Here is a 72,089-nt window from a genome sequence, read left to right as displayed (position 1 = left end):
CATTCATTTTTTTCCATATGTTATTATTTCTTTCTCCCCCTAGAAAATGCTTCCAAATCCCTAGTAGAAATTTATCTTTGGGATTTGGGAATAAAAATTTGGAATTTTCTGGAATTCTTGGGAATGCTCCAAATTATAAATTATTCTTTTGTGGAATCTTAATTGGATATTATGACACTATTTGTTTTTAAATAATAAATGACCATAATAATAAACAGGTAATCATTTTTCTGTGATGGGATTATATAAAAATTTTAGATGTTTTCTGTTAAAAAAACCTGATATAAACGCAAGGCTTATTCTTATTATGAGCCAATGTATTGCAATAAGATTGTATATTCAGTAACATGCAAAAATGACTTCTACCTGACATAGATATTTGATAATAGGAAAGATTAAGAGGGGTACAGTAACACAAAATAAATGCCAGTCAAAATCATTGAAAAATTAAAAGATTTACCACAAATGTTTATTATTTAGAAGTTATTCTTAAAATGAAAATTTAAAACACACAGCATTAATTGCATACAGATAGTCTTGATCTTTGTTATGTGGCAAATATTCCACATGTAGAAAAATTGCTTTCATTTTGCATTGATGTTGACATTGGTAAGAGTGAACGCGAAAGTTGGGTACATATTGCTGCATATAAACTCACTTCCTTACTGATGAAAATACTTTATCTGCCTTTTTTATTCAGCTCAAATATCACCTACTCTGACTGCACGATTCACTACAGTAGGGCCCCCTACCACTGTTTTCCCTTTGCCCCCTCCCTACAGGATGGAAGCTCTAGGAAAACAGGAGTTAAAATTGGGGGGCTTTAATCAGGTTCTCAAATTTTACAAGTTCAGCGTTAGTCTGCACTGTGAGATGGCTGACTCTTAAGTTAGTAGTAGTAGCAGTAATAATAATTACAGCTGTTATGATTGGTTAGCTCTAATGTGCTGGCCATTAAGTCTTCGAAATTCATTATGTCTTTGGGGGTAGAGAGTAAGGTCGCAGAGGAGTTAAATAACTTGCAGTTAGTAAGCAGGAAAGCCAGGAGCTCGACTGAGAAAGCTGGATTCCAGATGACACGTTTTACACTATGATACCATAATGCCTCTGCCTTTAAGTGGTAGAAATGGTGTGTGTTTCCACAAGGTGGCTGTGCACACATTGTCCCTCCACTTGGGGCTAGTTAGACCACGCAGAAAAGGGCTGTTTGGTTCTGTGCCCCCAGACTAGAGTCCTCCAGGAAAGGATCCAGCCATAAACCAGGAAATGGGAGTCCAAGAATCTGACCTGGGGATGCTTGACCTGGGGAACAGAAGGTGAATGGTCGCTTGCCTTCTTTATTCAGCTCTCCGCTCAGGTATTGCCTCTCTAGCGAGGCTTTCCCTGATCATTCTGCTTAAAACCTTCTGGTCCTTTTCCTGCTTAATGTTTCACCACAGCACTTATTGCCACCTGACATTTTCTTATACATTTATTTTGTACTGTAAGTGTGACAATATCGCCCCCAGTGGAGAGTAAATGTGATCAGCTGAAGGATCCCCAGAGATGAGAACAATTCCTGGCACAGAGTAGACAATACTTGTGTGGTGTGAATAAAAATCTCAGTCCCCAAATAAAATTAATACATTCATTTGTTGATATTGCATTCAAGTCCTTGTCTATCAGCATATTCAATTTATGTATACTTAGTTATGTCAGAATTTTATTTTCTATATTTTCCACCGATATTGAGCTATGCATAATTATAATATTTTTTGCCTCATTTAAGCTTTACTCTCCTCTCTTCTTTTCCATCTTCACTCTTGCAAAGACAACATTAAATGTTGATCCTTCCACATCTTTCTCCATGCTTATACAATCATGTGCAGGTATAGGTACTTGTAACTTTTTTCATTGTTTTCTAAAATGGAATATATGTATGTAATATGTATGTATAAGTATACATGTATCTTTCTGTGTATATGTATATATGTGTATGGATTTCCCCCATTTCTACACAGCAGAGAGGTATAACCTTTATTCTTCCCTTCTCACTTAAGTATATAATGGATTCTTTAAGATCAAGATATAGAAGAAATGTTTTTTAAAGTAGCAGTGCTTCCTAGTATGTCTATTTCAGCAATTTGTACTATGTTTCTTACTGATATGCATTTTGATTGCTTTCTGTTTCTTGCCATTTCTAGCAAATCTGCAATTTGCATTCTTATACATCCTCTTTTGACCTGGTGCTTCATTTCTATTTGCTACATTTCATAAAGTGGGATTTCCAGAGTCAAAGGGTGTGTATTCAAAGTATATTTACCAGAGGACTTTCCCCGAAGAGCTAGAGCAATTCACATTCCTATTAGCAAACTCCAAGACCACCCTCTCTCTGCAACTCTGTGTGGGGAAATGAAACTTCCCTGGGTCTCTTTGCTTCTGTAAAAGGCCCTATTCTCGTGAGACACAGAAAGGTATGTTATATGAAGGCAGATAATGTTTGGCTTCACTTCCCCTAGGTACATTTTGCTTTTCACCCACCATGAGAATTAGATCTGTAGCCATTTGCTAGCTAATTGCTGTAATCAAAAGGATAATCAAAACCCTCTTCAGAGAGCACCAGCTGGTTATAGCCTGGACTAGGTCCCGAGGGTTAGCTCCCAAAGTGCCAGGAAGATGGAAGACCTAGCTCCCTAAGTATTTCTATTTCAAAAAGGAGGAAGTCCAGACCTTGGAAACATCTCTTGGTCATAAAGGCCTGAGACATGGGGCATATCTGGACCTTGGAGAGTTGTTTCTACATTCTAAGAGCTAGAATGAGAACCTCGGATCCTTCCCATTCTTTCCCCAAGGAGCTAAGGTTTTGCTCCCTTCCTTCCAGAGGGGAGGAGGATGGCTACCTTTCTGCTGTATAGAAATGGAGGAAATCCATTGTTCCCTGTGCCTTGTCCATGGAGAGGAGCCTGATGACAAGTGAGAGAATGTCCATTGGCTCTCACGCATTGCCTGTGGGTCTAGGTGTGGTGACCTGCCTCATTACTCTGGCTATTGACCTGCTTGTATTGACCATCAGTAAACTCCTTTTCCTGACCCAGGTGACTCACATTTCTGCAGTATCCATAGCTATGAAGCACACAATTGTGTAAGCAGACTAACATCCTAGACTTGTCACAGTTCTTGACAAAACACTCTTCCAGCACTGGTTATGATCACTATTTTTTTAAATAATAAACTTTATGTTTAGAAACATTTTAGATAAACTAAAAAATTACACCAAAAGTATAGGGAATTCCCATATAACCCTCCCACACACCCACACACATAGTTCCCTCTATTATTAACATCTTACATTAGTGTGACACATCTGTTACACTTGATGTACCAATATTGAAGCATTGCTACTGACTGAAGTCTACAGTTTACGTTGTGGTTTATACTTTGTGCTGGCGTTTTAAAGGCTTTGGCAAATGTATAATGTCACGTGTCCATCATTACAGTTTTCATACAGAACTTTTTGCCAAACTAATGGTGAGACTTGGCTTCTCATAGCTACTTGAATTTTAATTCCTTGGCTATCAGTGAAATTGAACATATTTTCATTTTAGATATTTCCATTTTCTTGTGCGTATGTGTGTGTGTTCGCATGCGAGAATGGCCTTTTTATAGGTTTTGCCTCTTTTTCAAAATGTGTCATTGAAATTTTTAACAACTTGTCTGAGCTTTTTATAGTAATAAAATACTTATCAATATAGACTGACAGTGACTCTTTAGCAAATGTTTTGCAAATAGTTTCCCACTCAATCTACCTTTCTTTCATAATATTTTCCTCATTATGGTCTTTTTCCTACAAATTCTTTGCTTTCTATGTGGTATCAAACAGCAGAAGAACGTTTTTTGCCTATTTGCAGGTCCGAATGGTAAAGCATGTCCCAGCGTCCTACTTGACGAGAGAGAGACTAGCGCCACGTGGAAGAGCCCTTCCTGAGGAGCTTACTGGAGGGAGGATGCGTCCACTGGCAACCTCCTCCTGACGCTGAGTCTGCTATGGAGGAGCAAACCCAGAGCACAGGACACAGCCAGATACTCTTCCAGAGACACCACTCAAGGAGGAGAGAGCCCCGGGGTCAGTCTCCCCAGCCAGCTGGGATTTGGGGTGCTTGCTCAACACAGGGTTAGGAAGAACTTCATCGTCTTGGCTGCCCCTTGATGGTGGGTTTCAGCTGACCCTCAGCCACGAGGCGAAGACCACCCCCTTTCCCTACACTCCTGGTGTGGGGGTCACAGGAGAACAACGGAGCAGGACCGCACAGCCAACAGGAAAAGACCACAGTGTTAGGAGGCTGTGTTTGGACCACGGAAGAACCAGCTGTGAAATGGGGCAGAGGCTGCTGAGGTGGAGGCAAGGGCAGCAGACTTCAGCCTCCCTGCTGGGTACTGAGAGGATGAGATGCAGGAGGAGAGAAAAACAGGACACCCCTGGGGGTGGGGGTGGGAGCAGGGCTATGGCTTCAGGTTCTGACTCCAAAACCAGGGGGCCCCAGCATAAACGTCATTCAGAAGCAAGCATGCCTCCTGCTGGGCACATTCCTTCAGCGGAGGTTGTTTATAGAGAGAAACCACCTGGTAGCTGATTGCGAATGAGTCTTCTTTTCCAGATATATACTCTTAAGGTAGAGAAGCTAAAAGGAATCCAGGAACTTAGGAAGATGTGACCTCCGTCGGCCTCTAAGGCTCAGGAGATGAGTAGAGGCCTTGTTTTCAGGGACAATTGGCCGTAATACAGCTTGGGGTTTCCAGAGAAAGGTCAGCTGTGTCCAGAGCTGCGACTGAGAGAATGCGCCTCTGCCTGTGGCCGTGGCAGGGAAACCCACTCACTGAGGTTCTCCTGCTGGGCACCCTGTGCTAGTGTGGGGAGGCCAGGCCCAGGCTTGTCATTAGCTCATTCTTAACACCAAAATCGCTTTCTTTCTTTGTGTCCTGGTGGCAAGGGTCCCAACCACACTCCTGGAGACTGAAGAGAACTGGCAGCAGGAAAGGAAAGTCAAGGTCACGCTTTCCCAAAGAAGCGCACACAGTGAGCATTTTAGTGAACGAGTTGCACTGGCGTGAGGAAAGTGAGTCATGGCAGTGAGCCTCCTCCTTGCCCAGGAGTATACACAAGAGACAGCGCATTACAATGCCTTCCAAGGTGGTGGCAATGGTCTAGGTTTTTTGTGTTCTTTGATACAGTAGTCATGTGGCTACTGAGCACTTGAAAATGACTATTAGGACCATCATGACCAAAGATGTAAATTGTAAATTTTATGTAATTTTAATTTAATATTCAATGTACATATGGAATATAAATGTTTAAATGCACGATTTAATCTTCAATATAAAAAGCTACATGTGGCCTCCTGCCCCAGAGCTAGTGGTTAGGAATTTGAGCTCCAGGGGAATCTTGGCTTTCTCATTTTCTCACTAAGTAACCTGCCCTCTTTGGTTTCCTCTTATCTAAACTGGGTCTAATGGCACTAACCTTTCAGTCTTGTTGGGAGTGTTGAATGACATCACTCATGGGAAGTGAGGAGAAAGAATCGTGCCAGCAGGTGGACGTGCCCAATAAAGATGGCCTCTTATTTGTAGAGGAGGCCTATTCAAATTCACATAAACTAAACAAACGTTGCTTAAATAATTCTGTCACAGCCCTGAGGACCTGCAACTGACTTCAAGGTGGAGTTGCGGGTGGAACTTGGCCTTAGGGCTGGAGGTGGGAAGGCAGGGGATCTTTTGAGAAAACAGGCTTCTGCTTGCTGTATCTCTGATGCTTGAGGGTTCCTGAAGGAGAAGAGCGTCCCAAGGGGCTTTCCCAGGAGGCAGCAACCTCAGGATGCTCAGTTCTGGGCAGACCCCTTTTCTGAGGATTGTCTCCAGGAAAGGGAGGGGGGCTGCACAAGTCTTTGACAGGAATGGATGTGGCTCAAGCAGTTAGTTAGGCACCTGCCTCCCACATGGGAGGTACTGGGTTCAGTTCTTGGTGCTTCTTAAAGAAGATGAGCTAATGCAACAAGGAGACACAACAAGCAGGGAGCAGATGTGGCTCAAGTGGTTGGGCAGCTACCTCCCACATGGGAGGTCCCAGGTTTGGTTCCTGATGCCTCCTAAAGAAGATGAGCAGACACAGCAAGCACACAGTGAGCAGACAGATGAGGGAGCCATGGGGAAGTATGGGGAATAAATAAGTTGTCTTTGACAAACTTATGAGACCTTGGGGACAAGTGGACTTGGCAGAATTGGAATCCATGTCCCAAGAGTCTTGCTTGAGGGAAAGACGATGTGGTATCACAGGCTGGGGAAAGTGTTGGCCACAGGGCAGGAAGGATCAGCCACAGGCAATCAGCCTTTGACCCGAAGGCCCTCTATGGCATCAATGACGGTATCAGCTTCATCTTGCAAAGTGAACTTCCAGGGCAGAAGGCTGCTAAGAAGGGTTGGGGACAGAAAAAAGAAAAGCCTGGGAAGATTGCAAGGGTCAAGTTCCATTTTCCTGCCTCTCTCTGTGGATCAGAAAGCAAATTCCCAACCAGGCTTATCAAGGAAAGGCACACATTGAGGACAAGATTTCATGGCTCTGTGTTTTCTTAAATTCTGTAAAGAAATGCCAGCCCCATTTCCTGCAGGAGGGGACCTTCAGGGTGTTCCAAAGGGGCTGGGAGCCCTGTTGGATTCTTTGTTCTGGGTGACATGATGTCTCTTGCCACCTACTGGCCTCTGGTGCCTGGACTCTCCATTTCTTCTAATTCCAGCATGCCCTTTGAATTCGGTCTTCCTCAGAGGCCACTCCCCTGATAGCGCTGCCCCTGCCCCCAAGCTGCCATGCTCCCCACCACCCCCTTTCACCCTTATTCCAGATCCACTCTCCTCTGACACCCTCCTTTCCATTGGCGTTTCATCATGAGTCCATCCTCATTCAGCACAATCTTTCCTCCACTGCAGTCTCCACCAGGAATGCCCTTCTAATCTGAATCCCGTCCCTTTCCTTAAGTCTCTCTGCTTCCCTGAAACCTTTCCCACTGCCCTGGCCCAGATTACCTGTCCTTCCTCTGACTTCAACTCTTATATTTGACCCTCAATCATTCAATAGGACATTTGGTCCTGAATAAGGAAACACCTCATCACGTCTTGTGGTAACAAAATTCTGCTCCTCTACTGCCCACCCTTTACCCCTACCAAATCCAGCCTCATGTAGGAGTGTGGGGAACCTGCAGATTGGGTGCAGGCTCTTTTCAGGAAAGACCGGAAAGCTTTTCTCCTATGCAGGAAGCAGGGGCACCAAAGCCTTGTCAGAAGTTGAGGCAGGAGACTCTAAGCGAGCCCCCTCTGCCCCCCTAGATGTCCAGTGTGGCTCTCAAGGGCACTAAGCCCACGTAGTGCCACCAGGATAAAAGCCAAGCCAATTGCAGCACTTGGCGGTCATTGCTATCACACAGCAGGATACTCAAGACATGAAGCAAAATGGAAATTTCAGCTTTGATCTAATGACAAATTTTCTCTTCTTCGGCAGTAACTTACTTCCAGGTTCAGCTATTTCTGGAGGCCACCCCTGGACCTGGAGAGTAGGACCATGTTATCAACACAGAGGACATTTGTCCGACTATTTGTATTAATTGGAGAGTGTGTGTCTCATTCACCAAAAAGTTGTACCTACGTAAGAGGTAGGATGGCATTGGAGATAAAAGAAAAACTTCCTTTATGCTTTATAATGGATGATGATGGGGGTAGTGGTGAGAAGAATAATTATAATAGCAGACAGACCTGTGTTCAATCCCTCCTCCATTATTACTAGATGAGCAAGTGACTCAATGCCTCTGAGCCTCAGTTTCCTCATCTGGAAAATGGGGATGATAAATGGTAACTATGTCACGGAACATGATGGTTAAGTGAGAGCATGCATTTCAAACACTTAGCATACTTCGTGGGACATGGTGAGTGCTCAGTAAGAGTCAGCTAAACTGTTGAGGTTATTTGAAAAGTAGTATCAGCCAGAAGATGAACCTTTAGTATCAGAATATAGACATTATTGGTGTGTTTTAGTAGTAAGTACATGAAATGTACTTGGTTAGAAATTTTGTGAAAGGCCCAGTCAAAATGGGGTTGAGGTTGTAAAGCCTGGACTTTCTTGTGACCACAGAAATGAAGTAAACCAAGGGCAGAGGTGGAATATGACCCAGAAAACCGAGGTCTTGGCTAAGCACAGATCCTCAAGCGTCTCTTCTGGCTGCCCAAGTTTTGAGTTGCCTCCTTAGGCTAATGACATCAATGTAAACATAATGACAGCAAAGCCATATATAGACCCAGTGCATTATGATCAGGGGTCAAGCACAATGTGGCTCATGAGCCAATCCCGGAGGAGGGCTTGGGTGGCAGGGGATGGGCGGGGTGGGAAGAGTGTCAGCTCTAGATGAAGAGAGGCCTCGGGTCTGGAGCTCCAACAGAGCCTCTTGGGCATGTACCTTCTTGTAATTTCACCTCTAGGCAAGGCTGAGACCTGTGAAAATAAACCTCATTCCCTCGTCTGTCCTGCATGTCCCTGCCTGAGAGGAACACTATGGACTGGGAGGTGGTGACAGTCCCTGCTCTACTGGCTTCTGTGTGGGGGCTAAGGTTGCCAGACGCTGGCAGTCTGCCGCCTCCGTGCGTTCCCTGCCCTTTGCCACTTCTGAAGAAGGCGAGGCCCGCCTGCCGAGGGTGGGCTGGGAAGCCGGCAGCGTTCTTATTGCCACCACCACCCCATTAGTTATAAAGCTGGAAAAGGGTACTGGTTGGGTCAAAAAACTACTATCGACTGCTCAGATTCCTCCAAGGAGAGAGAGAGAGAGAGAGAGAGAGACAGAGAGAGAGAGAGAGACAGAGAGACAGAGGGACAGAGAGAGAGAGACAGAGAGAGAGAGAAGATACTAATGAGCCACAAGAGACCAGAATGAATAATGAATCTTGTAGTCCTTTTATTCAGGAGCAAAGCCAGAGAAGGCAAGAAGGCAAGGAGAACTGTTCTGGGGCAGCAGTCAGCACCCCTCCCCACCCGACACCCCCCTGCATGGCCCACTGTGCAGCAGATACCCTGCAGTGCATTTTGCACTTGGCCTATAATATCCTAGGGGTCACTGTACTGTGTAATCCAACGGGTCATTGTACCTATGCTACAGATAAGGAGAAAGAGGTCCAAAGAGCTTCACTGACTTGCCCATTTCCATCTAGCAGTAAGTAAGGGAGTAATTTGAATTCAAGCCTGACAGATCTAAAATGCTCACTGGTCTAATTCATACTTCAGGTTTTATCTCCCAGGGCTCCACTTTCCTTCTGAGTAACATGGGGGATTGGAACTGATTCTGAGGCCATCTTTCTAAGCCCCAATGACCAGAGGTGTCGATCAAGTGTTGGAAAATGGGCAAGTCTAGGAAAGATCCCAGTTTGATGAAGCAGCAGCTTTATACCTGAATAGAGGGATCCCGGCAGCGTAATCCAGGTGAAAGGTGTGTGCTGGGTTTGGGACCTGGTCTAGGCAGTTTTGGGAGGGAAGCTCTCAGAAGGTGGGGATTGGGTCCCAAAGGGAGGACATTAAAGTCACTAGCCTCCCCTGTGCCCCTCTCTTCTTTCTCCTAGTCATGAACCCTGGCTTCTTGCTCCTACTTCCTTCTTAGAAGAGACTCAGCCCTGCCCAACTAGCTTTGAGCCCTAGCTCTTAAAGAGGAGGCACTAGGCTGTGGTCTTCTTACCTCCAGATGCTTCTCCTTTCATCCCTTTGTACCGCACGACCAGCACAAGCAGATTCCTGGAAAAGTGTCTGGAGACTTGATCCCCTCACCCATGTACCCAGGACAGTCTTGATGCTCTGGGAATGACACAAGCACAGACATGTAAAGCAGAAGCGCTCAAATGCCTTGAGAGCTTCTCATTTTCACTGACCTGGCTACATCAGCAGCACTGTATGTGCACACTGCACCAGGGTGCCTGTTAGGATTGGAACTGTCACCAGAGCCCCAGCGGGCTTCTTCAACCTCATTGGTGAAGTCAGAACCTTCTGTGGTCTAGTTCAAACTCTACCCAGCTAGTAAGACTCTCCAAAGGCAATGAAACCCCCCCTGGATGCACTTTTGTTGGGAAAAAAAACACAAAACTTTAACTTCATTGAGGTATAATTTACCTATAAAATGCACCAATGCACCCATTTAATGCCTTTTGACAAATTCATAAGCATGTATAAATGCTATCAAATCAATACAAAGAATATTTCCATCATTCAAAAAGTTCCCTTGTGCCCTTCCTCATTCAATTTTCCATCACTCCCTTGTCCCAGGCATCTACTGATCTGCTTTCTGTAACTTTCTAAGAGATTAGATTTGCCTTGTAAAAATAGTTTTATATACTTGAAATCATAAAGTATGGGCTTTTTTATGTCTGGCTGCTTTCACCTAGCATAAGGATGTTGAAATTCAGCCAATATGTATGAATCTCATATTGCATATATCATAGATATTTTTTATTACTGCTGGGTTAATATTCAACTGTATGAATATTCCACAATTTGTTTATCCATTCTTCTATTAATGGACACTTGGACTGTTTCCAGATTTTGCTTAGTATGAACTGTACTATTAACAGTGACATACAAGTCTTTGTGAATACATGTTTTCATTTCTCTTGAGTAATACCTAGGAGTGGAATTGATTAATCTTGTGGTATGTGAATGTTTAACTTTATAAGAAATTGTGAAACTGTTTTCCAAAGGGGTGGTGAAATTTTGTATTCCTATCAGCAATGCATGAGTTTCATTTGCTCTACTATCCTTGTTAACACTTGGTACTGTTAGTTTTTGTTTTTGTTTTCATTTTAGCCATTCTATTGGTTGTATATTGTTTTTTTTGTTTGTTTAAACTTTTAATTTTGAAGTACTTTCAAACTTACAGGACAGCTGCAGAAATAATACACACTCTATATAGAGAACACCTATCTCCCAAGACCATGACCAATAGAAACATTTTGCCAATTTTATCTTCCTTTCTTCCTTCCTTTTTCTTCCTTCCCTTTTATCTATCATCTATCTATCTATCTATCTATCTATCTATCTATCTATCTATCTATCTATTCATCTATCATCCATCCATCATCTCTATCAATGTATTTTCTAAGCACTTGAATCCTTAAATGTAAGTTGCATACATCGTGTTCCTTGAACACTTAAATACTGTCAAGTACATTTCTTAAGAACAAGAATATTCACTTAACTTACGTAACCATCTTAAGCATCGTAAGTGCAATTAACAAGTTCAAGAAATTTAACATTGCTATAAAGCTTACAGTCTACAGTCCAATTTTCTTTCTTTTTTTTTTTTAAAGATTTATTTATCTATTTATTTCTCTCCCCTCCCCCCCACCCCGGTTGTCTGTTTTCTGTGTCTATTTGCTGCATCATTGTCTTTGTCCACTTCTGCAGCACGGGAATCTGTGTCTCTTTTTGTTGCGTCATCTTGTTGTGTCAGCTCTCCATGTGGGCGGCGCCACTCCTGGGCAGGCTGCACTTTCTTTCGCGCTGGGCAGCTCTCCTTATGGGGTGCACTCCTTGTGCGTGGGGTTTCCCCTAGGGGGGGAGACCCCTGTGTGGCATGGCACTCCTTGTGGGCATCAGCACTGCACATGGGCCAGCTCCACACGGGTCAAGAAGGCCCGGGGTTTGAACCGCGGACCTCCTATGTGGTAGACGGGCGACCTAACCACTGGGCCAAGTCCGCCCCCTACAGTCCAATTTTCTTTACATGTCCCAATAATGTGTTTTGGAGCCTTCTATCTTCTATTATTAGGTCCCACCCAGGATGATGTAGTGTAGTTATCATTATCTCTTTGGTTTCTCTTTGTCTTTTTTTTTTAAATTGTGGAAACATATTACAACATAAGCTTTCCCATTTCAATCGCTCCCAAACATACAATGCAGTGGGATTAATCACATTTCCAATGTTGTGGAACACTTATCGCCATCCATTACTAAAACTTTTCAGTACCTCAAACAGAACCCCTGTACCCATCATGCATGAACCCTACTTCCCTCCCTCCCGCCCCACCCCTGCACCTGGCAGTCTGTATTCTACTTTCTGTCTCTATGAGTTTGCATATTCTCTGATATTTTCTGTGGTTACCATGGGACTTAAATTTAACACCTTCAATCTATAACAATCTTGTTTGATTTGATAACAACAACTTCAACAGTACACGCAAAACTATGTTCCTATACCCTTCCCTTCCTCCACATTTACGTAGTTCTTAATACAAATTATATATTTATGAGTCCAAATTCCTTGATTTATCATTACCTTTGTCAAACCTGTTTATTTTTTAATTTTTTAAAATATATTTTTAATTGAAGTATATCATTCATACATGAACATGCATAAACAATAAGTGCATAGTAAATGTTATGAACTTAGAAAATAAATCACCCCTACACCAATACCTTGCATTGTTGTGAAACATTTGTTATACTCTATGCAAGAACATTGTCAAAATATTACCACTAACTATAGTCTCTATCTTACATTTGGTGTATTTTTCCCCCAATCCACTCTATTTTTTAAAAATATATTTTTGATACAGAGGTTGTGAACTTACAAAACCATCATGCACATGTATAGAATTCCCATATAACACCCCTTCACCAACACAGCACACCGTGGTGGAATGTTCGTTACAGATTATGATAATATCATCAGACTATTATCACCAACCATGGTCCATAGTGTATATTTGCCATACTTTTTCCATTACCCCCCCCCATTATCACCCCATTATCAACACAGTACATCTTTGGCATTGATGCAAGAATATCATAGTATTGCTGTTCGCCACAGTCCAAAGGTCACACCAATCGTATTTTTCCCATGCTTCTCCACGTTCCCACCACCCTGCATCTGCACTAGCTCACAGAAGGACACTCTTGCATCTGTACCATCAACCACAATTCTCATGCCCCTCTTGGTTCACTATGTTATTCAGTCCCTAGGTTATTTTCTAGTTTTCTTTCAACTGACATTTACTTCCCCAGACTACCCTTTTTTTTAAGATTTATTTTTTATTTATTTCTCTCCCCTTCCCCACCCTACCCTCTCAGTTGTCTGCTCTCTGCGTCCTTTTGCTGTGTGTTCTTCTGTGTCTGCTTGCATACTTGCCAGCAGCACCCGGAATCTGTGTCTCTTTTTGTTGAGTCATCTTGCTGCGTCAGCTCTCCGTGTGTGTGGCACCATTCCTGGACAGGCTGCAGTTTTTTCGCACTGGGTGGCTCTCCTTACAGGTGCACTCCTTGCGTGTGGGGTTCCCCTACATGGGGGACACCCCAGCGTGGCACGGTACTCCTTGCGCACATCAGCACTGCGCATGGGTCAGCTCACCACACAGGTCAGGAGGCCCTGGGTTTGAACCTTGGACCTCCCATGTAGTAGGTGGACACCCTATCTGTTGGAACATATCCGTTTCCCCAAAGTACCCTTTTCAGCCACAATCCCATTTATAAACCAGCTGCTACTCATTATAATGTGTTACCATCAATCTATCCATTTCCACACTTTTACAGTCAAGTTAATTACAACTTATACATACATTAAGCATCAGTAGTTCTTCTCAATCGTCCTATATCTCTTTTTTTAAAATTAAAAAATATATTATTATTTTTTGTTGCATTGCTTTGCCATGTGGGGGCCTGTATCTATCTCCAAGCTGTACGGGGCTTGTGCCTTACCACGCAGGTCTGGGATGCCTTTTTTCTTTTTTTTACCAGGAGGTCCCAGGGATTGAACCTGGGTCCTCCATATGGTAAACGGGAGTTTAATTTCTTGAGCCACAGCTGCTTGCCTCCTAAATCTAATAACCTGTACTCTAGGTTTTAATTCCACATGTTTATTCTTTGTGTTTAGTTCATATTAATGAGACCATGCAATATGTGTCCTTTAGTGTCTGGGTTACTTTACTTAGCATAATGTCCTCAAGGTTCATCCATGTTATCATATGTGTCCCAATTTCATTTCTTCTTACTGCAGCATAGTATTCCATCATATGAATATACCACATTCTCCTTATCCATTCATTGGTTGATAGACACTTGGGTTGTTTCCATCTTTTGAAAATTGTGAATTTTAAAAAAAGATTTATTTATTTATTTTTATTTCTCTCCCTCCCCCCCCCCCCCCCAGCTGTCTGCTCTCTGTGTCCCTGTGTCCATTTGCTGTGTGTTCTTCTGTGACCACTTCTATCCTTATCAGTGGCACTGGGAATCTGTGTTTCTTTTTGTTGTGTCATCTTGTGTCAGCTCTCCGTGTGTGCAGTGCCATTCTTGGGCAGGCTGCACTTCCTTTCGCTCTGGGTGGCTCCCTTTACGGGTGCACTCCTTGTGCATGGGGCTCCCCTACATTGGGGAAACCCCTGCATGGCACGGCACTCCTTGTGCACATCAGCACTGCGCATGGGCCAGCTCCACACAGGTCAAGGAGGCCCAGGGTTTGAACCGTGGACCTCCCATGTGGTAGGCAGATGCCCTATCCATTGGGCCAAGTCCACTTCCCAGCAATTGTGAATTAATACTGCTACATACTGAATGAATACTGTCAGTTTTCAGTTCTTCTGGATATATTCCTAGTAGAGGAATTGCTGGATTATATGGCAGTTCTATATTTAGCTTCCTGAGGAACTGCCAAACTGTCTTACACAGAGGCTGCACCATTTTACAATCCCACTAACAGTGAAGGAATGTTCCTATTTCTCCATATCCTCTCCAGCACTTATGGTTGTCTGTTTTTCTAATAATGGCCATTCTATGCAGTGTTAGATGATATCTCATTGTTGTTTTGATTTGAATTTTCCTAAAAGCCAGTGATATGGAAGATTTTTTCACATGCTTTTTGGCCATTTGTAATTTTTTTTTGGAGAAATGTCTATTTAAATCTTTTGCCCATTTTTAGATTGGACTGCTTGCTCTTTTATTGTTGAGTTATATGATCTCTTTATGTAGACTGGAAATCAAACCCTTATCGGATATGTAGTTTCCAAATATTTTCTCCCATTGAGTGTGCTGCCTTTTCACCTTTTTTTAAAAAAGAAGGTTTATTTTATTTATTTATCACTCCCCACCCCCTTGTTGTTTGCACTTGCTATGTCTATTCATCTCCTTTTATTTCTTTCGGAGGCACTGGGAACTGAATCCAGGACCTCTAATGTGGGAGGGAGGTGACTAATTGCTTAAGCCACCTCTGTTCCCTGCTTTGTTGTATCTCTCATTATGTTTTTCTTGTGTCTCTTGTTGCCTCATCTTGTTGTATCAGCTTGCTGCACCTGCCAATTGTGCCAGCTCACTGTCTTCTTTAGGAGGCACTGGGAACCAAACCATGGGCCTCCCATGTGGTAGGCAGGAGCCCAATCATTCGAACCACATCAGTTTCCCCTTCTCACCTTCTTGATGAAATCCTTTGAATCACAGAAATGTTTAAGTTTGAGGAGGTCCCATTAATCCATGTTTTCTTTCATTGCTCGTGCTTTCCGTGTAAGGTTTAAGAATCCACCACCTACTACCAGGTCTTGAAGATGTTTCCCTATATTCTCTTTTAGGACCTTTATAGTTCTTGCTTTTATATTTAGGTCTTTGATCCATTTTGAGTTCATTTTTGCATAAGGTTTGACATAGGGGTCTTCTTACTTTCTTTTGGCTATGAATATCCAGTTCTCCCAGCACCATTTGTTGAATAGACTGTTCTGCCCTTGCTGGGTGGGTTTGATAGGGTTGTCAAAAATCACTTGGCCCTAGATGTCTCTACTGAAATTGTTTAATTAGATCTAGCAACTTTGTTGTAGATTTTTCAGGACTTTCTAGATATATAGGATCATATCATCTGTGAATACTGAAAGTTTTCCTTCTTCCTTTCCTATTTGGATGCCTTTTATTTATTTTTCTTGCCTGATTGCTGTAGCTAGAACCTCTAGCACTATAGTGAACAACCCTGGTGACAGTGGCTATCCTTGTCTTGTCCCTGATCTCAGTGAGAGTGTGTTTAATCTTTCACCATTGAGTATATCATTTCTTTTTATGCTTGCCTTTTAGATCTTGTAGGAAGTAAAAAGTGGAGCTCCAAACCAAAAATACAGTAGTACTGACATTTATATTCACCCATGTTGTTACCTTTACCAGAGATCTTTATTTCTTTACGTAGCTTCAATTTATTGTCCAGTGTCCTTTCCTTTCAAGTCAGCCAAAAGGGGTGCTGATGCAAAGTACCAGAAATCTGTTGGCTTTTATAAATAGTATTTATTTGGGGTAAAAGATTACAGTTACAAGGCCCTAAAGAGTTAAACTCAAGGTTAGTTCCTCACCAAAGTTTGTTGCCACATGTTGAAGCAAGATGACAGGTGATATCTGTGAGAGTTCAGCCTTCCTATTTCCTTTTAAGGTTCTGTGTGCCCAGCTTCTTCCGATCTCAGCTGTAGGCTGACATAGGTTTCAGCTGCTCTGTTTTCTTCAGCTGGAAAACATCAGGTGAATGACTCATTTGTCTTCCTGGGGCAGCAGGATCAAAGCTCTCACCTCTTCTTTGTATATGGAGTTCTCTCTCTTCATCTGTATATTTCTTCTCTGTGTGTCTCCTTGATCAAGTGTCTGTTTATATAGTCTAAAAGAGGGTGGGGACTGTTACACTCTAAACCCTAATCTTAACATAATTTAATCAAAGACATCTCAACTTAATCTAATACAATCAAAAGGTATGATGCCCAGAGAAACAGACCAGTTCACAAACATAATCTCTCTTTTTGGAATTCATACATAATACCAAACTGCTATACATGAAGAACTACTTTCACTCTAGTGGTGACAAATTCCCTCTGCTTTTGTTTATCTGAATTTCTTAATCTCTCCCTCAATTTTGAAAGGCAGTTTTGCCATGCATGGAATTCTTGGTTGGCAATTTTCCCCCCACACTTTAAATATGTCTTCCCTCTGCCTTCTTGCCTTCATGATTTCCAGTGAGAAATCAGCACTTAATCTTATTGAAGCTCCCTTGTAAATACTTCCCTTGTGCAGGTTTCAGAATTCAGAGTACATTGAGCATCTTTCACGTCTTTCATGAAATTTTAGAAGTTTTCAACCATGTTTTCTTTGAACATTCTCTGTCCCTTTCTCTCTTTCTTCTCTTTCTGGGACTCCCACAATGTGTATTTTGCTGTGGTTATCTTATTGGTGCCCTATAGGTCTCTCAGGCTCTGATCACTTTTTTTTTCTTCTTTTGCTCAGACTGTGTTGGATTTGGGCCCGAAGGGTATCGGGAATGAAAGAAAGAGAAAAAGGAGAATGAAACAAAGAGAAAGAAAGAGAGAGAACTGGGATCAGGGGGTCTGCGAGTAGAGACTCATTAGACAACTTTATTGTTTACAAGGGGCTCTCTATATACCCCAGTCTAGTGAGAACAAGCAGCAACATGCAGTTAACTATCAGCATTACTCATAGTCTAAGGAATTAAAAAAATCTTATCTCAAGGTACAAAGTCTAAGTGTTCTATTTACTACAAAAGGTATGTACTCATCTTTTCTTTCAGCCTTTAACAGCTTCATCCTGTTAGCAGGGAACTCTTAATGACTGCATTCCTTAGGTTGCAAGCGTAGTTGTGAGACCACTGTGCCTCAGTTTCCAACAAGACTGTATAATTCAATTGCCTTACCTTCAAGTTCACTGATTCTTCTGTCAGTTCCAATCTGCTGTTGAAACACTGGTGAATTTTAAATTTCTCTTACTATGTATGGTCTTCAGCCATTTGCTTCCTTTTCATAATTTCTCTTTATTGATATTCTCTTTGTGTTCATCTGCCTTCTTCCTAATGTCTGTTAGTTTTTTGGCTGTGGTTTTCTTTAGCTCTTTGAGCATATTTAGGACCATTTTTTTAAAGTCTTTTTCTGTTATGTCCCAGGTCTGGTCTTCCTTGTTGATTGTTTCTAATGCTTTCATACTCTCCTTTGCTTGAGCCATTGAGCCATTGTTTTCTGTTTCTTTGTATGTTTTGTAATCTTTTGTTGCAACCTGGAAACATTAATATTGTAATGTAGTATCACTGGAATTTAGACACCGAGGCATCTGTTCCTTAAGCTTCTATTCTGCTAGTGTTATGACAGAGATTTTCTCAAATTCCAGTAGCTAACAAAAAAAAAAAAAAAAAAGGAAAAAGTGAAAATATCTTTCTCAGTTTTTGCAGATTGGCTTATGGAAATGCTCTCCTTCAGAGCTTCAGGCTGTTTAAAGCACACCCTGAGGCAAAAGTGTAAGAAATCCCTGATCTTTTCTGCACATATGTGTTGTCCTGGGCATATACATGTGGCCCTAAGCATTCTCCTGTTTACTCAAACACAAGTGTCCTCATTCCTTTAATCAACAGTGTTTCCTCATGGTCTCATGTCCTGTACTGTATGTCCCACAGCCGACACTCATTTGCCCCAGTTGCAATTTGACTGTTTTCCTACAGTGTGTTGTAAGAGCTCTATGAGCTACATGTAGGTGTAGGGCAAGTTCTAGGACAGTGAGCTTGTGACACATGTTCTGGTTCAGTCTTCCAGGCTGCCCCCAGACATGGGGCAGACATACATGTACCATATATGTGCACAAAGGTCCCTCTGCTTCCTCCAGAAACCAGATTAGGGACATGCACTAGGACCATGTGTCGGTTTCAGGCTGAGCAGTGAGGGGATGGGGAAGGAACCAACAGGGCACCGCAAGGAGGTTTCTCACCATTTTGACTGGCCTTTTTCTTTATTCAGCACTTGCCTTGTTGTTGAAATCTTTTGTTTTCTGGAGCTTTAAGAAGGCAGCTTCTGTCATATCTGCTTGTTGTTCATTGTTCAAAGCACCTGTTGTGGGCAGAGCCCTGGATTATCTCACTCTGCCATCTCGACCAGGGCAGGTAGTGTGATTTCTAATGATTCAGGCTGGCCGAAGGATTTCTTGCATTTTTTGACATACAGAATTTTTGACCAGAATCAATACCCTGACACTGAATAAGAACTGGGAGGCCACTGAAGACTTTCATTCATTGCATGCACAGGTGTTCTACAGTGGATTGTTTGATGTTAAGTACACCTAAGGCTACACCTAAAGGCTTTCCCACATTTATTACGTTTATACGGCTTCTCAGAATTAATTTTCCAATGTTGAATCAGAGACGACTTATGAAATTCTTCCCACAAATACCACCTCATAAGGTTATTCTTTGGGATGAATTTTCAGATGTTCGGTGAGACATGAACACAACTAAGCCTTTCCCCATTCCATACATTTAGTAAGTAGTGAGACATGGCTAAATGTCTTCCTATAGTCAATACATTAATACATATAAGATTTCTCACCCACTATGACTTTTCTGAATTTGAATAAGGCTTGAAACCATGGCTAAAAGTCTTCCCACATACATGACAATTAAGGGGTTTCTCTCCAGTATGATTTCTCTGACAGTGATTAAGTGTTGATTATTTGCCAAAGGCATTTCCACATACGCTGCCTGCATAGATCTTCTCTCTATTATCACAAACCTGAGGAAGGGAAAGAGATTTGCTTTGGATAAAGGATCCCACACTTCTATTAGAAAGCAAAAGGTGCTTTCCACCGTTTTTATAACTGGCATTTTAGTAAGCTCTTCTTTTTTTTTTAAAGATTTATTTATTTCTCTCCTCTTCCCGCCCCCCAGCCCCAGTTGTCTGTTCTCTGTGTCCATTCGCTGTGTGTTCTTTGTCCGCCTCTGTTGTTGTCATTGGCACAGGAATCTGTGTTTCTTTTTGTTGCATCGTCTTGTGTGTCAATTCTTCATGTGTGCAGCACCATTCTTGGGCAGGCTGCACTTTCTTTTGCACTGGGTGGCTCTCCTTACAGGGCGGTGGGGCTCTCCTACGTGGGGACACCCCTGCGTGGCACAACACTCCTTGCGTGCATCAGCACTGTGCATGGGCCATCTCCACATGGGTCAAGGAGGCCTGGGGTTTGAACCGCGGACCTCCCATGTGGTAGATGGATGCCCTAACCACTGGGCCAAGTCTGTTTCCCAAGCTCTTCTTAAATATGTATTTATGTGACTTCTGTTAAGCAGAAATTCAGCAATTCAGAAAGACAGTCTTTAAATGAAAGCTGTTTCCAACCATATTGTATTTATGAACATTTTCCTCAATGAAGTTTTCTCTAAAGGTAAGGGTCATTAGTCAGAAATGAACTTGACTACCATGCTGTTTATATAACTGCCCTATATATTTCCAATCCTCTTCAAAATTAGAACATTTAAGACCATGCTTTAAATCTTTGGGATAAATATTCATCATAAACACCTCCCTCTCTTGATATTTCTTATTTATTTTAGTTTTCAATCTTTAGAGAACAGATTCTCATAATTCTGCACTATTATGTCCATGTATAAATTCCTCTGAGCAGAATATAATCTTCATGACAGAAGTCTATGGCCACACCACTAAATGTCACCTGCGATATGACTTTGCAAATTCCAACAGCCAAGATGGTCCTCCCCGCCAGGCTTCTGTCTTAGAGAAGGACAGTGTCCCCAGAAGGCAAAGCCAGGACAGGAAAAAGAAGTCATAAAAACCAGGCTTACCTTGCAGCTCTGTAACACTCCAGTATGGAAAAGTGCCATGAGAATTGCTCTCTGAGTCTCCAGTCATTCCTTGAGCTAACACGGGGTGTTTGATCTCAGAGTTGGCACTATCGGGGTTATAAATCAAACATTCTGTATAAAAGAGATACTCATAAAACAACAAGAAGGTTAATATTTAGCTTGTTCAATGTTTACCAGTGTGCATGGTGAGTGTTCATTTTCTTTTTCTTCTTTTTTAATAAGAAAACAGAAACGAGATATTGAAACCATTTGTCTAAGTTTATATGACTGGTAAGCAGAGCAACAAGACTGGGTAAAATTACAAACTACAACAAAAAACAAAATGGAAGAAGTTCGCTTTATGTGCATACTTGACGCCAAGCACTTTACGCACACTGGACCATTTCATGACAGTTTTGTGAGGTAAGCGGCAGGCCTCCCCCTTTTCACAGAGCATGAAGCAGGAGCACAGAGACGCTAGGGCCCTGCGTGAGCTCGCAGCCGTGGCCAGGCCAGTTCGGGCGGCCGTGGCCAGGCCCGGGTTCTTCCGGCCTGAGGCCCTCGCTCCCGGGCCTACAGCGGCTGGAAAGCTCTTGGCCCTGAACTCGCTGGACTCCCGAGTCACCTCAGCCCCCAGCCTCTCCCTGAGCCCCTGGGCGTCGGGAGTCTGCGTGGACCTGGGGTGCTGTGAGCCAGAAATGGCCGTCGCCCTCCCAAGAACTTCACCGCCCAGGGAGCTCCCTGAACCCAGGGCTCCAGGAGGCTCTGGGAGGACATATCCAGCCTCAGGGCTGTCTCCAGGTCCAAATGATGTGCAGTGGTTTTAATTTGCTTTTCCCTATTGACTCATTATATTTAGCATCTTTTCATATGCATATTGCTATTTGTGTAGTTTCTTCTGTGAAGTGTTTGTTTAAATCTCTTGCCCGGGGAAGCGTAGGTGGCTCAACTGATAGAGCGTCCGCCTACTACATGGGAAGTCCAGGGAACGCAGGGCCTCTTGACCCATGCGGAGCTGGCCCACGCGTAGTGCTGCCACGCACAAGGAGTGCCGTGCCATGCAGGGGTGTCCCTTGTATAGGGGAGCCCCACGTGCAAGGACTGTGTCCCGCATTGAGTTGACCTGCACAAAAAAAGTGTAGCCCGCCCAGGAGTGGCGATGCACACATGGAGAGCCGACACAGCAAGATGAACCAACAAAAAAAGACACAGATTCCGGTGCTGCCGGCAAGAATACAAGGGGACACAGAAGAACACACAATGAATAGACACAGAGAGCAGACAGTGGGGCCAGGGGGAGAAAAAAAAATCTCTTACCCGTTTCTTATTGGGTTCTGTTTTTATTATTGAGTTGTAAGAGTTTAAAAAATATATATATGTATGTATGTATGTTATGGATACAGATCATTCGTCTGAAGTGTGTATTGTGAATATGCTCCTTAAAAAAGAGCAGAGGTTTTTAATATGATGAAGTCTAATTAACCAAGTTTTTCTTTTGTGATTTGTGCTCCTTGTGGCTTAATATATCCCCCCAAGCTTGTGAAGATTTTCTTCTAGAAGTAGCAGTTACACTTAGGTCTATAATCCAGGCAGAATTAATTTTTTGTGATGGGATGAGTAAGAGTAAAGGTACTCCCCCCCCCCGCCATTAGAATATCCAAGTTGTTCCAGTGAAAAAAAATTATTTCCTTATCTTGACATCTCAGTGGAAGACCAAGTGACCATACATATAGAGGTCTGTTTCTAGACTCTTCAATCTGTTTGATAGATCTATATACAAATCACACTATCTTGATTATTGTAAGCTGCTTTTTCCAAAATAGACCTTAATAGCTCTGGTCTCACATGCTCTTCCAAATCCTTGCCACTCCTTCATTGAGGTAGAGTCAATGTCTTCTCTTCTTGAACTTAGACCAGAATTTTTGACTGCTTCAACCGAGTAAAGCAGAAGTGACATTATATGACTTTTGGAGGCTAGGCCATATAAGATGATATTGCTTCTCTCTGTCCATCTGTCTCTCTCAGGACATGCACCTTTGGAGCCACGAGCTGCCATGTAAGAAGTCTTATTACACTGCAGCCCCATGCTTCAGGGTCCAAGTGGACAAACCATGTTGAGGAGCTCTAACTTTTCCAGACTTCCAGTTGTTTAAGTTTTCTTAGCCAAGATTTGAGTGAAGGAGATGACCACAGACCTAGAACTGTCTAACTGCAACCTTATGAGTGACTTTGAGGTACAACTGAGTAGGTGAGCTGGTCGCAAATTCCTGATCCACATAAACCATGAGATAGAATAAATGATTATTGTTGCCTCGAGCCAGCAAGATTGGGGATGATTAGTTTTGCAACAATAGACAGTTAAGTAATAGCTTAATAATAAGTCTAATATCAAGTTAGGTAAGTCCTTCAACTTTGTTCTTTTTCAAAATAGTTTTTGGCTATTGTAAGCTTTTTGCATTTTCATATACATTTTAGAATCAGTTGACAATTCTGATAAAAAAGCCTGCCGGGATTTTATGGAATTTATAGGACAATTTGGGAAGAATTTCTTTTTTTTATCTTAACAGGATTGAGGCTTCTGATTCAGAAAATGGTATATATCTCACTTTATTTTGGTTTCTTTAATTTCTCACAGCAATATTTTGTGCTTTTCGATGTCTAGGCCTATCACTCATTTTGTTAAACATATCTCTAGATATTTCATGTTTTGAGATGCTATTTTAAATGGGATTATTAATTTAATTTCAAATTTTTCTTGCTGGTATATAGAAATACAATTCATTTTTGTATACTTATCTTATATCCTGTGACCTTGCTAAAGTCATTTATTATTTCTAGTAGCTTTTTAAAAAAGATATTAAAACTTAGGTTTATTATTTATTCAGTTATAATAATTTATAATTCAGTCACTTATTAGTTCTAGTAGCTTTTTAAAGATATTAAAACTTAGATTTTATTATTTATTCAGTTATAATAATTTAGAGTTTAAATGTTTATTTCTTCTCAGAGCAAAGATATACTTCTGTAAGACTTACTGTCCTGCTCTTTATTTGTTACCCTAGATAGCTATTGGTATGAGAGGAGAAGGAAGGGTGTGAAGGATAGAAATAATCGCTTTAGGAGAGTCCATCTGCTCGATATTTCAGATCTGGTGTGAGAGGGGAGGGTTGGTGGGTAAAGAGTAGATTCTAAAAGGTACCCATGTATAAATGAAGGGTGTCTCCCTCCCTGGAGTCCAGGCTGTAAGTGTACTTCCCAGTCCTCTAAGACGTATCATTCAGGCCACCTTGCTCAGCCCACATCCCTCACCCCAGTCAGTTGCCTTTCCTCATGGGCTGCTCTGGTGACTAACTCTAATTAGGCCCCTTGTTTCTACAACAGCCTGAGCGCATTAAGACAAAGACCTATGTTCTGCCTCCAAAGCCATTCCTGGCAGGTGGGATCAAGCAGAAAACATTGGGGAGTCTTAATGTATCACTTTATACCCTTCTAATCACATCCAGGGGCCACATATCTGATACGGTTTTCCATATGGTTTTAACTATTTTTAAATATAAAATGTGTATGTAGTAAAGAGAGGCTTTCTCCAGCTGTACTAGGAGGAAATCGACTGATCTATGAAGGAGGTCTGTTTTACTCCCTTGGTATACGAATCACCCAGAGGCTCAAGCTTGAACTCTGTGATCCGCTAGTTTCTGTGCTCTATAGTTTGCACCTCAAAGCTTAGCCAAGTCATTCACCATTACTCACCTAAAGTCATGATGAATCAGCACAAATCCATCTTTTAGAGCCACAGGAAAAAGTCCATGCTTACCAGAAGTATCATCTGCATATATTCATTTCTGCACATTAGAGAAAAGCCACCAGCAAGTTTGAAACAACTCTGAATTTGGAGTCACTCTTCATCTTATTTTAATTTATTCCATGTGTTCCACAAACTTAGCCTCTTCCCCATTCAGTATTGGTCTCTCCAATACTTTGCAACCTGAATCAGTGAACCTCCACCACTGTTGTTTTTTTAAAAAAATATTATATTAAAAAAAATGAGGTCCCCATATACCCCCCACTCCCCTCATCCCACTCCTTCCCCCATAGCAACAATCTCCTTCATCATCATGAGACATTCATTGCATTTGGTGAATACATCTCTGAGCACCGCTGTACCTCATGGTCAATGGTCCACATCATAGCCCACACTCTCCCACAGTCCACCCAGTGGGCCATGGGAGGACATACAATGTCCGGTAACTGTCCCTGCATCACCACCCAGGACAACTCCAAGTCCCGAAAATGCCCCCACATCACATCTCTTCCTCCCATTCACTACCCCCAGCAGCCACCATGGCCACTTTCTCCACACCAATGCCACATTTTCTTCGATTACTAATCACAATAGTTCATGAATAGAATATCAGTAAGTCCACTCTAATCCATATTCTATTCCTCCATCCTATGGGCCTTGGAATGGTTGTGTCCACTCCACATCTATATCAAGAGGCCTCTTCCACTCTTGAACCACTTTATCCTCTGGTCAGTCTCTAGGAATCTCCTGTTGCATTCTTCCCAGTGGGTAAACTCCCCATTCTCTACCACCACAAATTTCCACTCCACCACTGTATTTTCAGGGAAACAGAATGAGACCCTCCCTTCCTTGCAATACTGGAATGGGATGTACTTGTTCCATCTTCCAAGATTCTCCTGGACTCCAGTTATGGCAAAGAATCGTTCATCAGTGCTTACGATATAGTGGACCTGGAATCTGACATTAACTTGCTGAGATTCTGAAGAGATAGATACTACCTTTATTTTGTTTTCATAATTCACATCCTGACCATTTTCTTCCACAGCGGTGCTTCTGCCATAGTCCGTATCCTGGTTAGAGTCTAACACTGGAGACTCAGGACTGCCACTCAAACCAACATCTCCCCAAGATGAGTGTCTGGACACATTTCCCAGTCCTCATGGTCATCCAGGTCCTGAATGTCCAACTGTGCAACACTCACTTCTTCTTTAGCCCTTACCGTGAGCAAATTGATCGGCAGCAACTTTCCTACAAAACATGTATTTGCCTTAGCAGATGTCTCATGCACTTTTTGGAGGCTTTCATTTCTTGAAACTTTAGAGTAACTTTTAGAAATACCAGTCTCAGAGGGAGCTAGATATTCTGTGTCTGGCAACTGTCCAGAAGAAGCATGCTGTCTTGAATTGTCACAGTTACTGTCTTCCCCAGAAGGGTTCTGCAGTATCCATGCTGTTTCTTGCAGGTTACCAAGACCTTTGGTCTCTGAAGTCAAACATCCATTGCTTTCTTGAAGATGCTCTGGCTTGGTGACCAGCTCTTGCCTGGAATGTCCAGGGCTCAGTCTCCTGCTGCCACCCTGATGGTCTCCAGGAGCCTTAGCCCCCCCAGTAGGGGCGTCCTTCTCCTGCTCCATGTCCTCCTCATTCCTGTGCCATGCCACAGCAACCAGATGGAAAGCTCTCCAGCCAGGCCTCCTCTGACAAGCAATGCAGACCAGATGGTGCCATGGCTGAGAGACTGCAGCCGAGGGACACGATGGCCACTGGGACAGGCTCTAGGGTCATGCGGGCAGAGCCAGCTCTAGTAGTTTTGTAATAGATTCTTCATGGTAGTTTTATATGCATGATTAGATCATCTTCAAATAAAAACAATTTTACTTATGCTTTTTTAATATGTTGCCTTTTATTTCTTTTTTCCTGCCTTAATGAACCGGCTAGGACCTCTAGAACAATGTTGAATATAAGTGGTGAGAAGGGCATCTTCCCCTTGTTCCCAATTTTAGGGGAAAAGTGTTTAATCTTTCACCATCAAGTATCATGTTAACAGTAGGTTTTTCATAGATATTCTTTATCCAGTTGGAGAAATTCCCCTATTATTACTTTTCTGGAAGCTTTAAAAATCAAGAATGTTGCCAAGTTTTGTGAGAATTTTTTTCTGTGTCTATTGAGAAAAATCATATGAGTTTTCTGCTTTGGTGTATAATTATGGTGAAATACATGGATTGGATTACAAATACTAAATATTCAAATACCTGGTCTATTATATGTTATCTTTTTTATACATTGCTGGGATGGAATTGCTAAAATTTTATTAAAGACATTTACATTATGTCATGAAGGATATTGGTTTCTGGTTTTTGTTTCTTGTAATATGTTTGGTTTTAGTATTGGGCTAATGCTGGTTTCATAAAATGAGTTGGGAAATATATCCTCCTCTTCTATTTTCTGGAACTTTGTGTAAAATTGTCAATATTTCTTCCTGAGATGTTTGTATCCATCACAATCCATGTCTCAGAACTTCATTTCTTCTTATGGCTGAATAATATTTCACTGTGTATATGTGCTACCTTTTGTTTATCCACTCATCTGTTTATGGACACTTAGGTTGTTTACCATTTTTGGTTATTGTGAATAAGTCTGGTACAAACATTGATGTACAAGTATCTGTTTGAATCCCTGTTTTCAATTTCTTTGGTATAAATCTACAAGGGAGATTGCCAGATTATTTGGTTATTCTATATTCAACTTTTTGAGGAACCATAGGCTTGCTTTCTTTTTTTTTTTAAAGATTTATTTATTTATTTCTCTCCCCTCCCTCCCGCCCCCACACTGGTTGTCTCTTCTGTGTCTATTTGCTGCGTCTTCTTTCTCTGCTTCTGGTGTCGTCAGCAGCACGGGAATCTGTGTTTCTTTTGGTTGTGTCATCTTGTTGTGTCGGCTTTCCGTTTGGGTGGTGCCATTTTGAGGCAGGCTGCACTTTCTTTCACGCTGGGCGGCTTTCCTTACGGGGCGCACTGCTTGCGCGTGGGGCTCCCCTACATGGGGGACACCCCTGCATGGCACTGCATGGCACTCCTTGCGCGCATCAGCACTGCGCATGGGCCAGCTCCACACTGGTCAAGGAGGCCCGGGGTTTGAACCGTGGACCTCCCATGTGGTAGTCGGATGCCCTAACCACTGGGCCAAGTCCGCCGTCCCATAGGCTTTCAATAGTGATTTGACTATTTTACATTCCCACCAACAGTGCATGGGGGTTCCAATTTTTCTGTATTCTTTCCAATAGTTATTATTTTCAGTTTAAAAATAATTTCCCTCCCTGTTGGAGTGAAGTAATATCTTATTGTGGTTTTGATTTGCATTTCCCTAATGGCTAATGATGTTGAGCACTATTTCTATGTGCTTATTGGCCATTTGTATATTCACTTTGGAAAAATGTCTTTGCAAGTCCTTTGCCCATTTTTGAATTGGGTCATCTTTTTGTTGTTGAGGTGTAGGAGCCCTTACCACGTATATGGTTTGTAACTATCTTATCCCATTCTGTAGGTCGTCTTTTCACTTTCTTGAAAATATCCTTTGATGCACAAAAGTTTTAAATTTTGACAGTTAAATTTATCTGTTTGTTGTTGTTGTTGTTGTCATTTGTAAGAATCCATTGCTGAATCCAAGGTCATTCATGAAGAATTTCCCTAAGGTTATTTTCTACGAGTTTTATGATTTTAAAATGCTTTTATATTTAGGCACTTGGTACATTTTGAGTTACTTTTTGTGCACGGCATGAGGTAGGGGTTCAGCTTCATTCTTTTGCTTATGAACATCTTGTTTTTCCAGCACCATTTGTTGAAGAGATTATTCTTTCCTATTGCATGTACTTAGCACCATTGTTGAATATCAGTTGACCATTATTTCTAATGAGAAATCTACTATCATATCTTTGTTCCCGACTATGTATAGGGTATTTTCCCCTGGCTATTTTAAAGAGTTTTTTAAATTCTAAAATTTTAATTTTATTACTGGTTTCAACAATTTGATTGTCTGTGTGTTGGTGTAATTTCTTATGCTAGGTATTTGTTGAGCTGCTTGGACTTTGGGCTTATACTCTGCATCAGATTTGGAAAGTATTAACCATTATTTTAAAAAATATTCTTCAAATATTTTTTCTCTCTCCCCCATTCCTTTCTTATATGAGTCACATGCCCAAGATTTTCCATGCTTATAGTTATACCTGGATAAAGCTACTCTTATTTTTTCTTTTAACTGACAAGAGAGGTTGGTTTCAAGGAACTCTAGGTTTTGGAGTAAGAAGGGTGATAGTAAAACTATTTAACAACTAAATACAGCACGGACAATGACCATTAAGAATGGTCACTAGTTGTAAATGACAGGTAAGGCTGCACAGATGGTCAGTGCTGAACAACAGCTCTGGACCAAGTTCTGGGAGGAGAGAGTGGTTTAATTATCACCATCAAGGCTCTCTCCCCACCCAACATCCAGCCAGGAGTTGTCTTCACTTCCTTCCTCAGGGAAAGGAGTGGTATGTATGAGGGCAGCATGCTCCTCTAGCAAAGACCTGGCTGAGTCATTTTGACTAGCTGGTGAACTGGGATTTTGTCTTTGCCTGAGGTTATTGGAGTATTTCTCTGGCTCCTATGGTTGGATGGTTGACTCTCAAAATTTATTATCCACTAATAAATAAATACCAACACATGTGTGCTTCATGGATGCCCAGCACTTCTTATGGATGCCCAACTCAGTCACATGTCAGTGACCACAGCCTGCCTATCAATGCTTTCCTCACTCCCCCACCTCCTCCTCACCTCCATCCCATCCCTACTTTCCCAAATCTTGTGAAAATACTTTCAGTAATTTTGTGGGATGTGGACAAAAATGGTTTCTATTTACATAGGTTAACTTTTTAAATAATTAAAAAATTAAAGTAATCCATTTTTTGAGGCTATGTATAATTTGTGAATTCCTTACCTTCCCAAAACACCCCTTTAACATTTTGTTTTATATTTTTTCTTTTCTTTTCTTAAAAAACTATGATCTAATTAAATCCTGGTTGTAGTAAGAGGAAACATTTTTAGGAGGTACTGGGGATTGAATGCAGGACCTTATACCTGGGAAGCAGGCACTCAACCACTGAGCCACACCCACTGCCCAATGAGAGATGTTTTTTATATTCCTGCATGTACAGTGATATTTTCTTCCATTTCTTCTCCAGTGTCTTACTTTTTTTCATTTTGTCTTCAAAGAAGTTTTAGGACACAGTAAAGTCACAGGTAGAACACAGGGGCCTCCCATATCCTTCTCCTTTTCCCCCTTCCCTTATCAATAACCTTTTTATATGTGGACGGTACATTTGTTATAACTGATGTACAAATATTGAAACATAGCCACTAACCATAGTCAATGGTTTACATTATGGTCTACACTCTAGGTTACACGCTTTTATAAATTTTGATGAAATTCAACATGGCCTTTATCCATTGTTGCAAGATCATTCAGAACCCTTCCATTTCCCCCTAAATACCTCCTTTTCCATATACTCTATTCCTTTCTCCCCCTCCCCTCAGGGCCCACAGCAACCACCAGCTTTCCCTCTTTGAAGGACAAGATTCATAGTTACTTGCAACAACATTGAGGGCTTCACACACTGGTCTGTCCTCCCCTATTAGGAACCACCCATGCTCTCAAGTTTGAGAACATATCAGGCCTCCCCATAATGGGAGTCCAACTCCTTCCTTCAAGCTCGTTATGTGGGTCTCCACCCACTTATACAACCCACTATGACAAAATGCTCACTCACACATTCTCTGGAAGACTGCCCCAGGTAAGCCCCGTGCCAAATGCCCCCCATCCAACACCCTAAACCAGTAACCCGTCCTTGTCATATTGCCGAAAAGAGCTTTCCCAACATTGTAGTTAGGACCACATACCTGCCAATTCCCAGTGTTCACCTGCTCCCTCCCCTAACCCTACTGCGGTCCCACGGACTGTCCGAACCACCCTCCCCACCCCACACCCCTGTCCATTTGTACCACCCAACCCAATAGTATCACTACACCCCTGTCATATCCCTTCACTGCCCAGCCAATCACTTCCACCTTATCATAGATTTGTAGAGGTTAAAAAGAAAGCTGGTTCTTTGATGAAAAAATAAAGAAAAAAGAAACCTCTGCCAATGCTAAGAAAGAAGAAAAGAGAGAAGACACATTACTATAATATTAAAAATGAAGGAGGGTTATCATTACTTATCCATGGATATTTAAAGGATAGTAAAAGAATATTATCAAAGCTCTATGTCCTTGTGATGATTAGGCTCACGTGCCAACTTGACTACAGAATGGTGTCCAGTTGTTTTGTAAAACAAACACCGGCCAAATTGTATTGTGAGGACATTTGTAGACTTAAATCATCAGTGAAATAATTGCGTCTATGGTTGATTACATCTTTAATCCACTGAGGAGTTTGCCTTCATCAATGAAAGATGTCTTATCCAATCAGTTGAAAGCCTTAAAAGGAGAAGTGATTCCAGCAGTTAGAAGAAACAATTCTCATCTCTCCTTCAAACAACCAGTTACTCTTGGGGAACTCATCAAGGACCTTCATTGGAGTTCTTGGTTACAGCCTGCTCTGTGGAATTTTGAACTTGTGCATCCCTATGCTCAAGTGAGACAATTTTATAAAGTCTCATAATGTTTACAGATACCACCTATTGTTTTCCTAGAGAACCCTAATACAGTCCTGAAATTGAAAACTGATATGAAATAAACTGAATTCTTGAGAGAGAGAAATTACCAAACTTACACAAGAAGAAATTGATAGGGAAGCAGATGTGGCTTAAGTGATAAGACCTCCTCCTACCACATGGGAGGACCCAGGTTCGATCCCTGGGACCTCCTGGTGAAAAAAAAGAAGAAGAGAAAGTGTGCCTTCACGGTGAGCCAGTGCCCATGTAGTGAGCTGAGTGCCCACATGAGTGCCCATGTGGTGAGCCAGTGTTTGTGCAGTAAGCCAGTTCCTGCACAAGTGACTCATGCAGCAAGATGACAATGCAACAAAAGAGAGACAAAGGGGAGAGTCAAAGTGAAGCACAGCAGAAACCAGGAACTGAGAGAACAGCAGAGACCAGCAATTGACAGGGAACCTCTCTCCACATCAGAGGTCCCCAAGATCAAATCCCTCTGAATCCCACAGGAGAAAGATGCGAAGAGAAGACAAAAAGAGAAATAGATACAGAAGATCACACAGTGAATGGATACAGACAGCAAAAGCAGCAGGGTGGAGGCATGGGAGGGGAAAAAATGTTAAAAATAAAAAAAGAAATTGATAATTTGAATAATCCTTTATTTATTAAATAAATTGTATGAACAATTAATAACCTCCCCCAAAAGAGAGCACCAGGTCCAAATGGCTTCAATAATTTATTCTACCTTATGTATATAGGGAAGAAATGAGACCACTTGTCTCCCAACTGATACAACAAAACTTAGAGAGGAAAGAAGAAATACCTTATTACAAAGAACTGTTAAATATACTCTGAAAAATACATTTAAATTTAAAAAATAATTGTTGAATAAATTCAAGAGCTGTTTGTGGGGGAGTTATTGGCAGATGGGGAAAATAACAAAACAATGATCTCAAAACATTTTCTATAAAATTATGATAATACTGATATCAAAGTTTGCAAAGCTAGATAAAAATTAAATGCTATAAAAATTAATACAATAATTTAAACATATATACCTAAAGAAAATAATATAATGCTATTTCAGGACTGCAAATTATATAGTCCAAAATATATTCTGAATTTTAAAATGATATTATGATAATTTATATGATAATGTTAAGTAAGTTAAACAAACATGTCAATAGATATAAAAAATATACTTGAAGCAGATGAGCACCAGCTTCCCACACGGGTGGTCCTTGGTTCAGTTCCCAGTGCCTCCTTAAAAAAACACACACACAAAAAAAACACACAAGCAGATGAACAAATAGACAAAAAAACCTAGGGGAGCAAGTGGGGTTCAGTGGTTGAGCACCAACTTCCCACATATGAGGTCCTGGGTTCATTCTCCACTCCCAGTACCTTAAAAAAAATACTTAATAACATCCAGGTTCTATTCTTGATTTAAAAGGTACTTTGAATAGTATTATATGGATATGTTCTTAATAAGCTAATAAGTAATACATATACTTATATGAAACCCAAGAATTCTAGTGCCGTAATTTTTGACAATCTCTTCTGACTTTCTCACTAAATTTCAAGCAGGAAGATGATGGGGAATCCTTCATCCATTATCATTTTAAGATTGATTTTTCTGAATGAATTATTGACTGCAAATGTGTAGTTGTTAATGCTACTGATAGTGCTCAGAAAGCATGGCAATCTCAAGGAAAAAATGGAAAGAGAGAAACCAAATACATTTTTGTCTTTTTTGTAGAAGTTTCAGCCTTCCATAAAATACCAGGAGTTAATCTTGCTAAGTTCTCTTTGACTTTAAAACAAGGATTGCTTTTCCTCCAGTTTCCAATAATAGTTTTATCATTAACGTCTAAGTTATCATTAAAAGTGTCTTCAGCATCCACATTACTAACTACAGTCTCTTCAAAGCAATCTAGGACTTTTCCATCAAGCATTTCACAATTCCTCAAAAAAAAAAAAATACCCTTTACTCATTTATAAAATCATTCCAGCATTTTGGTAATTGCATAAGTACTACCCCATTCTTAGTAACAAATTCTGTATTAGTCAGCCAAAGGGGTGCTGATGCAAAATACCAGAAATCAGTTGGTTTTTATAAAGGGTATTTATTTGGGGTAGGATAGAAGCTTGCATTTACCAGATCATAAAGTGTGAGTTACTTCCCTCATCAAAGTCTATTGCCACATGTTGGAGAAAGATGGCTGCCGATGTCTGCAAGAGTTCAGGCTTCCTGGGTTCCTCTCTTCTTGGGGCTTGCCTCTCTCTAGGCTCAGCTGCTCTGATATCTCCACAGGGTCAGCTGTAAACTTTCAGGCAAACAGCTCATCTCTCTTCTGGGTCCTCTGTGGTGTCTAATCGACTCTCCGTTCTGCGCCTCTGTATGCGTACTTCCTGGGCTCCAGCATTAAATCTCCAAACTCCCTTCTCTGCGGTGCAGCTTCTCTGTGAGTCCCCACCCACCAAGAGGGTGGGGACTCAATGTCCTATTGGCATGGTGCAATCAAAGCCTCAATCATTATTTAATCAACTAAAAGTGAAACCTCTGAATCCAATATAATCTAATATGCCCAGAGGAACAAACCAATTTACAAACATAATGCAATACCTAGTTTTGGAATTCATAAACAATATCAAACTGCTACAGGGTCAATGATCTCCAAATCAATTTACAATCTCCAATACAATCCAAATAAAATATCCAAGAGCTTTCTTTGCGGAAATGGAAAAGCCAATCATTCAACTTATATGGAAAGGATAGAGGACCCAAATAGCCAAAGTCATCTTGAAAGAGAAGACTGAAGTTGGAAGGCTCACTCTTCCCAAATTGGCCACTGGAGGTTCTGAGGGCAGTGAGAGGAAAAACAGGTGTAATATGGGGATATTTCCAGGACTTGGGAATTGTCCTGAATGACATTGCAATGACAGATAACAGGCCATTATCTATATCGTAATAACACAAAGTTTTGTGGAAGAGAGTATAAACTACAATGTAAACTGTAATCCATACTTAGTGGCAATGCTCCAAAATGTGTTCATCAATTGCAGTGAATGTAGCACACTAATGAGGGATGTTGGTGTGGGAAAGTGTGGAAGATATGAGGAGCAGGGTATGTGGGAATCCCCGATATTTTTAATGTAACATTTATGTTATCTAAGTATCTTTAAAAAAAATGAAAAATAAAAAAATCACTTACTATAAAGCTGCAGTAATTAAAGTTTCATTGCACTGGCTCAAGGACGACATAAAGACCACTGGAATCAAATACTATAAAGCCACAGTAATTAAAGTTTCATTGCACTGGCTCACAGATGACATAAAGACCACTGGAATCAAACTGAGAATTCAGAAATAGACCCTCACATCGATGGGTAACAGATTTGTTTTTGGACTATAATTTTTTTTTAGTTAATTTTTATTTTTAAAGAAACTTTAAATTACATAAATTTTACATAAAAAATATAGGGGATTCCCATATACCTACTCCCTCCCCTCCCCCACTTTCCCCCATTAACAACATCTTTCCTTAGTGTGATACATTTGTTACAATTGATGAACAAATATTGAAGCATTGCTATTAACCATGGACTATACTTATTTATACTTTGCACTGCACAATTTTATAGGTTTTGACAAAATGCATAATGGCCTGTATCTATCATTGCAATGCCATGCAAGACAATCCCAATGTTCCCAAATTGTCCCATGTTACATCTATTCTTCCTTCTCCCTTCCCTCAGAATCTCTGGAAGGCACTACCTTTATATCAGTGATATAAATTCTTCCATTGCTAGAATAATCGTAAGTCTACTTAAGTCCATAGTTGCTTTCTCCCCTTATGTTTGTATATTCCTCAATTTGAGGATTTTTGGGATGGTGATGCCCCACTCTTGTTTCTGATTGAGAGGGGGCTTAGATCCCATAGGGTTGATGGATGGAACGGTCTTGCTTGCAGTTGCTTATTCTCTCTTTTTGGGATGGGTGGACATTGTCCACCATCATCATTTTGTTAGTTGTCCTGAGTGAGTTCAATGAACTGGAGAGTAGGTGTTGAAACTCTTGCTGAGATTCAGAGCTCAACCGGCATATGAACAGACCAAAGATCTAAGTCTCTGGGATGGATATTTAATGAGTACAGTGCTAATTATAGGTCCATATAAAAGGGCAGAAGAGTCTTGTGTAGGGAAATTGTAAATGAATTTAACTCTGATACATAGGGGAGCATATATTCTAAAGTAAGGCCCACTGACTGGATGTCGAATTCCTGAGATTATCTGCCCTGCCTATAGGGACTGGAGCCCTCAGTAGAACCATATTTAAGGAAATGTTTACTGGGGCAATCAATGAAATCCTGCTGAGACATGCAAAAGTATAAGCTCTTGAATGACCTCCTGACTCACTTTGAAATCTCTTAACCATGAAAACTCATATGTATTTAATACTTCCCCCTTTTGGTCAAGGTCTTTTTCCAAATGCATCTCTAGTTCGTGCTTGGTAATAATCCCTTGATGCCAGGAGGCTCATTCCTGGGAGTCATGTACCACACCAGGGTATGGGGAAGGTAGTGCATTTATATGCTGAGCTGGGCTTAGAAAGAGGCCAAAATTGAGCAATTAGGAGGCTTTCAGGAGGTAACTCTTAGGCAATATATAATATTAAGCTAATTTTCAATTTTTCAAGAAAGGATTAATAAGTAAAACCATCAACAGTGGGAAGTGGATGTGGCTCAACTTATAGAGCATCCGTCTACCATGGGTTCAATACCCAGAGCCTCCTGGCCCATGTGGTGAGCTGGCCCATGCTCAGTGCTGCCACATGCATGGAGTGCTGTGCCAGGCAGGGGCATCCTGGCATAGGGGTGCCCCATGCACAAGGAGTGCGCCCCACAAGGAGAGCTGCCCTGCATGAAAAAAGCACATCCTGCCCAGGAGTGGCACTGCACACATGGAGAGCTGACAGAGCAAGATGATGCAACAAATACAAGATGCAGTTTCCCGGTGCCACCCGACAATGCAAGTGGACGCAGAAGAACACACAGCGAATGGACACAGAAAGCAGACAATGGTGGGGTGGGGGGAGAAATAAATAAAATAAATCTTTGGAAAAAAGACAACCACCAATATCAAGGGCCTCTGGTAATGGTCTGTGTTTCTTTGCTAGGCACTGCCCATGACCTCAGGGGATTCTTACTGCTTTATTAAAGAATGTATCTTTATTAAAGAATGTATCTTTATTAAAGAATGTATTCCCAGGATGGGAATTCAATTTTCTTTGGTTATTGTGTGGATCTCCACCCACTGAAACAATGCCCCATGACCACTTGAGCATATTTATATGCCATAGAGGAATGTCCCATTTGCACCCCTCACCACGTATACCCCATCACTGACACCCACACCAGTGATTCTCCCCTGCCACAAATGCGACCCTTCTGTGATCCCAAACCTTCCCCAAAACAAAGTTAAAAAAATAAAAATAATAAGAAATTAAAATAATAGTAAAAAATAAGATACAAGAATAAAACAAAAAGAATAAAATATAAAAAATAAAGGTAAAAGTAAAAAAACTTTTTTTAAGTACAAAACATTAGTTTCTTCAATGTTTCATCACTGTGAGATCTGTTATCTTTTATGTACAGTGACAAATTTTTCTGTATGTTACCCCCGTGTCTTGTTTTCTTCCCTTCATCTTCAAAGAAGCTTTAGGTTATAGAAAAGTCACATAGAAAATATAGGAAATTCCCATACACCCAAACCCCTCCCCTTCCCCCATTTCCCCTAATCATAACACTTGAAATGCGTACGGTACATTTGTAACAACTGATTACTAATATAGTAGCATTGCTGCTAACTATAGTCAATGATTTACCCTATGGTTTACATTTTGCATTGTACACTTTTATAGGCTTTGACAAAATTTAAAATGGTCTGAATCTGTCATTGCAAGAGCATGCAGAAAAATTCCAATGTGCTATGCTCCATCTATTCTATTTTTCCCTCCCTGTCCCCTTGGAACCTATGGAAACCACTAATATTCAGTTTTTGAAGAATAAAAGTTTTCATAGTTACATGCAATGATATTGAGAGCTTGAGAAATTGGCCCGTTTTCTTTTGTTAAGCACTACCTATGTTCTTGAAAGATTCCTGCCTCTCTAATTGAGTATATAGCAGGAAACCACTTGGATTTTAATATTTTCTTGTTTATTTTGTGGGTATCCACTCACTGAAATAACACACTATGACAAGATGAGTACTTTCCTATTCCATAGAGGCATGCTATGGACAACTGATTTTTGACAAGTTTATCAAGTACACTCAATGGGGAATGAGTAGTCTCTTCAACAAATGTTGCTGGGAAAACTGGATAACCATGTACAAAAGAATGAAGGTGGACTCCTCCCTCATACCATATGCAAAAATTAACTCAAAATGAATCCAAGACCTCAATGTAAGAACCAAAATGATAAAAATTCTGGAAGGAAAAGTAGGGTAGCATCTTTAGGACTGTGTTAGTAGTGGTTTCCTAGACTTCATATTTAAAGCATGAGTGAGAATAGGAAAAAAAATAGATAAATGACTGAATCAACATTGAATACATTTTTTGCAAACAGGGAATTTATCAGGAAAGCAAAAAAAACCCTGTAGAATTGTTGCACGAGTCCTGAACTGCAGAAGAAACCCAAGATGACACTCGGAAAGGTGGAGGAACAGATTTATTATGCGCGGGCCCAGAGGAGAGCCAATCTCCAAATTCTGAGCCCTGTTTTTCAGTTTTCATAGGTTTATATAGGATTTTATGTGGGATCAGCATGACTTTTGCTCATTGGCTAATGTGTTGCTAGGTGAAATTTTGCAAGTGGGGTTACAGAGGCAGAATGCAGGTGCAAGGCCATGCTTTTGCAGGCTGATTTACAGAAGCAGGGGGCAGGAGTGGTTTGTTAGATTACAGAAGCGAGGGGCAAGAGTTGTTTGTTAGATGACAGAAGCGGGGGAAGGAGTGGCTCATTAGATATTTTTGCAAGGTTATGCTTTTCATTTCTCAACAATTCCCCCCTTTGATGCCCTTAAAATTTTTTATAGGGTGTCATTTGTGTAAGTGGCTTATATTCTCTTAGGGCCAGAAATCTTGCTGTTGCTCTCTGGGTTACTGTTGTTTCAATGAACCTGATAAGGGCGTTGACCATACAGGGACCAAATGTGACAAACATGAGTAAAGTGATCAGGGGACGTGCTAGGGGCAGGAGCCAAGAGGACCATTGTCCCAGATTCCAGCTCCATGACTCTTTTAATTCCCTTTTTCTTTTCTGAATTCATCTCTCAGCTCTTTTACTTTGATATAAACTATTTCTAATTGGTTGACGTAGTAGCAGCATTCTTCCCTGAGGAAGATGCATGTTCCTCCTTTTTCTGCTATAAACAGGTCTAGGCCTCTTCTGTTTTGCAGGGCTACTGCAGCTAGTGAGTTGACTTGGCTCTGGAGGGAGTCTAGGGAGTTAGTAAATCATTCTATGTCCTCCTTTAATTCTCGGGAGAGTTCGTAATAAAAGTTGAAGGAAGAACCCAATCCTCCCAGTCCAGTTCTTGCTCCCATGACTATACCTGCTCCTACAAGGGCAGTGGTGAGCAGAGCTCATTTGGCCCAATCTTGGTGCAGGTTTAGGGCTTGCTCTAGTTCATTTTCGGTGTATACCAACACTTCTGGTGTTAAGAACACCATGATGCAACTCCCCGTCCAATTGGCTTTTAAGCATCTATATTCAGTGCTTCCACATGGGAAGAACAATCCTGGGAGGCTACACTGGGTCAGGTTGTTTGCTAGAGTTTTATTGGCAATACATAGGCTTGCCAATATGTTGCAGGGATGGTCCCGACCCATTCTGATGTTAGATCAGAGTTTTTACCCAAATAGCAGGTTATATTGTTTTTATTGCCTTCTAAGAGAACTAGCTGGATGTTGAGGGCCATGGGGCCAATAGGGATGATTTCTTTTTTTTTTAAGGTCTCTTTATTTATTTCTCTCCCCTCACCCCTTTCTCTGCTCTCTGTATCCATTTGCTGTGTGTTCATCTGTGTCTGCTGCTTGTATTCTCATCCACAGTACTGGGGATCAGTGTCTCTTTTTCTTGCATCATCTTGCTGCATCAGCTCTCCATGTGTATGGTCCCACTCCTGGGTGGCCTGCAGTTTCACATGGGATGGCTCTCCTTGCACCAGGGCCACTCCTTGCATGGGGGGCACCCTTATGTGGGGGTATCCCTGTGTGGGCCGGTACTTCTTGTGTGCAACAGCACGGTGCATGGGCCAGCTCACCACATGAGCCAGGAGGCCCTGGGTATCGAACCCTTGGACCGCCTATATGATAGGCGGATGCTGTATCTCTTGAGGCATAGCCATTTCCCTCATTTTTTTTCAATAGTTCTGATTTTATTTCTTTCTTTATTTTTTTATTTCTCTCCCCTTCCCCCCTCCAGTTGTCTGCTCTCTGTGTCCATTCGCTGTGTGTTCTTCTGTGACCGCTTCTATCCTTATCAGCAGCACCAGGAATCTGTGTTTCTTTTTGTTGCATCATCTTGCTGTGTCAGCTCTCCGTGTGTGTGGCGCCATTCTTGGGCAGGCTGCACTTTCTTTCGTGTTGGGCGGCTCTCCTTACGGGGCGCACTTCTTGCGCATGGGGCTCCCCTATGCGGGGGACACCCCTGCGTGGCATGGCACTCCTTGTGTGCATCAGTGCTGCATGTGGGCCAGCTCCACATGGGTCAAGGAGGCCTGGGGTTTGAACCTTGGACCTCCTATATGGTAGGTGGATGCCCTATCCATTGGGCCAAGTTCGCTTCCCTCATTTTTTATTTTAGTTAAGGTTTGGTTGGGGTTCCACCCCGGAGAAGATCGGGTGCCTATGAAGGTTTTCCTTTAGAGGGGTAGGCACAACACACAGATGTTAGCATCTGGGTGAGTGTTAAGGAGGAGGGTATAACTGGTGTTGACTAGCCACTCCACCTGCCAAATGGGGGCTATGAGCTGAGTAAGTTGGTGGAGTCCCACTGATATTTGGGGCCTTCAGCTAGTGGGTGAGTTTGGCAAGGACCTGTTCTAAGAATTTTTCCTGGGCTTGGTCCTGCACCCCTCCTCCATTGGACATGCCTACTCATGGGAGATAGCTCCAGCACACAGTCTCCCTTGGGTTACCCTGGGTTTTGCAATTGCCCCAGTGTTTCATTGCACCCATTTAGAACTTTTGCCAGTTTTCTGAACATAGGATAACAGTTTGGATATTATAATATTTTGCTGGCACATAGGTGTAATAATTAAAGGCAGGGACAAGAGACCATTGTCTCTTGAGCTGCTTTAGCCTCTGTATAGTGGTGGATATGATGGCCTTGTAGCACCCAGTACAGTGGGGGTAGGGGTTGGTGGTGGCCCCAAGCCAAGTGAAGAAAAACAACTTAAAGTAGCAAAGCATCTACAAGACACAAGTACATTATTAAGATTAGCATCCTTTCAGCTACACTCCAGTCTCTGGGAGCTGTAGCTGCTAGTCCAGTCCAAACAGTAAGCTGAGCAGTCTGAATAGGAGTAGGAACTACAGGAATAGGAGTCCATCTAGTCAGGTGATGGCAATTCTCAGTGGCTCCAGGTAATTTGGATTTTCAAGGGACAGTCAGGTACAGAGTGAGTCATCCAGTTACCTTGTTTTTCATTGGAGTGTGCCCTTTTAACTCTAGTATGATGAATCCAAGGGCCAATACCTGAAATTTTGAGAGCAGCGGGGGTTACAAGGATAGCAGTGTGTGGGCCCATCCAGGTGGGCTGGATGGGCTCCTTCTTCCAGTCTTTTACCCAGACTAGGTCTTGGGGTAAGTATGGGTGTACTGGGTGGCCTAATGGGATGGGATTCTAAGACAGGACAGTTTTGTGTATTTGAGAGAGGGTTTTTCCTAACTTCTGGAGTGTAGAATCCTGGGCAGTTTTCCCTAGGAACCTGAGATTTTCCTTGAAAGTTTGAATAATTGGGGTTGGTTGTTTAAAAAGAATTTCAAAAGGTGAATAGCCTGAGGGTCCGGGGGGTGTGTCTGACTTTAAGGAGGGCTAATGGGAGCAGATTTACTCACTGGAGGCCAGTTTTTTTGTTGTTTTGTTTTGTTTTGTTTTACAGAACTTGGCTAGGGTGGTTTTGAGGGTTTGATTTATGCATTTTTACTTTCCCTGAGCTCTGGGGCCTATATGCTGTGTGGAGTTTTTACTTAATTCCTAACACTTTTGCTAGCTCTTGGATGATGGCTGCTATGAAAGCTGGGCCATAGCTGCTGCTTATGGATAAAGGTATCCCGTACGGGGAAATTATTTCTCAGAGCAGAGCTTTAGTTACTTCTCTTGCTCTTTAGTACAGGTGGGAAAGTCTTCCACCCAGTCACAGAAGGCACGCATTATTACTGGTAAGTACTTCATACTTTCGATTTGGTTTTATCTTTGTAAAGTTCATTATTAAGTTTTCAAAAGGGGTTGTTTCTGTGTGTTGGATGCTGGCTGGGGCCTGGGGACCTTGGGAGGGGTTGTTTTTAGCACAGGTTTGGCATCGGCTGCTAACGGTGGTGCAGAGGGAGGTCATCTGGGCAGTGTAGTAATAGTTCCCAAGCAGGGCTCCTAAGGCAGTTTTTTCCAGGAGGATGAGCTGGTGGTTTTGTTGAACAAGGGTGTAGGTGGCCCCCTTTGGGATGAACACTCAGCTATCTGGGAGTAGCCAGGTTTTCCTCTGCGGTCTGGTGCCTTCCTTTTCTCTTTATCCACTCTTGTTCTTCCTGGGTATACTTTAGATTTTTAATGTGCTGCTCTAAAAGGGACAGGTGAGGCACTGGTGGCGGGGCTTGCAGTTTGAGGGCTTTTTTTTGGTTGCCTGTTGAGCCGCTTCATCAGCTAGTGTATTTCCTTTAGTACCTGCATTTGTTTTCTTCTAATGTCCCCGACAGTGAATGACAGTGATTTTGCTTGGCTTCCGGACTACCTCTAGTAGTTGAAGGATTTTCTCTTTATTTTTTATTTCTTTTTCCCCTGCAGTTAGGAGTCTCCTTTCCTTATAAATTGCTCTACGGTTGTGTACAGTAGCAAATGCATATTTAGAATTAGTGTAAGTGTTTACTGTTTGCCCGGTGGCCAGTTATAGGGCTCGAATTAGTGCCCAGAGTTTTGCTTGCTGTGCAGATTACCCTTTAGGTAGGGGAACTGCTTTTATTACTTGTTTAGCTGTGGTAAGTGCGTATTTAGCAAGCCTTTTTTCATTTCTGATAAAACTGCTGCCAGTTGTGAATAGGGTTTGATCTGAGCAAAGAAGTGGCCTGTTCTGGAGGTCCGGCAGCCAGCATATGCTTTTTCTGTTTTGTTAGCCAGCAAGAGGTTATCTACATACTGAAGGAGAGTACAATTTAAGTTTTTCCATGGGTAGGAAACCAGATTCACTGCCAGGGCTTCTCCAAAAAGGGTGGGGGAGTTTTTGAAGCTCTGTGGGAGTCCAGTCCAAGTTAATTGAGTTTATTGTTGAGTCCTGGGACTCTTCCATTCAAAAGCAAATAGAGACTGGTTCTGGGGAGCTACCCAGAGGCAGAAAAAAAAAAGTATTCTTTAAATCCAAACACTTAAACCGCGTGGCCCCAGGCAGTACTGGCAGCAGCAGTGAGTTTCAGGGTGAAGTATTCCCCGCTTTTTGTGGTGGCCTTTCTCAATTGGTTGAGTCTGGATTTTCAAGACTTCTGCTAACAGGGAGACATGCTGTTTCGTTCACTTTTTTGCGTCCCCTTCAGCAGTGTTGTCCCCATTGACAAATACTTTCTTTGCAACTTCAAGGAGCTGGGAGATGTTTATCTCTGCGAACCTGTTTAGCTTTTGAAGTTGTTGTTTGATGTCCAGTGCTGCCTGGGCGACGAAAGCTGTGTCGACCATTCCCTGGGTTTCTGGGGCTTCTGGTTGAAGAGGGTGTAAATCTTGAAGGCTTTGCAGGTCGCTTATGAAAATTTCCCAGAGGTTTTTCAGGCTTTTGAGTGACAGACCATTTTGGACATGTTTATGGGCCGTCTCGCTCTTTCACATACCCCCTGAGGAGGGCTTTTCGATACCATTGAAGGGCAGCCTGTCCCTGATCTGTGTTAAAGTCCCAGGCCGGTTGAGCTTCTGGGGCCCATTCCTCTGGCTCCAAGACACCTGTGGGGGTCTATTTTCACAACTACTTTCTGGCTGTGAGGATCTGGCGTTTCTTTTCTGCATTGAACAGGGTTAGGAGGAGTTGGCAGCAATTACTTCAAGTGGGGCAGTGGGTTTGGGAAATGGACTTCGTGAGGTTGATAAGAGCATGAGGCTTTTCTGAATCTGAAGGGGTGTGGTGCTTTCAGTTTAGGAGATTTGTAGTTTGAAAGGTTGCTAAAACAAGATGGGCCTCCCGGGTTGGGCTGTTCCCCCTCACTGATCTGGGCTGCACTCTGTGTTTCATGGAGGGGCATCTGAAGCGCAGGTTGTGCTGACTGGAGGTTTTTTTTGCCAAAGAGATTTCAGGATCCCCCTGGGGTTGGAATGCTGATGGGGCTGGGGAGACTGAAGGTGGAGGAGTTTCTGGGAAATCTGCTTGTGGAGGCTCCGGGGCAGGGAGATGTCCTGGAATGGCTGGAACATACGGCAGAGTTAGTGGGTTTTCTTCTGGAGATTTTTGTAGAATAATTAGGTTTTCGAGGTCCGGCCATTTGAGTTACTAGGACCCTATTCGGACCCTTCCTTTCAACATAGCATCAAATCTGAGGGGGCAGTGTTTGGGCAATTTTTAAAAAAATTTCTCTTCCTCCCCCACCCCCCACCCCCAGTTGTCTGCTCTCTGTGTCCATTCACTGTGTGTTCTTCTGTGTCCACTTGTATTCTTGCCAGCGGTACCAGGAATCTGTGTCTCTTTTTGTTGTGTCATCTTGCTGTGTCAGCTCTCTGTGTGTGCGGTTTGGGCAATTTTTAACCAGGAATTGATGTAGGGAAACTGATCAGGGTGGCCAGGGGTCCCAGTACTGCCCGCCAAACTGCACGAACCTTGGCCACCTCTAGGGTTCCTTCTGAGGGCTAGTTAACACCAAACTTAGGCTACTCCAATCCGCACAGAGTCTGGAGAGTTCTGAGGGACATATGGACACCATAATCCCTGGATAATTCTTTTTTGAAAATTTTAACATACAATTTAAGACTGTGAGTTTGGAGTGTAATGATCCCATCCCTGAACTGGTATTGCAGGACAAACAAAGGAGGGGAGCCTCTCACAAGGTCACTCCTGCGTGTCTTCATCTCTTGCGAGAACTTAGGCTCGTCTTAGCTAAGGCGTCCATGTAGAGTCCAGATTAGGCATTATGCCATATGATGTAGCCGCGGAGTGCAGGTTGGGGCCCACTCTGACTCTTGTAGCACAGGCCGTGGAGCCACAAACTGGATCAGCAGAGGCAAGCCTCTGCAGTCCCCATTCATTCACTCAATCGCTCAGAGGTTGCACAGTCCCACCCAAAGGACTACCCTATCCTGGAATCTCGAATCTCGAGATTTTGGGAGATGATCAGTCTCCCCTTCCATCCAGAGACGGGCCTGACTGGGACTCAGAACCCCAGGGTCTTACCTTTCCGGCGTCTTCTGATGTTATTCAATCCACCTCTCCTCTGAGTCAGGCCAGGTTGGAGGACGTGGCCCAAAGGGATCCACTCCCCAAAGGAGGTCCCGTCAAGGGGACAGGTGGTGCCGCCTCATTCACATGTGGAGATCTCCACCAGCCACACCCACCAATCCCAAAGTGGAGGCTCAAAGGGCCTGCTCAGTTGGGTTTCCCAGCCAGGGAACCAAATGTTGCAGCAAAGCCAGGAATTCTGAACCGCAGAAGAAACCCAAGATGGCACTTGGAGAGGTGGAGGAACAGATTTATTATATGCAGGCCCAGAGGAAAGTAAATCTCCAAATTCTGAGCCCTGCTTTTCAGGTTTCATAGGTTTATATAGGATTTTATGTGGGATCAGCATGACTTTTGCTCATTGGCTAATGTATTTCTAGCCGCAATTTTGCAAGTGGGGTTACAGAAGCAGAAGGCAGGTGCAAGGCCGTGCTTTTGCGGGCTGATTTACAGAAGCAGGGGGCAGGAGTGGTTTGTTAGATTACAGAAGCATGGGCAGGAGCGGCTAGTTAGATATTTTTGCAAGGTTATACTTTTTATTTCTCAACAGAATGACAGAAAATATTTGGGAACCGCATATCTGAATAAAGTTTAACATCCAAAAATATAAATAAATCCTACAACTCAACAACAAAAAGACAAACTATCCAGTTAAAATTACTAGAAAATTACTGGAAAGATTGTAGAGGAATAGCAACACTCATTCGTTGGTGGGGGAATGTAAAATGGTGCATCTGCTCTGGAAGAAAGTTTGGTAGTTACTTAAAAAGATGAGTAAAATTACCATATGTAGCAGTGTGATATTATTGATGAATTCCAAAAAGAAATATTGGATTATGTTTGTAAACTGATCTTTTCATCTGGGCATATTAGATTATATTGGATTCATAGGTTTACTTGATTAAGTAATTATGTACACCTTTTGTGCCAGTAGGGTGATGAGGCTCCCCCCTTTGGTGAGAGGGGACTCCCAGATAAAAGGCATGGCAAAGGACAGAGTTAAGGGTTTTTAATGTTGGAGTTTTGATGTTGGCATTTGATGCTGAAGCTGGAGCCCCAGGGAGAGAGAGACAAAGCCATTCACCTGATAGTTTACAGCTGACCTTATGGAGAGAGGCAAAGCCTAGATAGCCTCATAGTCTACAGCTGACCTTGTGGAGAAAATAGAGGAGCTGAGCCCAGCGGAACCCAGGAAGCCTGAACCCTTGTGGACGTTGGCAGCCATCTTGCTTCAACACATGAAAAAAGACTTTGGTGAGGGAAGTAACTTATGCTTTATGGCTTGATATCTGTCAGCTTCTAACCCAAATAAATACCCTTTATAAAAACCAACCAATTTCTGGTATTTTGCATCAGCACCCTTTGGTTTGACTAATACACCATATTACTAAAAAATCCTACTTCTAGGTATACACTGGTGGTAGTTAGATATTATTTTATGGATCCCCAAAAGAGAAAGATTATGTTTGTAAACTAATCTATTCCTCTGGGTGTGATACCCTTTGATTGCATTAAATTCAGCTGAGATGTTTTGATTACATTACCTATTAAGACTGAATTAAGACTTCTTTGATTTGCTCATGTCAGTGGTCATGTCTCAGGTTGAGTCCCCAATCCCTTGTGGAGACATTCACTCAAGAAGACACACACAGGGGAGAGCACTTTTTAATTTTTGATCTTGCCGTGTGACAGAAAGGAGAAGGAATAAACAGGTAAAGCCCCAGAAAGAGATGGACATTTGGGTGTTTTCACTTCTTGGCTATTATGACTAATGCTGATATGATTATATATAAGCAAACACACACACTCTTGCTGGTAATTTGATTGATATAACTAAATTTATAGACGGATTTGGCAAAAAATAACCTGTGTACAATGTAGAGTCTTAATCTTTTCCTTTTCCCCCCATAGCTGTTCTATTTCTGAAGAGTTTGACTTGATAAAATACTTCATCAGCTGAATTTCTTAGTCCCATATTTTTTTTGTTGGAGTTGGGAACATGTGTATTATAGGTCTTAGTTAATATAATACATAATTGTTGACTTATTGCATTCACATTTGAAAGATAACCTGATTGAGAATAATATTATTAGAATATACTTTACTCAAGAAATTTTAAACCTGGCTCTACAGGCTTCAAGATTAAGAGTTGAGGGATGGATTTGTGATTCCTCCCTGATAAGAGAGTTGCTCTTTCTGCTGTTGCCTGGACATTTCTTTCCTTTATTATTCAAGTTCAATAATGAACCTAATTCTGGCTAAATGGCAATTATTCCTTGACAATTTCCCATATATATACATATACATACATACATATATATATATAACAATTTGTCCCATAAGTTTGGCTTTTTGTCCCAATCACAGATGAATCACACCTTTTTAATACTTCATTGATTTGACTGTTAGATTTTCTGCACAGATACAATCCATTATCCTCATGTTGGGTAATTTGTCTCTACTAGTGCTATCTTCCTTTCCATCCAGTTTTTAAAATTTCCCCACATTTCACTGTGACTAGGTTGGTTACTGTATTAGATAGCCAAAGGGGTGCTGGTGCAAAATAACATATCTGTTGGCCTTTATTTTATTTTATTTTTAGTTTTCTTAAAGCCTTTACTGAGACATGATTGAAAACTTTACAGATACACATGGAAAAATAAGACATGATCACAATCAAGTGTAGACCAGCTAACCAGAGAGCTTAAATGCCTTGTCAGCTAATGGAGAAGCTGAAGTACTGGGAGTGAGACATGCTGTAGGGCTGAGAAATGGGTACTAATATTCTTCTCCTTCCTCACCTTCTCCTTTAACAGAATCTACACCAACCTCCTCATAATCCTTCTCAAGAGCAGCCATGTCCTCACGGGCCTCAGAAAACTCTCCTTCCTCCATTCCCTCCCCCACTTACCAGTGAACAAAGACACGCTTGGCGTATATCAGGTCAAACTTGTGGTCGAGGCGAGCCCAGGCCTCAGCAATGGCTGTGGTGTTGCTCAGCATGCACACAGCTCGCTGGACCTTGGCCAGGTCTCCACCAGGAACCACAGCGGGAGGCTGGTAATTAATGCCGACCTTGAAGCCAGTAGTTCACAAACTGGATGCTGTACTTGGTCTTGATGGTAGCCACGGTAGCATTGACATCTTTGGGAACCATGTCGCCACAGTACAATAGGCAACAAGCCATGCAATTACCGTGGTGAGGGCCACATTTCACCATCTGGTTGGCTGGCTCAAAGCAAGCATTGGTAATCTCTGCTACAGAAAGCTGCTCATGGTAGGCTTTCTCAGCAGAGATGACAGGGGCATATGTGGCCAGAGGAAAGTGGATGCGGGGATAGGGCACCAGGTTGGTCTGGAATTCTGTCAGATCTACATTCAGGGCACCATCAAACTTGAGGGAAGCTGTGATGGAGGACACAATCTGGCTAATAAGGCGGTTAAGGTTGGTGTAGGTTGGGTGCTCAATATCAAGATTTCTGTGACAGATGTCATAGATGGCCTCATTGTCTACCATGAAGGCACAATCTGAGTGCTCCAGGATGGTGTGGGTGGTGAGGGTGGAGTTGTAGGGCTCGACCACAGCTGTGGAGACCTGGGGGGCTGGGTAAATGGAGAACTCCAGCTTGGACTTCTTGCCGTAATCAACAGAAAGGCGTTCCATCAGCAGGGAGGTGAACCCAGAACCAGTTCCCCCACCAAAGCTGTGGAAAACCAAGAAGCCCTGAAGACCTGTGCACTGGTCGGCCAGTTCGTGAATTCTGTCCAGAACCAGGTCGATGATCTCCTTGCTGATGGTGTAATGCCCGCAGGCATAGTTATTGGCAGCATCTTCCTTGCCTGTGATGAGCTGCTCAGGGTAGAAGAGCTGGCAGTAGGTGCCAGTGCGAACTTCATCAATGACTGTGGATTCCAGGTCTACAAACACTGCCCTGGGCACATGCTTGCCCGCGCCGGTCTCATTGAAGAAGGTGTTGAAGGAGTCATCTCTTTCCCCAATGGTCATGTCACTTGGCATCTGGCCATCAGGCTGGATGCTGTGTTGCAGGCAGTAGAGCTCCCAGCAGGCATTGCCAATCTGAACAGCAGCCTGGCCGACCTGGATGGAGATGAACTCATGCATGGTGGATATGGGATGGAAGGCGAAGACAACAGGAGCAGACACGGGTCCCAGTTACCATCTCCAACAAGCTAAGAGTAGAGGTAAGTAACGCACTCTCTGTTGGCTTTTATAAAGGGTATTTATTTGGCCATAACAGTTACCAGGTCATAAAGCATAAGTTACTTCCCTCATCAAAGTCTGTTGCCACATATTGGCGCAAGATGTCTGCCGATGTCTGCCTGTGTTCAGGCTTCCTGGGTTCCTCTCTTCCCAGGGCTTGTTTCTCTTTGGGCTCAGCCCCTCTGTTCTTTCCACTTGCCAGTTGTAGACTATCAGTCAAATGGCTCATCTCTCTTCCCAGGGCCTCTGCTGTGTCCAATTGAGCCCTCTCTCCTTCCTCATGTATCTGCTTCTCTGTTTATTTCCTGCCTCCCAGAATCAAAACTCCAAACTGTTCTCTGCCATATCTTTTCTCTGTGAGCCCCGCCCACCAAGGGGGTGGGAATGCAACATCCTAAAAATGCTGCCCAATCAAAGCCTTAATCATTATTTAACCAAGTAAAAGTGAAACCTCTGAATCCAATATAATATAATATGCCTGCAGGGACAGACCAGTTTACAAACATAATCCAGTATCTATTTTTGGAATTCATAAACAATATCAAACTGCCAAAGTTCCTGCCACTATCTGCATGTGCTTCTCATGCTCTCAGGTCCTTCTGAGACTCAATGGCTTCCCTCTGCACAGACATGGATAACATGAACTGTTGGTGGTTATTGGTCCTTTGTCCTATTTCTTGCATTTTGGAAATTCTACATAATGCCTTGTCATCTGTATGGTGGGATGTTGTATGCTTTTTATGTTATTTCTTATTGTCATTGTTAATTTCCCTCTATTTTATGAGGGAATTCTTAAACTCTGCCAACATTGCTGCCAGTTTCTCAGAATTCATCCTTCATCCTTGAAAGACAGTTACATTTGTTAAGCAATTTTAATTGAAAATTTTCTTATTGTTAGCTTTTTGAAGAATCACGTGTCTTTTATTTTATTTATTTATTTATTTATTTTCTATTTCTCTCCCCCTTCCCCTGATCCCCCAGTTGTCTGCTCTCTGTGTCCTTTCGCTGTGTGTTCCTCTGTGACCGCTTCTATCCTATCAGCAGCACCGGGAATATGTGCTTCTTTTGGTTGTGTCATCTTGCTGTGTCAGCTCTCCGTTTAGCGTCACTCCTGGGCAGGCTGCACTTTCTTTTGCACTGGGCAGCTCTCCTTATGGGGCGCACTCCTTGCACATGGGGCTCCCCTACGCAGGGGACACTCCTGCGTGGCACGGCACTCCTTGCGCGCATCAGTGCGGTGACTTGCTCGGTCGGTAGAGGTGGGGTCTGGCTGCGGACGAGGGGTCGGTCCAGCTTTGGACGAGGGGTCGGTCCCGCTTGGGACGAGGGGTTGGTCCGGCAGCAGACTAGGGGTCGATCCGGCAGCAGACGAGGGGTCGGTCTCACAGGGGTTGCACGGTTCGGCTGACGGGGTCGCCCGGCAAAGCCGGCGATGAAGGGGTCGCCCGGAGAAGCAGGCGATGAACTGGGGACAAGGGAGGCCAGGCCCTTGTCGGGGGCTCTCAGGACTGGAGGGCGCACGGCAGAAGAACTACCGCGGAGACAAGGTAAGCACGCAAGTCCACTTTATTGAGGGAGAGGCAACAGTTTTATAGGGGCTGGGGAAGGCTGATTGGTCGAAGCCACGCCCTGTTCTGATTGGTTGCTGGCGAAAGGTCAGTGGGCGGTACTGGATGGGGGAGGGGTGGTGGTTAGGGATTGGCTGTCGCTGTTGCTGGGGGAAGGGGCAGGGTTTAGTGATTGGTGGCTGCTGTTGCTGGGGTAGAGGGCAGACTGGAGTTTCCCACCCATGCCTGGCTGTTGCTGCTGTCGGGGGGTGGGGAGGGAAAAGGGCAGACTGGATTTTTCCACCCTGCGCCTGGGCAGGGAGAAAGAAGAAGAAGGGTGCTGCCTCACAGGCATCGTGTGGCGCCGTCCGGGAGGAGGGGCGGCCGCGGAAGCATGGCTGCCGAGAAGGGGAGACCCGAGGGCACTCTGCGCCCATGCCAAGCTCCCTTCAGGGGTGGCGGTGAGTCGAACCAGCCACCCTATTATGGGGGCAGCGGAATTAGGCCTACCGTGGCTGCTCCCCTCGCCAGGCCAGCAAACCACACTTCAGCCCGAGGGGTGACCGCACGTCAGCACTGTGCATGGGCCAGCTACATACGGGTCAAGGAGGCCCGGGGTTTGAACCGTGGACTTCCCATGTGGTAGGCAGATGCCCTATCCATTGGGCCAAGTCTGCTTCCCCATGTCTTTTATTTTAAATGTTGTGGATGCTTTAGTCTTCTGTTTCACTTTCTTATGTTTTGATTCCACTATGATGGGAATAGAAATAAATTTTTGAATCATTTTGCCTCTTAAAACTGAGGATTCTTTTTAACCTCATTAAGTGTGCTTGTTTTGTATACTGCTTCATACATGTTTACTATCTCCAATCCATACACAATTTCTGCTGCTTGCTTGAAGTTTATTTTCACCCTTGCTCAGGGTAAATGGTTTCCTCATCTATTTTCTAAGTATAAATATAAGCAAAATGTTTGAGTTTTAACTTTAGGAATCTTCAAAAGATGTGTAAAGGTGATTTACCTTGGTTTCTGCTAGATGCTATGGACATAACAATTTGGATAGATTTTAATGCTGTTTCTTTCATAGGGGTCCCCATTCTGAGAGTACAGTATAATTCACATACCTGGATTATATGAGAGAAGGGCTACAGATATGAATTATTAAGGAAGATTTTGATAGCAATTATCAAGTTCCCACCAAGTTCCAACAAAAACTAGTTTAGTTTTTTCATTCACTTGGGCATCATCGAAATTTTGCTAAGTCCTTCTTTTCAATTAAAGATAAAGATCTTTTGCACGCAGCGGATACATGACTTTTTGATTACATGTGATTACATATTCAGCTCCTCCTATTAGCCAAGTTGAAAGGCTGTTCCTAAGTGGGGCCACGTCCAGTGAAGCACTAGGATCAAGGATTGGGCACAATTCCAAGGCCACCTGGTTCCAGTGTGCTCTTTCCATTGTAGTTCCAGTCATAGGCTTAATATTCTTTGATTTTCATTGTTTGTTGACATTTTTTGGCAGTGGCTGTTGTAGGCCATTGAGGACTTACTATAAGTTCTTGAGAGCTCAGGAATATTTTTCAAAATGTGATCACTCTAAATAACCAAGCATTGTGGTATTTTCCAGGGGGAGGTCATTTCTGAATGTCTTGTCATCCAAAATTGCATTTTTTTTTCCTTCTTTACTTTCTTTTAAATGTTACATTAAAAAAATATGAGGTCCCCATATACACCCCCACCTCCTTCCCCCACTCCTCCCACATCAACAACCTCCTCCATCATTGTGGTAAATTGCATTTTAACTGTAAGAATTTAAAATTGCATTTTAATTGTAAGAACTTACAATTTTAAATTGGGCTGACAATTCAAACACCTGTGGGGAGTCACTTGTTATTTTTGAAATAACTTTAATTTTATTCAGAGAACAATGTTTAGATATCAAGTCCTTCTATAAAAATAATAAAATGTAAAAAAATGAGTCTCACTGTCTCTTGTTCCAGTTACTTCTCAAGTCCAGCTTCCCAGAAGCAACTTCTTCAAACTATCAGCTCTTGCATTCATTATTGATCTCCATATTGTAAAATACTATTTGCCTCATGATTTCATGATTAACTAATTTCAGACATTTAATTTGATTCTTCAGTGTGGTCAGTAAAGACTTGTCTTTCATAACCAAACTCATTATCACCCAATAATCATTATTAAAAATATTCTCTCACTGTTTTGATGAAATCTTGGTTCTATGTGTACACTATTATGAGTGGGTAATTGTTGTTCTCAGTGTGCCAAATTTGTATAAATGTGTTTGTTGTTCTAATACTTTATTTTAATCTAATGTTATTCTTCACTGTATTAAAATATTAATTATATTAATTAAACATTAAATGTCAAGGTTTGTGAAGAGACTTTAATAAAAAACAGAACCCTCCTGAAATCAAGGGAGAATACATAGAGGGATATGGCTTAAATTTTTAAAGTTCTCTGGGTGAAGGAGATGATGGGGAAGGTAATGATACAAGAGAAAGCAGGCAGAGAAAGGACCTGTCAATTCTGGTAAATTCTCTACCTAAAAGAAAAATCTGACCAAAAATATCACCGAAAAGAAATATCTAACCCGAAATTTAAGTAGTGACCATGGAGAGAAACTCTGATATAAGTTGAGATATTTCACACACACACACGCACCAAAGAAACACAGAAACAAAAAAACAGGACATCAGATTTGAGAGGAGTCTCTAGGTGTAAATCAAGAGTTTTAGGCAAAATTTCTGGGAGAAAGTCACATTTTCAAAGGCCATGGAATTGGTGAATTAGTACACTGGTTACTAGATATTTCTGCAGAGTGAAATGGAAAATTACACAAAAATTATACCTATGAAGTGAACAAAGGGTATGTTTGTAAACTATGAAGCCACAGAAAAATATGGAGAGAACAAGAGGATGGGGGGTGGTCAGTGGGGTCAAAGGAGAACAAGGTGGTGGGGGATGGATGGGCTGTGGGTGCACCTTCCCTTGGGCATCCCCTCCCCCACCAACTGAATGGCTGTGGCTGTTTGAAGCCCTGTGATGTCACCTCAGAACTCTAGGCTGGAACGTGCTTCCTCAGTGCCTGTTGCCTGAGGCAGCGATTAGGTTTGGACTATGGAGATTTTTCTCTTTATTCTAACTTTGATCAGTACCCTGTGGCTGAGCCAAAACATAGGCACATGGGTGCTGGAATCTCTCCTCTTCCTCTTACCTGTAGTGGGGCTCTTAACCATCTGGCTCCACTATAGGAAAAGGAAGTTGAAATTCCGGGGACTCCAGCGACATCCGGACTTGAATGAGGTAAGGGACCCTGGCATCAGTTTACGGTAAGGAGTCGCTGTTTTCTCCTGTCCCACTTCCTACTTTCTAAACCCAATATGTAGGCCCAGAGGGACACCTTAGTAATAAACTCTCAGAGAGAAGAGACTGTCATTTAGGGAACAGGTAGGGGAGGGCAGTAGTTTCATTTCAAACCTCACAGACCATTCATGTGGGTATGGCAGAGGGCTCGAGGATAAATTCACAAACATATTTTTTGTGGCTATGGATTGTAAGGTTTAGGAAGTTCAGGGTGTTCCACTAAAGACAGTCCCTCAACACTGGCTCACTGTCCATCTCCCACATCGGGTATCTCTAGGCCAAGCAGGTTCCATGTGGCGGGGCGAGGTGGAGAGCAGTGCTGAGCCTCTGGAAGGCCTGATGAGACGCTCTTGTCCAAGCTGTGACGTCAGGGAGCACCATCCTCCTGTAAAGCCACACCTGCTCCTGTCGGGTTGAGAGTCTGTGTCCCATTCATAAGAGGGCTCATCTCAAAAAAGACTCCGACTAAAATTCAATTGATATTTCATCCAGAAAAAAATTTGTTACTGAAAGGTCAAAAGATAATCAATGGAAGTAACTCACTACAAATGTTTAACAGACTAATAGAAAAGATATATTCTTCATAGATAGGGTTCTGAAGGTTTCCTTGAAAAGACAGAGATTGTATCCCATGAGATCGTATCTTCACTTTTTTAAAAAATTATCTTTTTTTTAAAGTTAATAGATCATACAAAACATTACATTAAAAAACATAAGTTCCCATATACCCCACTCCCCAACTCCCCACCCCAATCAATTTTTATTGTATTTTTTTGAAGACACATAGATCACAAAAAATGTTACATTCAAAAAATATAAGAAGTTCCCATATACACCCACCCCCCCTCACCCTACTCCTTCTACTTCAACAACCTCTTCCATCATCATGGCATGTTCATTGCATTTGGTGAATACATTTTGGAGCACTGCTGCACCAGATGGAAAATAGTTTACATTGTAGTTTGCACTCTCCCCCAGTCCATTCAGTGGGTTATGGCAGGATATATAATATCTAGCATCTGTTCCTGCAGTATCGTTTAAGACAACTCTAAGTCCCGAAAATGCTCCCACATTACATCTCTTCTTCCCTCTCCTTGCCCTCAGCAACTACCATGGCCACTTTCTCCACATCAATGCTATAATTTCTTCCGTTACTAGTCACAATAGTTCCATAGTATAATATCAGTAAGTTCACTCTAATCCATATTTTATTCCTCCATGGTTGGGAGGGAGTTCTCCAGGGCATGTATATAAGGTACATAAAAATGTTCGGATAAATGTTGGGTATTTGCATAGTAGTTACAGTTACAAACTGTTTCTACCCAGGGGGGCTCTGTCATATTCCCCAGTGGAACAGCAACAATCCCCCAAGTGCAATGGCAAAGACAGTGAAGAAGGATGGTCCAATGATGAGCCCTTGATACTGATGACTATGCTTATGAGCCTGTGTGCCTGAAATGTGAATTAGGTCTAGAGCTGCAGGGTGCCTGAGAATTACCTCTCGAAAGCCTCTATGTTGCTCAAATGTGCCCACTCTCTAAACCAAACTCAGCATGTAAATATATTACCTTCCCCCAGCGTGGGACATGACTTCTGGGGATAAGCCTCCCTGGTACTGCGGGATTACTACCAATCACTAACTGGTGATGCAACTAGAAAGAGACCTTGACTAAAAGGGTCAACTCAGACCTGCAGAATATCTCAGCCTACATGTAGGATCATGTGTTAAAAACTGCTTTTTGACCTTGAACAAAAGGGGGAAATGGCAAAGACAAATGAGTTTATATGGCTAAGAGTCTTCAAAAAAGTCAGGAGGTCATCAAAGGGCTCGCTCTTACACATGCCTCAGCAGGACCCCAGAGACAGCCAAAGTTGATATAACCCCAGGTACTGGTTTTCCTGAGGGCTACAGATACCCACAGGTTCTATGGTTATGGGAGATGGCTCTGGAGTTTAGTGCCATGTCAGTTGGTCCTACTTTGGAATTCGTGTTTCTGAGAGTGATGGAGTTGGACTCAGATGTGACCTTTCTACGTATCTACACATTTGGTTTTACAGTGTCAGTGTAGAGGCAAGAAAGTGGAGAGAGAAAGGGTGAATTAACAGGTAATGTTCTACTCTCTCAACACACCTGCTCCAAGGGTGAACCAAAGCCTTAATCCCTGACAGTCCAAGTCACCTTAATAGTCTGAGCCTGTCAGTTGTTAAAGACCCTCTCAGAGAGCAGAGGTCCCAGAGGGCATGAAGACAAGGAAGACTCTCAAACCCTGGGACACTCTCACATCCCCCGCACATCCTTGTAAAGAAAGAGGGAAGGTGCTGGAGATGCAGCATGTGTGAGATGCAGGGAAACAAATCTCAGTGGGATGGGAAGTTAGGAATTGTGTGGCCTGCTAGGGACAAAGAGATTAATTGCACTAAACCTGAGATTCCCCTTGTGAAATAACTCTTCTGCAGTTTAATTTACATGATATTTGTAGGGGTCACACGATATAATTAGTGTGAAAGTCCTTGATAAAAGATTGTACCTTAAACATGTGTGAGCCCCTCCATTGTTTCCTTTGACCATTTGACATCATTTCCTCTTTCTTGGAGCTCTTAGAATCTATTTCTCTAAAAGCCTCACCCATCGGGCTGTCACATACAGCCACATAGCAGGTGTTTTACTCCTGCCCTCACCACATGTAACCCGGTCTCCTGATTTCCAGCATGGAGAGCTTGTTAGGAGGCGCTGAGGGGATGCTAGGTGGGAGTCCTCCTTGGAAGAGGTGGTTCATCTCTAGTCCTTTTTCCTGCTCACCCTCCTGAGCATGGCCTGTGCTATCCAGGTTCCCGGCACAGTCTAGGGTAGATAAGACGGGGTGCCACAGAGAAAAAAAACTGCACAAGAATGCCATGGGGAGTCAGTAAAATGTCTCCTAGAAAGCCAGAGATAGAAGGAGTCAGTGGGGACTGCGGCAACAGCAGCCCCTCCCTGGCCAGGCCTGCTGGGGCTCCCCGGCCCCTTCTTCTTCTGACTAAAGCCTCTACTTTGTTTCCTGCAGCCCCCTGCACAAGCAACCTGGGCCAGTCAGACATTGTCACCTCACCTGTCACCCATGGGCCTTTCCACCTCCCCAGGATGACCGTCTGCAGCAGGGGGACTGTGTGGAGGACGCTGCTCCCTCTGCGACCCCTCTGCTGGCCCGCCCAGTGTCTGGTCTCCTGGCGACCTCCACACCTACAGCGGGACCTGCCTGTGACATCTCCGGCTGGGTCCTCTCCAAGTCTTTCCTCTGACGGCTCCATCTTCCCTCTGGGACACGACCTCCTTCCCCTCTGTGGGAGGCCCTGCAGCACTGCTGGGGGTGAGAACCTCCTCCATGTTGTGTCTGGGGAAGCCCACCTCCCTTTAAAAGAGACACCATCCTGGTCCTTCCCTTTCCTTCCTCTTTCCCTCCCTTTTTCTCCCTTCCCCCTTATCCCACCCTGACTACCCCCTCATCCCACCCTGACTACCCCGTCCTCACCAACATCATTGGTTTATCCCTGATTCTGGAATCCTCCCTGGCACTGCCCCTCACATTCCCATCCCTGTTTTCTACCATCACCCTGAGAGCCCCTTACCCCTGCCTCCCAGGTTCCCCTCACCCCACACCTCTTTTCCTGTCTTCCTGATGTTCCCATCACCCCTGCCACCAGCTGTTCCATCTCTGCCCCACGTGGCTTCTGGCCCATTCCACCTGCCCTCCTTCTGTCCCTCCCTTTCCTCACCCTCACCCCTGTCCTGCCCCCTACCCTGCCTACACCTTCCCTTGCCTTGCCTCTCCCCTCTGCCCTCCTCTGTACCTTCAGGACATCCATGGAGGGCATGGGCAAGAGGCATTCCTCCACCCCTTCCACTTGCCCTCTCCCTCACCTTAATTCAGGTAACACCAGTCACTTCAGGGCCAATCAGAGCCTGTGCAGGTGGGCACTGGGCAGTCACCCTCTACTCCTCACCCCTGCACACCTGGCTACCATTGCTACATCTTTGCAGCCAGTAGCAACCACCCACCTCTCCATTGGGGTTGGAATCAACATGGATGTAGGGACACAGCTCCAGGCCTGCCACCTCGAATCGAACTCAGAATCAGGTAGGTTGGCCTCTGGGGCCTCTCACTGCCATGCCCAGGGAGGGACTGGTGGGGACCTGGCCACTTCTCAGATGGTGGGTCCTAGAGGGAGACGAGGGGGAGCAGCCTCCGGCAGCAGGACCTCCCTAAGTCCTCCTCACAAAGAAGCCCTCTAATAAGACTACATTCCATCCACTTCTCAAAGAGGAGGGCAACCTAAACTCCTCCTAGAACATGCCCACCAGAAAAAGGGTGAGTGACCTCCAAGACCAAGGGAAGAGAAGCCTCCCACCCAGATCAGAGATTTTCCTGACACGTTTTGTTCCATGATCCCACCAGGCCTGGAAGAGAACACCCAGGTTTTCCCCAAACCAAAAGAATAAACATAGTAAGGAGGGCCCTTAGTTGGATTTTGAAAAGGAAAAAGACGAAGGGGCAGGAAGGACCCCTGAAAGCTCCCAGAGGAGGACCAGCCCCTGGGATGTCCTCTGACCAGAAGAAAATGACTCGATGTTCAGCGGCTCCCTAAAGCGAGCTCCAGCTGCTTAGAAGCTAAACATTGAGATTCAGGCTCAACCAGGGGGGCCTGGGGCCTCAGGAGGGAATGCCCATGCCCATGTAAAAAGTGCACTTCCAGGACACCTCGAGTTGGGTGCTTTATTTTCCAGCCTCTCCCTGCAGTGAGCTGCTGCCAGGCGCAGTGGTTTTCCAGGTGGAAGTCAAAACCCCAAAATCCTCAGGGAGTTTTTTTTTAATGGGGGATACTCTGGTCTGGAGGGTGATTCCCCTGCAACACCTGAATGCTTTCCGAGGAGAACAATAAAGTTATTCTTGTTTGAAGTCACTGCTTTTTTGGATAATTTGTTATTTATCAAACAACTCATACACCAAGCACCAAACAATGGAAAAAGCAAAACGCCACAGTAGCCCACAACTCCCCGACTTACAGTTTCTTAATGTAATCTGAGAATTTCCCCCAATTTATAATTCTTAAATGTGACTTTGTAAGTGGGTGATGAGCCAACCCTAAGGCAACATTTACATCTTGTCCAAAGTGAGTCATACTTAGCAGCAATGTCTCAAAGTATTGATAGATTACTATACTTTTATATAGCATCTAAGAAATCCATTGTGTTCGATTTTTTGGAAATAGATTATTCAAGTGTTTTACATTATTTTGATGAGAAATGAGAAGACAGATGGACAATGTGCTGAAGCGATATCTTTTACTGAAGACTTAGTAGAGCATCAGTCTTCATGTCATCCTCATAGTTTTGAACTTACTAGGGTTTCATAGAATAACATTATACTAACTGTAAGCAGGCACTAATTAAAGGAATTGAAAAACTCAATAAAAAATTAAAAACAATTTTACCTCGGGAAGCAGATTTGGCTCAACTGGTAGAGCATCTGCCTACCATATAGGAGGTCCAGAGTTCAAACCCAGGGCCTTTCGAGACCCATGTAGTGAGCTGGCCCATGCAGTGCTGATGCACGCAAGGAGTGCCATGCCACACAGCGGTGTCCCCCACGTGGGGGAACCCCACGTGCAAGGAGTGCACCCCCATAAGGAGAGGTGCCCCATGCACAAAAAGCACAGACTGCCCAGGAATGGTGCTGCACACACGGAGAGCTGATGCAGCAAGATGATGCAATAAAAAGAGACAGATTCCTGGTGCTGGTGACAAGAATGCAAGCAGACAGAAGAACACACAGTGAATGGACACAGTAGAGAATGGGGGAGGGGGACACAGTAGAGAATGGGGGAGAAGGGGAGAGAAATAAAATAAAAATAAATCTTTAAAAAAAACACACAAAAATATTTTACCAAAAAGTGTCTAAATACCTTTTTAAACCTGGTAGTCCCTTTGATTCTATGAACCTTCTCATAGTTATCTGTTTAACTCATAGGCAAATATTTTATAATTATGCACAAATTATCCTGAATTTCCCTGCTACTTGTCCTGTTGTAATTAATGCTGTAAAAAATTTCCCTCCAAAATATAATTTTTGATTTGGTAAATGTTTAAATGTTTCTCTCTTTTTCAGTCTCTCTGTCTCTGTCTCTGTCTCCTATTTGTATATACACTGGGTTTTAATAATATGGCTTTACTACATTAAAAAAAAAATGAGTCTGGGATCACACATATATTTATGGAAATCAAATTCACTGACGTCCTCTTCCCATCATAGAGTTCCACATTATATGTACTGTTATCTAAATAACATTCTGGTTTAACAAATGAAATCATTTTGTGATTAAACCAATGATGTATTAGTTGGCTGCTTTCTCTGAATAATATCATTATGGAAAAACTTAATAGAGTAAAGGTTATGGAACTTTGCACAAATTTTGGTGTGAAAAGGTAAGATGTCTTGTCATAATCCCCAGGACTGTGAATATTATAAGATAAAACACCCCTCCATAATTATCCCATTAATTGGAAAAAGGCAATTTTGCAGATGTGATTAGGGTTTCTAATCAATTGACATTGTGTCACTCAGAAAAGAGATTATGGTAAGGGGAGACTAATCAGCAAACCATTTAAAAGCAGAGACTGTGAATCAGACTAAGTGTAAGAGGTCAGCATTCCATTGGTGGTTTGAAGTTATGGGGGGGTCGCGGAACTTGTGAGGAAAAATGCAGGCACATGCCAGGAGCTAGGAAATGGGGAGCTCTTATGCAGGCAAGGAATGGTTTTCTGCAATGCGAATGAGCTTCAAAGTAGATTGAAAATTTAGAAAATGTCAAGATAATCAGTAGACACATTATCTAATAGCCCTGACATTAGAAATTCTCTGATCATAAGCAGAGATCTTTATCATTCATATATTTATTTGTTCAAATAGTCATATGCTACCTTCTGCCTGGGACCTGCTTGGGGATAACAGTTTAGGATATCCCAGGATTTGGGTTTAGGGGACGGAAGGGGATCTCCTTAGCTCTTAACGAGCATCAGCTTACCTACTTCTCAAGGTAAGAGAGGTGGGAGTAGCGTGACAGTGGTGGTGTTTACCCACCCGTTTCTGGGTTTTGGCACCGCACCTGCTCAGAGACCTAAAGTAGTTTTCTTCATCTATTTGTAGAAGAAATACAACAAAAATGCATTAAGACATTTGGGAGCTGTTCATATAAAGGCTCAGTATAAATTAGTCTTTATCCTGCTCCTTCTCATCTGTTAACATGAAGTAAGTGTTTGTATGGAGAAGAGGCAGAAGTGGGTTTATTGGGATTAGAAAAGGAGAAGATCCCATTCAGCTTGCAGAAGGGTAAGTTTGAAGTAGCTTTTGTAGTTCACAAAAATCTGAGGAGGAATTTGGAGGTGATGGGACCCCGTGTTCACAGTCAATAAGAAAACAGTTTCCATTAATGAGAAATACTTGCCAGCTGCCCCAAGAATCCTTTCCCATGCAGCCAGAGGTGTGGAGAAATGCACAACTTCCCACCTCACCGTATAGCCCTGGTGGAGTTCTATGGAGGCCCAGCTACCTCCCTTCCTTCTCCCTCACATACTTGAGAACAGGAGGGAACTGGAAACTTCCAGATCTGTGGAGTCTAGGCAAAGAGCAGGCCCGGAGGTGGCAGTCCTCTTGTTCACCTACATGCCTCAGTGGAAATTTGGCTGTTGCTCAATGGCCTGTGTATCGACCCTGAACTACTTTTTCTCTTCCACCCTCAGAGAGGGAAGACAGCTTGGTGTGAAAGATACAAGTGTGTGGCTAAGTATGGAGTCACCTGGGCTAACTGACTGTTGTACACCGTAAGCCTGGGTTTGAAGTCTCTGGAACTGAGGAATGTTCAGGAAAGCAGTATTCCTTATCTTCTTCTACTTCCTAACAAGAGGAGTCCAAAGAGGAGGGAGAGCAGAAAAAACGTATGAACAAAACCGAGAGGCAAAGAAGCATGTGATATTTTCACTTTAAATAAGATATCTCAAACTATCCACAAATTTTCAGGTTACTTTCCAAACTCTCATTGGGAACTTACTTCTGAGCTAAGTACGTAATAATAGACCTCGGCGTGGGGCCATGTCTCCATGCCTACCCCTCTCAGGAGGGCGTCAGGAACCCGATCAAGTTTCCAGTGCTATCTGGACACAGTGTATGGGTGTGTTTTTAGGGGATATTTCTTGATGGATCCTGGGCTGGGTGGTGTGGAGCCTAGAGATAGGATAGGTGCTACCATGTGTCTGGCATGGCTGTAGTTTAACTTTGAACTCAGCATTGAGGTTTCCCCAAATAGTAGTACCTTGAGAAAGGAGTCATCTCTCCACAGTCTTCAGAGTGGCTGGCTTGATGATATTGCTGGCCAGAAAGCTCTGTCACCTGTCAATGGTGAAAATGTTTCCTTTGTGACCACACAGAATAGTTTAAGATAAATGAAGTGTAAATTTAAGACAAGGTTTTGTGTTAACTGAGTGGAAGAAAGAAAGAAAATGAGGAAGGGGAAAATAACCAGCTGATAAGAAGGAATGCAGTTACCTGCGACGGTTTGCTCGGTCGGTAGAGGTGGGGTCTGGCTGCGGACGAGGGGTCAGTCCAGCTCAGGACGAGGGGTCGGTCCCACTTGGGACGAGGGGTCGGTCCGGCAGCAGACGAGGGGTCGGTCTCACAGGGGTTGCGCGGTTCGGCTGACGGGGTCGCCCGGCGAAGCCGGCGACGAAGGGGTCGCCCGGAGAAGCAGGCAATGAACTGGGGACAAGGGAGGCCAGGCCCTTGTCAGGGGCTCTCAGGACTGGAGGGCGCACGGCAGAAGAACTACCGCGGAGACAAGGTAAACACGCAAGTCCGCTTTATTGAGGGAGAGGCAACAGTTTTATAGGGGCTGGGGAAGGCTGATTGGTCGAAGCCACGCCCTGTTCTGATTGGTTGCCGGAGAAAGGTCAGTGGGAGGTGCTGGACGGGGGAGGGGTGGTGGTTAGGGATTGGCTGTCGCTGTTGCTGGGGGAAGGGGCAGGGTTTAGTGATTGGTGGCTGCTGTTGCTGGGGTAGAGGGCAGACTGGAATTTTCCGCCCTGCACCTGCGCAGGGAGAAAGAAGAAGAAGGGTGCCACCCCACAAGGCATCGTGTGGCGCCATCCGGGAGGAGGGGCGGCCGCGGAAGCATGGCTGCCGAGAAGGGGAGACCCGAGGGCACTCTGCGCCCATGCCGAGCTCCCTTCAGGGGTGGCGGTGGGCCCAACCAACCACCCTATTATGGGGGCAGCGGCTTGGCCTGCCGCGGCTGCTCCCCTGCCAGGCCAGCAAACCACACTTCAGCCCGAGGGGTGACCGCAGTTACCCCAATAAACACTGACCACCCCCCTCCCCCCACCCCCATCTCTTTCTCTCAAACACACACACACACACCTCAAAGACTTAGCTCCTTGTGGCTGGCCGATGCTCTGAAGGGCACTTTGTTGCCACCTCTCTAGAGTTTGCACGGGCTTTGGATTTAGGCTCAAGGAAAATGGGGGCTAGCATTAGAATCTTTCTTTCTGTGCAAGGGGGAATTCTTCCCCTCCTTCTGTCCCTACTTGATGAGAATGGCTAAGATCTTGCTGTCATTATGCTGTTGCCCCCAATGTGATTGACTTGCTGCAAATTGATCCTTCTAAATTAGGTAGAACCATTTAAGTCTCCCCTGATTCAGCCTCAGGGTATTAACCACAGGTGTGTCCCATACCCTGCATAGAGAGTACAGTGGTTTGGGGATCGCTGGATCCCTACTCAGGCCCATGAAGTCTAAACCATAAACGTCACCCAATGGGTCAACATCTTTGTCCACATCTATGTTGTCTGGTTGAAGCTTGTAAAGGACCAGATAGAGCAAATGCCAGCAAAGAAGATATCAAAGGTTTTGGTGGTAAAAAAGGAGGCAAATTTAATACGGTGTCCGCAAGTTAGGTCTAGTGTCAGGAGCCTGGGGATGTGTGAGGAGCCAGCAATGGACCTAGGAGCCAGAAGGGAGGAGAAGGGAGGGGGATGAAGCTTCTTCGCTGTCAAACTGGGAGACTTTTACTTCGTCTTGCCTCGTTTCCCTGTCTACTATCTCCAGAACAAGTTTGAAGAGCAGAACTGAGAGCCTCAATCCTCCACCTGCTTTGCTCTTAGTTTTATTCTAAAGCTGGTAGCTGTGGAATTTTTGTAGATGGGATTTATCAGATTGAGGTAGGTCCCTTTAGTCTGTTTATCATGAAAGGGAGATGGACTTTGTCAAATGCTTTTTCTGTTGAGAAAATCATATGGGTTTTTATTTGCCTTTTATTTACTCCAATACTTTTGAGGATAAAGGTTACACAAAATCATTTATAGCTCTGAGATTAATAAAAGCACAGGCCTGAGAGTCTAAAGATAATTAATTCATTTATTTATGACTCAACCAATAATAAATTTTTTACCTTTGATAGATGCATTTCATGCCTTCATTCATTGAACAAATATTTGTAAGTTCCTATAAGTAGCCAGACTTTGTGTGAAATGCAGGAATTACACAGAAAGGAGGTAAACAGACTAAATATTGTTTAGTAATTTTTTTGGTATGCCCTGAGAGTTAAAATTGATATTCAAGCGTGAAAGTGTTAAAAAATAAAAGAGATCATAATATTTCATAGCAGGAAAAAATTATAAGAAATTAAAAGTTTAGTGTCTGTATATAAAGTTTTATTGGAGCATAGCCACACTCATTCATTTATGTATTATCTGTGGTTATTTTTATGTTAATATGGCAGTTTGTGCTGGGGATTATGTGGCCTCAAAGTCTAGAATATTTACTACCTGCCCCTTTATAGAAAATTTTTGCCACCCCATGCTGGAGATGAATCAGATGCAGGCTTTAATTTGAAGTAACTTCAAGAAGGAGATGTCTAAAAAAGTATTCAGGACAAAGTAATACAGGGGGTACAATATAAGGTCAATGGCATTATCACTATGTCAAGGAACTCAACAGAGTTACGAATGGAGACTACCTAGTACCACATAAATGAAGGGAGTATTCCCCTGAAGAAGAGACTTCCTAAATACTGAGAAGAAACTTTACTCCGGGAAATAATTTTGAGACAGGCATTTCAATTAGAACAAGTTGAGGAGCCAGGGAATATTATGGAATGAGGAGGAGTTCTATCAGAATTAAGAAGTGTTATAAACAAGCAACCAAAAAGGCCATGGCAGGAAGTGTGGCAGAAATTTGATGATATATTTGAAAAGCCATATCATGAAACTATTTAACATCCTTGAGTGGGCAGAATTTCATCTATTTTCACCATAGGATATGAAGTACTCAAATAACATGACCAGGTTTACAGGTTAGAAAATTAGTCTGGTGAATAGATTTATTTTTTCTGCAGAGTAGATTTGAGTGATGAGTTTGAAAGCAAGTAGAAGTGGTAGAATCATTAACAGGAGCTAAGAAAGTGATGGTGAGCGTTTTGAAAAATATTCTGCAAGAAATTTAGATGAGATATGGGGGAATACTGGCAAGGTTGCTATAGCGATTTGCAGGTTAGGGAGAGGATTTGTATGATGGGAGTGATTTGAACATGGATAAAGGTTATGCATCAGGAAGTAGAGGGGGAGCCCTTCACTCTGAGGAATGGCGGGGGAATGAGGGAAGGACCCGTACTCTAAATAAGGTGGGACAAATTTGAACCAAAGGTGTGTGATGCATAAAAACCTCAAATATTATGAAGCACACCAGGGACTCAGACTTGGATGAAGGAGGTGATGACAAGTTTATGGCAGGTATTCTCGCAGATGAGGCTGATCTCTCATGAGGGATGAAATGTAAGTAATAAGTGCGGTTGTTTGATAAAAACAAGGAGGTGGATCAGTAGTGGGTTTGAAGAGAGTAAGAAGAGTGAGTACAGGCTACATTCAAGAGAATGTGGAAATGGGGTTGAATCTTAAGGAAAACCTGATATTAGTATCTTGGGTGAAAATCAGGGGAAGACATATTAGGACAACTTCATGTGTAAAAAGCAAAGGAGTACTAGAGCTCTAAAAAGTTGAAAATTTTGGCATATGCCTTTTTTAGGGAAAATAGTATGATCGTCAATGTTTTTCATCTCAATATCATGGTACTTGAATCCACATTATTTTTCAAATAGGAGCCAATTTCTTCAAGGGAGGTTGCAATGCTTTTTTTTTCTAGGTTTATTTGTTTTTGTTTTGGGCAATGACATGGGGAGAGAAGAGGTTGGGAACATGGAGAGGAATCACTGTACAAAATGCCCATATTAAAGGGACTGTATGAATTTTATTGTGAGGAAATGAGGACTCACTGAAGGAATTTAAGAAGGGACTTGACCTGATGAAGCTTGATTTTCAGAAAATTCACTCAGCACAGCATCGTTGCTGACATACGCCTGCAGACAGAGACTAAAGGCCTGGAGCTCTCTAGGCAGATGTAGACAGCTGCATTAACTGTGAGTTCAGAAAGAATTCACTAGAAGTAGAACAGAGAAGAGGGGCAGAATGAAGAGATTCATTGTTCCTGTTACCAATTGTAACAATAATTTGTTATTGTTCAGTAAGACAGTACATAAAGTTTAGTTACTATAAATAAAAAAAACACATTTTATCTTGCTGAAATATACCATGGATCAGAAATTCAGAAAAGACACCGGGGAAAGGCTTTTTGCGTCTCCACAGTGAATGGTATATCTCAAATGACTAAGGGCTGGAATAACATAAGGTTATTCATCGGCTGGAATAACATAAGGTCATTCATATAACATCGGGTCCATTATCTATATCTACCACACCTGGGAAAGGAAGTGTCAACATAATTTTCTTTAATGGGGTACTGGGGATTGAACCTGGGACCTCATACCTGGGAAGCAGGAGCTCAATCCCCTGAACTACACCTGCTCTCTGTATAATTTTGACATGATAGCTCAAATGCAAAGCAACATTCAAGTGGACTCACTAATTTTGGTCCTTAATATGGATTTTTACTAAATGGTTGCTAATGGGAACATTGTAATCATTCAATAATTGCTTAATCTTTTTTTTTTTTTTAAAGATTTATTTATTTATTTCTCTCCCCTTCCCCCTCCTCCCGGTTGTCTGTTCTTGTTGTCTATTTGCTGCGTCTTCTTTCTTTGTCCGCTTCTGTTGTTGTCAGCGCAAGGGAATCTGTGTTTCTTTTTGTTGCGTCATCTTGTGTCAGCTCTCCGTGTGTGTGGCACCATTCCTGAGCAGGCTGCACTTTCTTTCGCGCTGGGCGGCTCTCCTTACGGGGTGCACTCCTTGCGCATGGGGCTCCCCTACATGGGGACACCCCTGCGTGGCAGGGCACTCCTTGCGCACATCAGCACTGCGCATGGGCCAGCTGCACACGGGTCAAGGAGGCCCGGGGTTTGAACCGTGGACCTCCCATGTGGTAGATGGACACCCTAACCACTGGGCCAAGTCCACCGCCTGCTTAATCTTTTATTTGACAGTTGTTATTTCAGAAATTTCCTTCTCCAATTATTATCTCAGTATTCTAAAAACCATGCTGTATATAGCTATATAAATCCAAAGCACACTGATTACTTCTGTCTTTGGCCTATGAGGCAAATATTTAGCTATTTTAAAAGGATGTATTTTGACCAAGTCCTGAATGTGTATAAAAACAAAGAACAGAAATTTAATATTTTGTATGTGTCTGCCTATGTATAATGTCAGAGAGACAAATTAGTTTTTCCCTACTTGAGAATAACATTTACTTTCTGATTTTGAAAGTACTTAATTGAAATTATTCTTTTCTTTCAATGATTTAATGTCCAAAGAACAATTTCTTGAACAGAGCGATTCAAGCATTGATGAATAAACTTAACATCATAATACATTTAGGAACATCTATCTTCCTAAATATGTAGGGAATGTACTAAAGTATTTTAAAAAGAGAACGGATATTATATTTTTTTAAAGGAATGTCCAAATTCCTGACAATTTGGGGAGGGAAAATATTCTGAGATCACCAATGAAATCAGGGTATTTGGTTTAAGATATGAAATTGAATATGTCACTTGAATATCCATACAAGAATAAGTAAGTTAAGAAAAATAAATTTGCAAAGCATAGAGTTTTTTGGTGATGGTTACTTGTTTGTATACACAACAGCATGATTCCCGAGGCTTATAATGTCAAACCTACTATCACTACTTTGCATTCTACATGAAGAGGAGCAGGCTGTTGAACCTTTGTGCAAGCGCACTAGAGTTCCACAAGCCAACCTACTTCTCAATAATTAAGGGAACATTCAGAGCCTTCTAAAAATATAGGCATCCAGCCACCAGGAGCCTGGCCTGCAGCTGAGCACACCCTGACTTAGCAAGGTTATTAGTGGCACTAATAAAACTGAAACTGACCAGCTCTGCTGCAAAGGAGCTGATGGGAAAATGCAACTGAGCATAACCTTCCCTTTGCCAAAGAGAAGGATTCTCCATGTTTGCTTCTTTTCTGATTTCTGGTCAGAAAAGTTGGCATTGACTTTATTTAGTACTGACTGATATTTTTATTGAACTACAGGGAATTGGCAGCATAAGAACCTAAAAATTTACTCCCAAAAATTTTGTCGTTTTTTCTGTGTATTTGTAAGGAGTTACACTTCAGTGAACCTGTCCCTGTAGAAAAATGTCTGTCAAAAAACTACCAACAGGGAAACGGACTTGGCCCAGTGGTTAAGGCGTCCGTCTACCACATGGGAGGTCCGCGGTTCAAACCCCGGGCCTCCTTGACCCGTGTGGAGCTGGCCCATGCGCAGTGCTGATGCGCGCAAGGAGTGCCCTGCCACGCAGGGGTGTCCCCCGCATAGGGGAGCCGCATGCGCAAGGAGAGCCGCCCAGCGCGAAAGAAAGTGCAGCCTGCCCAGGAACGGCGCCGCCCACACTTCCCGTGCTGCTGCGACAACAGAAGCGGTCAAAGAAACAAAACGCAGCAAAGAGACACAGAGAACAGACAACCGGGGGAGGGGGGGTAATTAAATAAATAAATAAATCTTAAAAAAAAACTACCAAAAGGGGAAAGCAACTGTGGCTCAATCAATTGGGCTCCCGTCTACCCTATGGGAGGCCCTGGGTTTGCGTCCCGGGGCCTCCTTGTGAAGGCAGGCTCGCCCGCGTGTTGTGGAGAGCCACTGGCCCACGAGTGCCGTGGAGAGCCGACTCAGCAAGGTGATGCAACAAAAAAAAAGGGAGACGAGCAAAAACACAGATGAAGAGCGCGCAGCAAATGGACACAGAGAGCAGACAGCAAGCAAGCAGCAAGGGGAGGGGGATAAAAAAAAATCTTTAAAAAACAAAACATCTACCAACAAGGTGTGCCTGCACACACACACATACCTACAAATATTAAACAGAAAACTAGGTTTTGTTATGAAAGAATTTGAAGCTGAGGCGCTCTTAAAGTGTGCCGGAAGAATTAGCAGGTTTTCTCTGTCTTTGTGAGGCTTTCATGTACACTTAGGATACAGTGTATTTGTGGATGGTCATTCAATTAGTCAAATGATAATAACAAGTAACTTATTCTTCATATTCCTTCCATGATCCATCATTTTAATGCATCTGTGGTATAAATAAAATAAACGGCCTTTGCAATTGGCTGTAGGAATTTATGTAAGTCACTTAACATTTACAAGTCTCCTTTTCACATTTTTAAGTGGAACATTATTTGTTTACCCAATAAAGTTGCTGTGAGGATTGAATAAAAAGGCCCTGGGCAGAGAGAACATGCCCATTTCAGGCAAAGTGCTGCACAGGGCAATCACCTGAAGGAAATATGTGATGAGAGGGAAAGAGATGATAGGTGATAGGTTTTAAATAATCATCAGAATGGAACAGTTTCCAAATTTCCATAATTGCCATTTTGTGGTAGCAGTGAACATGATTTCAGGAGACTGTTTTTGAAACTGGGGACTTCAATAAATATGGGTTTCAATTTTGAGTTTTAGGAGAAAATGATTGATGCACATGGAGTGACAAAAATAAGTGGAGAAGACACAATCACACAAACAATTTTATGGAGTCTTCAGGTGTGGCTGCCATAGAAATGAGGGCAGAAAAGTGCTGGAGCACACTTATCAATGCAGCCTCGGACCTCCAGGCTCAGGCCCTCTCATGTGGTCATCTGGGAATTGATGTCTTGATTGACAAACCAAAGTCTAATCACAGAGAGAGCCTAAATGATTTTATTCTAAAATAAGAGACCTCTGGAAATTCAGACTTCAAAACAATCCTTTGTGTAATCCTGTATACATCATTAACACGTGAAAAAATTAGATGCAAAAGTTAGAGAAAAACTTTTTTCTGTTTCATTATTTACACAAAATTTTAGTTTTCAGAAAATTGAGAAATTTTAAACATAAGCAAACATGGAATTCATAACAATTACGTGTAATGTATGGAAAAAGGTATAAAACACATTATTTGCCTTTAGTTATTTTAAATGTTGCCCAGGAGGGTCAATAATAGTCAAATATAAAAACACAAAGTCAAAGAAATGAACATATATATTGAGTGAAAATGAACATTCATAGATGTTTTCCTCAAGCAGGGCTCTGTCATCTGAGTCAGTCTTTGGTTTCCATAAGAAGTGGCACCTGTTGTAACTGAGTCTTCCTTTGAGCCTTCTTCCTGCCTCTGGCTGTCTGGGTACTAAAGGCCTCCTTTTTTTACAATTCCCCCCTCCTTGCGGCTTGCTTGCTGTCTGCTCTGTGTCCATTTCTGTGTGTTCTTCTGTGTGTCTGTATTTTTATTTTTATTTATTCCACCCCGCGCCCCTTGCAGCTTGCTTTCTGTCTGCACCCTGTGTCCATTTGCTGTGCGCTCCTCTGTGTTTTTGCTTGTCTCCCTTTTTGTTGCGTCACCTTGCTGAGTCGGCTCTCCACGGCACTTGCACTTGCAGGCCGGGCAGCACTCAGCTGTGTGAGGGCGAGCCTGCCTTCACAAGGAGGCCCCGGGACGGGAACCCAGGGCCTCCCACACGGTAGTTGGGAGCCCAACTGATTAAGCCACAGCCACTTCCCCCAAAGGCCTCCTTTTAATTAGAACAGCCCTTGTTGCTTTCAGTAAATGCTGGCAAAATACCTTTAAAAACATTGTGGGTTTTTTGTGTTTCAAATTGCAGAGTGTTTCAAATTATGCCATTAGATAAAAGAAACACCCAAATTTTATTCTGAGACAATCTCTTCCCTTCCTTGAGCTGTGGACAAAGCCTTAAAAATTCTTAAATGAGTTTTCATCTATTTAAAAAACTGTGGAATCACAACCTTAAGATTTAATAAGTTTTAGTAAGCACACTCTTCAATCTTTCTAAGATTTCAACAAAGTATATAACCACATGCTTGGCATTTTAACCCTTAGGACCTATTCTTGTGGAAGTGTCTGATGCTATTTCTTACTTTGACTAATGCATTTTCCCAGGATCGACAGGGGGTGAGAAGAATTTAAAATTTCTCTTTTGTAAAATCCTGACTCCTTTATAAGATCTTAATTCTACTTGAAAAAAAATGAGCATTTCTTCCTTCAGTTTACTGTTCCTGTTCTATTACAGGCAATAGGAAAAGTCAGAAAGTTCAATATATGGACAGGAAATCTCCTTAGCTACATCTGACGTCACTGGATACCTAATTTCCATGTTACCATGGGCAAAATTTCACTAACTGTTCTGCCAGTGTATGCCGCAGGTGAGCTTCTTCAGTTCCTTTTCTTCCCTAACGATGACTCACTAAGTGTGTCCTTAATGCTTGTCCACCCTCGTCCTAAACCCTGATTCCAAAGTCCAGGCCAGGAGCCTGTTTTTTGTTAGAGCATCAGCCCAGTCCAGTATTAAATTTTGTTCTGGTTTTTCATACTATACAGCATGCTACTCCAAAGGGCTTAAAAGAACAGTGATTTTTATTACAGGCACATTTTAGGTCAGAAATTTGAGGAGATCAAGGCTAGTCAATGCTTCTATCCCACCTGATACCTACTGGAGTCACTCAGTTGTAATCAGATTAAGACTTGTCCACTCTAGAGGTCACAAGTGATTTATTCACATGGCTGGTGCGCAGGTGGGGCTATTTTAAATGTTGGGTGC

At 42.8% G+C, this 72,089-nt stretch overlaps 2 pseudogenes; both read right to left on the bottom strand.

Annotated features, from left to right (window-relative positions):
- Positions 1-25,103: 25,103 nt before the first annotated feature.
- On the bottom strand, positions 25,104-43,377 carry LOC101419787 (starch-binding domain-containing protein 1 pseudogene; annotated as a pseudogene).
- Positions 43,378-47,395: 4,018 nt separating this feature from the next.
- Positions 47,396-49,340, bottom strand: LOC101412333 (tubulin alpha-1B chain pseudogene; annotated as a pseudogene).
- Positions 49,341-72,089: the final 22,749 nt, after the last annotated feature.

The sequence above is a fragment of the Dasypus novemcinctus genome, chromosome 8 (assembly GCF_030445035.2).
Source record: "Dasypus novemcinctus isolate mDasNov1 chromosome 8, mDasNov1.1.hap2, whole genome shotgun sequence".
Taxonomy (NCBI): domain Eukaryota; kingdom Metazoa; phylum Chordata; class Mammalia; order Cingulata; family Dasypodidae; genus Dasypus; species Dasypus novemcinctus.
Note: the sequence above shows the minus strand (reverse complement) of the source record. Positions and strands in the feature narration are given on the sequence as shown.